The sequence below is a fragment of the Triticum aestivum genome, chromosome 5B (genome assembly GCF_018294505.1).
Source record: "Triticum aestivum cultivar Chinese Spring chromosome 5B, IWGSC CS RefSeq v2.1, whole genome shotgun sequence".
NCBI lineage: Eukaryota > Viridiplantae > Streptophyta > Magnoliopsida > Poales > Poaceae > Triticum > Triticum aestivum.
The window spans coordinates 293,963,129-294,035,217 of record NC_057807.1 but is presented as its reverse complement, the minus strand read 5'-3'; the positions used below and the strand labels follow the sequence as shown (position 1 = coordinate 294,035,217).

General features: G+C 42.8%; 2 protein-coding genes across 2 annotated transcripts; both read right to left on the bottom strand.

The window, feature by feature from the left end:
* Positions 1 to 53,361: 53,361 nt before the first annotated feature.
* On the bottom strand, positions 53,362 to 58,892 carry LOC123111474 (aspartate--tRNA ligase 2, cytoplasmic). The gene is made up of 10 exons (XM_044532274.1): positions 58,168 to 58,892; positions 57,845 to 57,955; positions 57,636 to 57,749; positions 56,978 to 57,268; positions 56,784 to 56,894; positions 56,645 to 56,698; positions 55,861 to 55,940; positions 55,674 to 55,789; positions 53,932 to 54,046; positions 53,362 to 53,724 (listed from the first exon to the last, which is right to left on the bottom strand). Exons 1-10 carry the CDS (start codon positions 58,693 to 58,695, stop codon positions 53,598 to 53,600), a joined length of 1,647 nt encoding a protein of 548 aa, XP_044388209.1. The 5' UTR covers positions 58,696 to 58,892; the 3' UTR covers positions 53,362 to 53,597.
* Positions 58,893 to 60,634: 1,742 nt separating this feature from the next.
* On the bottom strand, positions 60,635 to 62,160 carry LOC123116009 (HSP-interacting protein-like). The gene has a single exon (XM_044537031.1). The coding sequence runs from the start codon at positions 62,077 to 62,079 to the stop codon at positions 60,805 to 60,807; it is 1,275 nt and encodes a 424-aa protein (XP_044392966.1). The 5' UTR covers positions 62,080 to 62,160; the 3' UTR covers positions 60,635 to 60,804.
* Between the last annotated feature and the right edge of the window lie 9,929 nt (positions 62,161 to 72,089).

Here is a 72,089-nt window from a genome sequence, read left to right as displayed (position 1 = left end):
TCCCCGAACGTGAATATATAGAGTTAGAGTTGAGGTCGGTGGAGCTTCAGGGGACCCACGAGGCAGGGGGCGCGCCCCCCACCCTCATGGACAGGGTGTGGGCCCCCTGGTGCTGATTCTTTCACCAGTATTTTTTTATTAATTCCAAAAGGTTGCTCCGTGGATTTTCAGGTCATTTCGAGAACTTTTATTTCTGCACAAAAATAACACCATGGCTGTTCTGCTGAAAACATCATCAGTCCGGGTTAGTTCCATTCAAATCATGCAAGTTAGAGTCCAAACCAAGGGCAAAAGTGTTTATAAAAGTAGATATGACGGAGATGTATCAACTCCCCCAAGCTTAAACCTTTGCTTGTCCTCAAGCAATTCAGTTGACAAACTAAAAGTGATAATGAAAACTTTTACAAACTCTGTTTGCTCTTGTTGTTGCAAATATGTAAAGCTAGCATTCAAGTTTTCAGCAAAGATTATGAACTAACCATATTCACAATAGCACTTAGGTCTCATTTTTACTCATATCAATGGCATAATCAACTAGCGAGCAATAATAATCAATCTCGGATGACAACACTTTCTCAAAACAATCATAATATGATATAACAAGATGGTATCTCGCTAGACCTTTCTGAGACCGCAAAACATAAATGCAGAGCACCTTTGAAGATCAAGGACTTACTAAACATTGTAATTCATGGTAAAAGAGATCCAGTCATAGTCATACTCAATATAAATTAACAGTAATGTATGCAAATGACAGCGGTGCTCTCTAGCGGGTGCTTTTTAATAAGAGTATGATGACTCAACATAAAAGTAAATAGATAGGCCCTTCGCAGAGGGAGCAGGGTTTGTAGAGGTGCCAGAGCTCGATTTTGAAATAGAGATAAATCATATTTTGAGCGGTATACTTTCATTGTCAACATAACAACCAAGAGATCTCGATATCTTCCATGCTACACACATTATAGGTGGTTCCCAAACAGAATGGTAAAGTTTATACTCCCCCACCACCAACAAGCATCAATCCATGGCTTGCCCGAAACAACGGGTGCCTCCAACTAACAACAATCCTAGGGGAGTTTTGTTTGCAATTATTTTGATTTGATTTGAGCATGGGACTGGGCATCCCAGTTACCAGCCATTTTCTCGTGAGTGAGGAGCGGAGTCCACTCCTCTTGAGAATAACCCACTTAGCATGGAAGATACAGACAACCCTAGTTGATACATGAGTTGTTCGAGCATACAAAACATAATTTCATTTGAAGGTTTGGAGGTTGGCACATACAAATTTACTTGGAACGGGAGGTAGATACCGCATATAGGAAGGTATGGTGGACTCATATGGAATATCTTTGGGGTTTATGGATTTTGGATGCACAAGCAGTATTCCCGCTTAGTACAAGTGAAGGCTAGCAAGGGACTGGGATGCGACCAACTAGAGAGCGACAACAGTCATGAACATGCATTAAAATTAACCAACACCGAGTGCAGGCATGAGTAGGATATAATCCACCATGAACATAAATATCGTGAAGGCTATGTTGATTTTGTTTCAACTACATGCGTGAACATGTGCCAAGTCAAGTCACTGGAATCATTCAAAGGAGGATACCACCCTATCATACCACATCACAACCATTTTAATAGCATGTCGGCACGCAAGGTAAACCATTATAATCTCCTAGCTAATTAAGCATGGCATAAGCAACTATAATCACTAATTGCCATTGCAAACATGTTTATTCATAATAAGCTCAATCAGGAACGATGAAAACTGATCATATTTACAAAAACAAGAGAGGTCGAGTTCATATCAGCTTCTCTCATCTCAATCAGTCCATCATATGTCGTCGTTATTGCCTTCCACTTGCACGACCGAACAGCGTGGATAATAATAATAGTGCACGTGCATTGGACTAAGCTGGAATCTGCAAGCATTCAATCCAAGGGAGAAAAGGTAATATGGGCTCTTGGTTAAATCAAAAATAATGCAAATAAGAGCCACTCAACATTTTCATCATGGTCTTCTCCTCTCGACCCCCAAAGAAAAGAAAAGAAATAAAAATATTTACACGAGAAAGCTCCCAACAAGCAAAAGAAGAACGAGAAATCTTTTTGGGTTTTCTTTTGGTTACTACTACTAAAGGCATGGAAAGTAAACTAGCTAAAAGCTACAACTAATATTTTTTTTGGTTTTTCTTAGGGTTATTCAAACACACAAGAAGAAAGCAAGAAAAAGAAAATAAACTAGCATGGATAGTACAATGAAAAAGTATGAACACCGACAACTGGAATGAGTGTGTGAACATGAATGTAATGTCGGTGAGAAATACGTACTCCCCCAAGGTTAGGCTTTTGGCCTAAGTTGGACTATGCCCAAGGATCATAACTACTCTCTCCGGTGTACTGAGGAGTGTCATCTGAGTGCCACTGGCTGGTGCTACCTCTTGAGCACTGCGTTAGTTTTCCCTTGAAGAGGAAAGGGTGATGCAACAAAGTAGCGTAAGTATTTGCCTCAGTTTTTGAGAACCAATGTATCAATCCAGTAGGAGGCTCCTCAAAAGTCCCTCGTACCTACACAAACAAACAAGAACCTCACAACCAACGCGATAAAGGGGTTGTCAATCCCTTCACGATAACTTGCAAAAGTGAGATCTGATAGAGATAATAAGATAGGATAAATATTTTTGGTATTTTTATGATATAGATTGGAAAGTAAAGATTGCAAATAAAGATAGATGGAAAACTTATATGATAAAAGATAGACCCGGGGGCCATAGGTTTCACTAGTGGCTTCTCTCAAGATAGCATAAGTATTATGGTGGGTGAACAAATTACTGTCGAGCAATTGATAGAAAAGTGCATAGTTATGAGATTATCTAGGCATGATCATGTATATAGGCATCACATCCGCAACAAGTAGACCGAAACAATTCTGCATCTACTATTATTGCTCCACACATCGACCGACTCCTGCCTGCATCTAGAGTATTAAGTTCATAAGAACAGAGCAATGCATTAAGAAAGATGACATGATGTAGAGGGATAAACTCAAGCAATATGATATAAACCCCATCTTTTTATCCTCGATGGCAACAATACAATATGTGCCTTGCTGCCCCTGCTGTCACTAGGAAAGGACACCGCAAGATTGAACCCAAAGCTAAGCACTTCTCCCATTGCAATAAAGATCAATCTAGTAGGCCAAACCAAACTGATAATTCGAAGAGACTTGCAAAGATAACCAATCACACATAAAAGAATTCAGAGAAGATTCAATTATTTCTCATAGATAAACTTGATCATAAACCCACAATTCATCAGATCTCGACAAACACACCGCAAAAAGAGTTACATCGAATAGATCTCCAAGAAGATCGAGACGAACATTGTATTGAGATTCAAAGAAAGAGAAGAAGCCATCTAGCTAATAACTATGGACCCGAAGGTCTGTGGTAAACTACTCACAACTTATCGGAGAGGCCTTGGAGATGATGTAGAGGCCCTCCGTGGTTGATTCCCCCTCCGGTGGAGCACCGATGAAGGCCCCAAGATGGGATCTCGCGGATACAGAATGTTACGGTGGTGGAAATAGTTTTTTGTGGTGCTCCTGGATGTTTTCAGGGTGCGTGGATATATATATAGGCGAAGGAGGTAGGTGAGGGGAGCCACGAGGGGCCCATGAGGGTGGAGGACGCGCCCACCCCCCTAGGGCACGCCGGGCACCCTCGTGGCCGCCTCGTCTGCTGCTTGACGTCCACTCCAAGTCTCCTGGATTGCATTTGTTCCAAAAAAAATTGCTCCCGAAGGTTTCATTCCGTTTGGACTCCGTTTGATATTCCTTTTCTTCAAAACACTGAAATAGGCAAAAACAAACAGCAATTTGGGCTGGGCCTCTGGTTAGTAGGTTAGTCCCAAAAATGATATAAAAGTGTAAAGTAAAGCCCATAAACATCCAAAACGGGTAATATAATAACATGGAACAATAAAAAATTATAGATACGTTGGAGACGTATCAAGCATCCCCAAGCTTAATTCCTGCTCGTCGTCGAGTAGGTAAATGATAAAAACAGAATTTTTAATGTGGAATGCTACCTAGCATAATTCTCAATGTAATTTTCTTTATTGTGGCATGATTGTTCAGATCCATATGATTCAAGATAAAAGCTCATAAAACATAAAAATAGTAATACTTCAAGCATACTAACAAGTAATCATGTCTTATCAAAATAGCATAGCCAAAGAAAGCTCATCCCTACAAAATCATATAGTTAGGCCATGCTTCATTTTCATCACACAAAATACTCCCATCATGCACAACCCCGGTTTCAGGCAAGCAATTGTGTAGCGACCAGACATCAAACAGTCAAACCTCTGTGCAGCAGTGTCATCCCTGGATTGGTAATGCTGACATGCACAGTACTCGAGGATTTATAACAGAGTAGCAATCACGCACTTATAACATCGAATGTCTCAAAAGAGAACTTATTACAATAATATGGCTTAAGGCCATCTAAAATGATAACAACGGAAGGCTTGGAAGATAAAGTGAGTCCATCAACTCCAACGGCATCACTGAGTGAAAGACAACGACCTATGGCACCTTACTTGTCGTCTGAAAAGTCTGCAACATGAACGTTGCAGCCCGAAACGGGTCAGCACATGGAATATGCTGGCAATGTAACACAAGAGAGTAATGAACAGAATAAATGCTATTACTACATGCGTATATGGCTGGTGGAAACCTCTATGGTTAACAGTTTTGCATAAAGCCAATTTTTCCCTACAACAAAGGAATAAATTTTATTTAACTATCATGGTGGTTGTTAAACATTGAGAAGGTTCCTCCAACTCAATCCCAATTAAACATCATCATTAAACCCAATCAAATTAATTTAAAAGTGATGGGATCAACATGATAATCCAAGAACTAGATACTCAAGACGTCCATAACCGGGGACACGGCTAACCATGATTAGTTTGTACACTCTCCAGAGGTTTGTGCACTTTTTTCCACAAGACTCGAATACATCCATGGTCGGAGATTCGAGACATAGTCTTTCTGAAGCATTAACTCTCTACTCTGGATAGACAGTACCACCTACAACCCACTACATCTGCCAGTCTACCTCTTCAAGAGCTTCACGCAGCGTACTCAACTATGCCAGAGCCCATATCGGCTTGTGGCTGCACACGGAAGTTTCTAGCATGAATAATCTTATGATCCCTTTGAGCCTGGGTGGCGGACTGTAGGATGATCACATGGGTACTCCGGGATATCCTAGGGCAACACTAGATTCTCCAGGTGCCCTGACAACCACTGGGTACTCCAGCGTGCCTCAAGCAATCCATCCAGATGTGTATTTAAGTGGCCACCTTAATTCAACCATTAATTAACAATACTCACATCTGTCATGAATCACTCGAACCAAACCACGTATACGAGCATAGCATAGCAATATAAGCAACGTAGAAGTAACTCCCAAGGGTTTGATAATAAGCAGGACAATAGGTACTACCTCATCTACTTCCCAAAACCCACATGTTAATCTGATCCTAACCATGCAATTGTTTGAGGATTGATCTAATGCAATAAAACTGGGTAGTAAAGAGGTATGATCAAAGTGTTACTTGCCTTGCTGATGATCCGTGAAACCTAGAGACTTGTAGTAGCACGCTTCGCACTCGGGTACTCTATCGCAAACAAACAAGCATACAATAAGCACTCAACTAAAAGCACGGGTAAAACTCAAATAAGATATCTAACCATAAAGTTCAACTTAAGAACTCCGATTTGCAAAAAGAATCAAATCAAACGGAGCAACGAAACTCAAGCTGCGAAAGAAACAAGCTCCATTTACTAATCTAGACTTAAATCAAATTTTACAGTAGCAAAATCCTGTTCAAGTTGGTTAAACGGAAAGAGGGCTTCGAGATGAAACTCTAGGCGCTTGAATCGCCTGATTCCGATAAACGAGCGAAAAGATAAACTAAAACGAAAATCAGGGCATAAATCGTGATCGAAAATAATCGCAGAAAAACCCTGGAAAAAGAAAAACTGACGAACAGACTAATGAACGAACGTTCACTGTCTGCGGTTAACGGGTGAAAATCATTCGTTAAAATGAACGTAAGAACGGGCGTTCGCTAAATAACTAAACTGGAAAAAAAATAAACCGATCTAGAAAAACAATAACCGCGGGTTCTAAAAAAACCCGAACAGTTTTCTATTGAAAACCGGCGGCGGTGGACTACCTCGGCAAGGTACGGCGGTGGGGCGGCGGCTGGATAGGGTTTCGGCCGGGTCGGAGTCCCGGCGGACACGGCCCGGTAAGGCGGTTGACTTTTTTAAAATAATACCGCGCAGAAAAATGAAGAAAAGAAATACTAAATGGACTCCAAAAATCCTGAAATAAATTTTCCCCGTCCTCTAAAAATATAGCGAACAAAGTGAACATTTATTTGGGCCTATAATGCAATTTTGAAAAACGCATATTTTTCCTAATTCAAATAAAATAGCGATAAAACTCCGAATACAAATCTTATTTGATTTTAATATTAAATCTCCAATATTTCTTTATTTTGGGGAAGTAATTTTATCCGCTCTCTTATATTTTCATAGAAGAAATATTCGAAGAGAAAATATTTAAAATCAAATGATCTTCTTTTCAAAATTTGAGAAAACTCAAATATGAAAATAACGAAATCCCCAACTCTCTCTGTGGGTCCTTGAGTTGCGTAGAATTTCTAGGATCAACTCAAAATGCAATAAAATATGATATCCAATGATGATCTAATGTATAACATTCCAAATTGAGAATTTGGGATGTTACAAACCTACCCCCCTTAAGATGAATCTCGCCCTCGAGATTCGGGTTGGCTACAAAATAGGTGAGGGTGATCCTTTCGTAAATCTTCCTCTCGTTCCCAGGTGGCTTCATCCTCGGTATGGTGGCTCCACTGAACTTTGCAAAACTTGATAACGTTGCTGCGTGTGACTCGGCTGGCAAACTCGAGAATCTTGACCAGTTTCTCTTCGTAGGTCAAATCGCTATCCAACTGAATCGCTTCTAGTGGCACTGTATCTCTCAGAGGAATATCAGCCATCTCTACGTGGCACTTCTTCAACTGGGAAACATGGAACACATCGTGAACTCCTGACAATCCTTTGAGCAGCTCCAACTTGTAAGCAACTTCTCCCATACGTTCCAAAACTTTGTAGGGTCCCACAAAACGTGGTGCTAACTTTCCCTTAACCCCAAAATGCTTAACTCCTCGAAGTGGGGACACACGAAGATACACTTTGTCTCCGACTTCGTAAATTGTCTCCTTGCATTTAGAATCCGCAGAGCTCTTTTGCTTGGACTGGGCTACCATGAGTCTATCACGAATCAACTTAACCTTCTCTTCAGACTCTTTAATCAAATCTGGTCCAAACAAGTAACGGTCTCCAACTTCATCCCATAACAACGGTGTCCTGCACCTCCTTTCGTCAAAGCATCGAAAGGGGACATCTTCAAACTGGCTTGATAGCTGTTGTTGTAAGAGAACTCTGCATATGGAAAATTGTCGTCCCAACTAGATCCATAATATAGTGCACAAGCTCTCAACATGTCCTCCAAAATCTGATTGACTGTCTCGTCTATCCATTTGTCTGTGGATGAAAGGCTGTACTGAACTCTAGCCTAGAACCCAAAGTCTCATGCAAATGATTCCAGAACTTTGAGGTAAACTGTGTTCCTCTATCTGATACAATGGTCCTGGGAACTACATTCAGACATACGATCCTGGTCATGTATATCTTTGCCAACTTAGCACTGGTGTAAGTGGTCTTCACTTGGATGAAATGAGCTACCTTCGTCAAACGATCGACTACAACCCAGATCGAGTCATAGCTTGAACGAGTCCTGGGCAATCCCGTGATAAAATCCATGCCTAGCTTATCCCACTTCCATTCGGGCATCAGCAATGGTTCTAGCAATCCTGCTGGCTTCTGATGCTCCGCCTTCACTCTCTGACATACATCACAAACTGCTACATACTCCGCAATATCCTTCTTCATTCTGGTCCACTAGAAACTGTCCTTCAAATCCAGATACATCTTGGTATTTCCTGGGTGAATCGAATACAACGAATCATGGGCCTATTGCAGAATCAACTTCCTGATCTCCGGGTCATTGGGCACATATACGCGATCTTCAAACCATAAGGTATCGTGCTCATCCTCACGAAATCCCTTAGCTTTTCCTTTGCTCATCCTCTCCTTTATCTCGGCAATCTCTTTGTCTGTCTTCTGAGCTTCTCTGATCTTCTCCATCAAAGTAGACTGAATCTCCAATGCTGCTACATAGCCTCTCGGAACTATTTCCAAACATAGCTCACGAAGATCCTCTGCTAACTCCTTGGGTAACTCTCCGGTCATGAGCGTGTTGACATGACTCTTGCGGCTCAATGCATCAGCTACTATGTTAGCTTTTCCGGGATGATAGTGCAATCTCATATCATAATCCTTGAAGAGCTCCAACCATCTCCTCTGCCTGAGATTCAACTCCTTCTGCGTGAAGATATACTTCAAACTCTTTTGATCCATGTACACCTCACAATGGTTTCCGATGAGAAAGTGTCTCCAAGTCTTCAACGCTTGCACTACGGCTGCTAACTCCAAATCGTGTGTCGCATAATTCAGCTCATGGGGTCTCAACTGTCGTGAGGCATATGAAACAACTCTTCCCTCCTGCATAAGCACTGCTCCAAATCCTCGACGAGAAGCGTCTCAATACACTTGGTAATCCTTGCGTTGATCTGGAAGAATCAACACTAGGGCTATAACCAAGTGTTTCTTAAACTCCTGTAAACTGGCCTCACATTCCTCAGTCCATTTGAACTTGGTGTCCTTCTTCAACAACTCTGTCATGGGCTTTGAAATCTTCGAGAAATTCTTGATGAACCTCTGCTAGTATCCTGCGAGTCCTAGAAAACTCCGGATCTCTCCAACTGACGTGGGTGCTTCCCAATTTGTCACAATGACAACCTTGGTGGGGTCTACTGCTATTCCTTCTCCGGATACAACATGTCCGAGGAATCAAACTTCCTTCAACAAAAACTCACACTTGTTGTACTTGGCATATAATTGATGTTCTCTTAGCTTCCCAAGTAGACCGATATGTCATCAATGAACACCACGACGAACTTATCCAAAAACTCCATAAACACCTTGTTCATCATGTTCATGAAACAGGCATGTGCGTTAGTCAGACCAAATGACATAACAGTATACTCATATAGCTTGTACCTTGTGGTAAAAGTTGTCTTAGGTATATCTTGCTCTCGAATCTTCAGCTGGTAGCATCCCCATCGCAGATCGATCTTGGAAAATACTTTAGCTCCTTGCAACTGGTCAAACAAATCATTGATCATTGGCAGTGGGTACTTGTTCTTGATTGTCACTTCGTTCAATCCACGATAATCAACAACCATTCTCAATGATCCATCCTTCTTCTCCACTAGAAGCACTGGTGATCCCCAAGGTGACGAACTTGGGCGAATATAGCCTTTATCTAGTAACTCCTTAATCTGCTTCTTAATTTCTTCCAAATCCTGCGCGTGCATCCTGTACGGTCTCTTAGATATTGGCCCTGTGTCTGGCAAAAGCTCAATCAAAAACTCAATGTCTCTATCCGGTGGCATGCCTGGCAACTCTTCTGGAAATACATCAGGGAAATCCTTCATCACTGGTACTTCCTCCTGTACAACTCCTAATAAGGAATTCACTTGAGTCCTCTTCGGGACATGCCGGGATACATACTTAATCCTTCTTCCTTCTGGGGTGGTAAGCAAAATCGACTTACTAGCGCAGTCAATGTTCCCTCCATATTTCAATAACCAATCCATGCCTAATATCACATCCAGTCCTTGTGACTCCAATACTATTAGGTCTAAGGGAAACACGTAGTTACCAATCCTTAATGGTAACCGATCACACCATAGACTAGCCATATACTCTGCTCCTGGCGAGGTTAGTAACATGGGTGACCTAAGGGCTTGGGATGGCAATTTAAACTTATCCACAAATCCCCTTGATATGTATGAATGTGATGCACCAGTATCAAAAAGAACGATTGCAGTAATTGACTTAACCAAAAACTTACCTATTACTGCATCTGGCTGCGCTTCAACCTCCTCCATGCTAACGTGGTTCACTTGTCCCCTGTTGAAAGAGTTGGGATTCTTCCCAGAGCTTCCATTGCCATTTCCATTCTTTGCTTCAGAACACTCTGTGGCATAATGTCCATTCTTCCCTCACTTGAAACAAGTAATGTGACTTAGATCCTTCTTGGTGGGTGTTGCTGGGTTGGAACGATTCTGGCCGTTGCTTCCTCCATTACCATTCCCATTCTTGGGGCCACTATGGTTGTGTGAACTTCCTCCATTGTGATTGTGACCTCCATGGTTATGTTGAAGGGGTCCTCCCGAGTTCGGGGTAAAACGAGGCCTCTGCTGAGCTCCAGAATTGTACTTCCCTTGTCCATACTTCCTCTTGCAGTTGTCAATCTGTTGTTGCTTCCCTTCAATCATGAGAGCTCTATCTACCAACTCCTGGTAGTTGTTGAAGGTTGCCACCATCAACTACATGCTTAGCTCATCATTCAGTCCTTCCAGAAACTTCTCCCGCTTAGCTGCATCCGTAGCAACGTCATCTGGGGCATAACGTGCTAACTTGCTAAAATAATTCACATACTGGCCCACTGTGCGTCCTCCCTGGCGCAAGTTGCGAAACTTGCGCTTCTTCATGGCCATAGCTCCTGCTGAAACATGGGCAGTGCAAAAAGCCTGCTGGAACTGGTCCCATGTCACAGTGTCGATGGGGTAAGTGGTTGTGAAATTCTCCCACCATGATGCTGCGGGTCCATCAAGCTGATGTGCGGCAAAATGCACTCTCTCTGCATATGTGCATCCTGCAGTGGTCAACTCCCTTCCAATCTTGCGGAGCCAATCATCTGCAACAATCGGCTCGGTGCTACTAGAGAACACCGGCGGATTCAGCCCTAACAAACGGGCTAAGTGATCAACAGGTGGTGGTGGTGGCGGGTTGTTGTTGTTGTTCCCTTGGTTCTGATTCTGGACTAGTATCTGCATCAATGCATTCTGCTGCTGGATCAACTGAGTGAGATCCGGTGGGAAAGCAAATACATTGTCGCGTCTTGGAGGCATATGAGGGTTTAGAAAAGATGAGAAATAGAATAGAATGAGGTCTAGAGGGAAAACACTACCCATATGCACATGAGACAAACACAATCATATCACTTCAATCAATTCAAACAAGGGCATACATCGGTCTAACTATCGTTACAAAAGTGCTCGGACTATACTATTTACATGGGGGAATACTACTACCGATATGGTGGCCGACTAGAAAAATTGATCGGTGGAAGACTCCATGATATCTGCTCTAGCTTCATCAACAAAGTCATCATCACTATCGTCGGGGTCCGAGTCAGTGTCGTCGATGATGATGTAGTTCTCCGGGCAAGTGGAATCGTCGTCTTCTCCTCCTGGCGCGGGGTCTCCCATGAATATTCCTAGCTTCTTTGTCAGATCGTCATTCTTCTCCACGAGTATCATCATTTCCTCCTCATATCCATCACGTGTAGTGAGTTCTTCCTCCAGCTCTGTGATCCTGGTCATTACCTTCTTCAGATCTATCATGCCTGTGCACATCTGGTTCTCCTAGTGACGAATGTGCTGGTTTAACTCCTGGATGAAAGCTCCAATGGATCTATCCTTCCTGGTGCTGATCATCTCCCATTGCTCATCTCGGCACCCACAAATCTGGTAGATAGCATCCTTGAGATCCTTGTGGTAAACTTCTCCAATGCGTCCCATGGTGATGTGGGCTGGCATACTCTTTCCTAGACTCTAGGTTGGTGCATCAAAGGAAAACTCTATGGGCTCAGTGACTGGCATGAACATCCTTCCTAGAACTTGAACTCGAATCATCCAATGCTCCTCTTCTGGTAAAGTGGCAATGTAGGTCCCGGTGAAGCTTGGTATTCTGATGTTCAGGTATCTAGTGACTTCCTTCAACTGGCGTCCAAAAGGTGTATCTTCATCCGGTTGCGTGAACTTGTTCCTTGCATCCGCCATCCTAAAGAGTAGAAAAGGAGAGGACTTAGAAATGAGAAGAGAGTAGTGATCTAGGGCTTTAGCTTAGTGGTCGTGTCCTACATTCAGCGTGTGCTCTGATACCATCTTGTAGCGACCAGACCTCAAACAGTCTGATCTTCGTGCATCAGTGTCATCCCTGGATCGGTAATGCTGACATGCACAGTACTGGAGGATTTATAATAGAGTAGCAATCACACACTTATTACATCAAATGTCTCAAAAGAGAACTTATTACAATAATATGGCTTAAGGCCATCTAAAACGATAACAGCGGAAGGCTTGGAAGATAAAGTGAGTCCATCAACTCCAACGGCATCACTGGGTGAAAGACAACGACCTATGGCACCTTACTCGTTGTCTGAGAAGTCTGCAACATGAACGTTGCAACCCGAAACGGGTCAACACATGGAATATGCTGGCAATGTAACACAAGAGAGTAATGAACAAAATAAATGCTATTACTACATGCATATATGGCTGGTGGAAAGCTCTATGGTTAACAGTTTTGCATAAAGCCAATTTTTCCCTACAACAAAGGAATAAATTTTATTTAACTATCATGGTGGTTGTTAAACATTGAGAAGGTTCCACCAACTCAATCCGAATTAAACATTATCATTAAACCCAATAAAATTAATTTAAGAGTGATGAGATCAACATGATAATCCAGGAACTAGATATTCAAGACATCCATAACCGGGGACACGGCTGACCATGATTAGTTTGTACACTCTGTAGAGGTTTGCGCACTTTTCCCCACAAGACTCGAATACATCCATGGTTGGAGATTCGAGACACAATCTTTCTGAAGCATTAACTCTCTACTCTGGATAGACAGTACCACCTACAACCCATTACATCTGCTAGTCTACCTCTTCAAGAGCTTCACGCAGCGTACTCAACTATGCCAGAGCCCATATTGGCTTGTGGCTACACACGGAAGTTTCTAGCATGAATAATTTTATGATCCCTTTTAGCCTGGGTGGCGGACCGTAGGATGATCACACGAGTACTCTGGGATATCCTAGGACAACACTGGATTCTCCAGGTGCCCTGACAACCACTGGGTACTCCAGGGTGCCTCAAGCAATCCACCCAGATGTGTATTTAAGTGGCCACCTTAATTCAACCATTAGTTAACAATACCCACATCTCTCATGAATCACTCGAACCAAACCACGTCTAAGAGCATAGCATAGCAATATAAGCAATGTAGAAGTAACTCCCAAGGGTTTGATAATAAACAGGACAATAGGTACTACCTCATCTACTTCCCAAAACCCACATGTTAATCAATTCCTAACCATGCAATTTTTTGAGGATTGATCTAATGCAATAAAACTGGGTAGTAAAGAGGTATGATCAAAGTGTTACTTGCCTTGTTGATGATCCGTGAAACCTAAAGACTCGTAGTAGCACGCTTTGCACTCCGGGTACTCTATTGCAAACAAACAAGCATACAATAAGCACTCAACTAAAAGCACGGGTAAAACTCAAATCAGAGATCACCAGAAATTTCAACTTAAGAACTCCGGTTTGCAAAAAGAATCAAATCAAACTAAGCAACAAAACTCAAACTGCGAAAGAAACAAGCTCCGTTTACTAATCTGGACTTAAGTCAAATTTTACAGTAGCAAAATCCTGTTCAAGTTGGTTAAACGGAAAGAGGGCTTCGAGACGAAACTCTAGACGCTTGAATCGCCTGATTCCGATAAACGAGCGAAAAGATAAACTAAAACGAAAATGAGGGCATAAATCGCGATCGAAAATAATCGCGGAAAAACCATGGAAAAAGAAAAACTGACGAACAGACTAACGAATGAATGTTCCTGTCTACGGTTAACGGGTGAAAACCGTTCGTTGAAACGAACGTACGAACGGGCGTTCGCTAAATAACTAAACCGGAAAAAAATAAATTGATCTAGAAAAAACCACGAGTTCTAAAAAACCCGAACGGTTTTCTGTTGAAAACCGGTGGCGGTGGCGGACTACCTCGGGGAGATCAGGTGAGGGCGGCGGCGGCGGACTACCTCGGTGAGGTCCGGCGAGGGCGGCGGTGGTTCCGGTGGGATGGGCGGCGGCGGCGGCGAGGGGATCCGGCGGCGGGCGGCGGAACAGGCGGCAGCGGCGGTGCTACGGGCGATGGCGGTGCTGCGGTGTGGCGGCGCGACGAGGCGGCGGCATGGCGAGGCGACTAGCGACAACAGTGGCGCGACGATCGAGGCGGCGGGGCGGCGGCTGGCTATAGTTTTGGCCGGGTCGGGCCTTTGGCTTATAAAGGCCGGCCGGGTCGGAGTCCCGGGCGGACAAGGCCCGGTAAGGCGGTTAATTGTTTTTAAATAATACCGCGCAGGAAAACAAAGAAAAGAAATACTAAACGGAATCCAACAATCCTGAAATAAATTTTCCTCGTCCTCTAAAAATATAGCGGACAAAGTAAACATTTATTTGGACCAATAATGCAATTTTAAAAAACACATATTTTTCCTAATTCAAATAAAATAGCGATAAAACTCTGAATAAAAATCTTATTTGATTTTAATATTAAATCTCCAATATTTCTTTATTTTGGGGATGTCATTTTATCCCCTCTCTTATATTTTCATAAAAGAAATATTCGAAGAGAAAATATTTAAAATCAAATGATCTTCTTTTCAAAATTTGAGAAAACTCAAATATGAAATAACGAAATCCCCAACTCTCTCCATGGGTCCTTGAGTTGCGTAGAATTTCTAGGATCAACTCAAAATGCAATAAATCATGATATACAATGATGATCTAATGTATAACATTTCAAATTGAGAATTTGGGATGTTACAAATTGGTCCATACTTTTTAACGTGCTTCAACTTTTTCAACTTTCACGCAATACATGAGCGCAAGCCATGGACATAGCACTATATGTGGAATAGAGTGGTGGTTGTGTAGACAAAAAGGGAGAAGATAGTCTCACATCAACTAGGCGTATCAACGGGCTATGGAGATGTCCATTATTAGATATCAATGTGAGTGAGTAGGGATTGCCATGCAACGGATGCACTAGAGCTATAAATATATGAAAGGTCAACAAAAGAAACTAAGTGGATGTGCATCCAACTTGCTTGCTCATGAAGACCTAGGGCAATTTGAGGAAGCCCATCATTGGAATATACAAGCCAAGTTCTATAATGAAAAATTTCCACTAGTATATGAAAGTGACAACATAGGAGACTTTCTATCATGAAGATCATGGTGCTATTTTGAGGCATAAGTGTGGAAAAAAGATAGTAACATTGTCCCTTCTCTCTTTTCTCTCATTTTTTTATTTGGTGGGCTTCTTTGGCCTCTTTTTTTATTGGGCTTCTTTGGCCTCTTTTTTTTATAAAGTCCAAAGTCTCATCCCGACTTGTGGGGGAATCATAGTCTTCATCATCCTTTCCTCACTTGGGACAATGCTCTAATAATGAAGATCATCACACTTTTATTGATTTACAACTCAAGAATTACAACTCAATACTTAGAAGAAAATATGACTCTACGTGAATGCCTCCGGCGGTGTACCGGGATATGCAATGAACCAAGAGTGACATGTATGAAATATTATGAAGGTGGCCTTGCCACAAATACAATGTCAACTACATGATCATGCAAAGAGCAATATGACAATGATGCGGCGTGTCATAATAAACGGAACGATGGAAAGTTGCATGGCAATATATCTCGGATAGGCTATGGAAATGCGATAATAGGTGGGTATGGTGGCTATTTTGAGGAAGGTAAATGGTGGGTGCATGATACCGGCGAAAGTTGCGCGGCATAATAGAGGCTAGCAATGGTGGAAGGGTGAGAGTGCGTATAATCCATGGACTCACATTAGTCATAAAGAACTCATATACTTATTGCAAAAGTATACTTGCCCTCGAAGCAAAGTACTACTACACATGCTCCTAGGGGAAGGGTTGGTAGGAGTTAACCATCGCGCAATCCCGACCTCCACTCATAAGGTAGACAATTAAAAGAGCACCCCATGCAACAAATTTGTCACGCAAGTTTTACCATACGTGCATGCTACGGGACTTGCCAACCTTAACACAAGTATTTCTCAATTTCATAATTACCCAACTATCATGACTCTAACATTACCACCTTTATATCTCAAAACAATTATCAAGCATCGAATTGATCATAGTGTTTAATGCACTTTCTATGATAGTTTTTATTATACCCAACTTGGATGCTCATCATATTAGGACCAATTTTATAACCATAGCAAATACCATGCTGTTCTCAAAGACTCTAAAAATGATATAAGTGAAGCATGAGATATCAACAATTTCTACAAAATTAAGCCACCGCCGTGCTCGAAAAAGATATAAGTGAAGCACTAGAGCAAAACTTGTCTAGCTCAAAAGATATAAGTGAAGCACATAGAGTATTCTAATAAATTCCAAATCATGTGTGTGTCTCCCAAAAAGTGTGTACAGCAAGTATGATTGTGGTAAACTAAAAATCAAAGACTCATATCATACAAGACGCTCCAAGAAAAACACATATCATGTGGCGAATAAAAATATAGCTCCAAGTAAAGTTACCGATAGACGAAGACGAAAGAGGGGATGCCTTCCGGGGCATCCCCAAGCTTAGGCTTTTGGTTGTCCTTGAATATATTGGGGTTCCATGGGCATAACTAAGCTTAGGCTCTTGCCACTCCTTATTCCATAGTCCATCAAATCTTTACCCAAAACTTGAAAACTTCACAACACAAAACTCAACAGGAAATCTCATGAGCTCTGTTAGTGCAAGAAACAAAAACCACCACTTAAGGTACTGTAATGAACTCATTATTTATTTATATTGGTGTTAAACCTACTGTATTCCAACTTCTCTATGGTTCATACCCCCCCCCCCCGATACTAGCTATAGATTCATCAAAATAAGCAAACAACACACGAAAAACAAATCTGTCAAAAACAGAACAGTCTGTAGCAATCTGTAACTTTCGAATACTTATGTAACTATAGAACTCCTACAAAAATAGGAAGTCCTGGGCGATTGGTCGCTTGATCTACTTCAAAAAGAATCAATGCAAAAATACCGTTTCTATGATTTATTAAAATTATTCTCATGCGCGCAAAAGTTTCTATTTTTCAGCAGAATCAAATTAACTATCGCCGTAGGTTATCCTATAGGTTCTACTTGGCACAAACAATAATTAAAACATAAAACCACATCAAAACAGAGGCTAGATGATTTATTTATTACTAAATAGAAGCAAAAATAAAGAAACAAAAATAAAATTTGGTTGCCTCCCAACAAGCGCTATCGTTTAACGCCCCTAGCTAGGCATAAAAGCGAGAATAGATCTAAGTATTGCCATCTTTGGCATTCAATTCATAAGTGGGACGCATAATAGATTTGTAAAGTAATTTAACTTTCTTTCTAGGAAAGTGTTCCATGCTATTCCTTAATGGAAATTGGAATCTAATATTCCCTTCCTTCATATCAATAATTGCACCAATCGTTCTAAGGAAAGGTCTACCAAGAATAATAGGACATGAAAGATTGCAATCTATATCAAGAACAATGAAATCAATGGGCACATAATTACTATTTGCAACAATAAGAACAACATTAATCCTTCCCATAGGTTTCTTCATAGTGGAATCCGCAAGGTGCAAGTTTAAAGATCAATCATCAAAATCATGGAAACCTAGCACATCACATAAAGTTTTTGGAATCGTGGAAACACTAGCACCCAAATCACACAAAGCATAGCATTCATGATCTTTAATTTTATTTTTTTATAGTAGCTTCCCACTCATTATAAAGATTTCTAGGTATAGAAACTTCCAATTCAAGTTTTTCTTCATAAGATTGCATCAAAGCATCAACAATATGTTTGGTAAAAGCTTTATTTTGACTATAAGCATGAGGAGAATTCAACACAGATTGCAACAAGGAAATACAATCGATTAAAGAACAATTATCATAATTAGATTCCTTGAAATCCATAATAGTGGGTTCAATGCTATGTAAAGTTTTGATCTCACCAATCCCACTTTTACCAATTTTAGCATCAAGATCTAAAAACTCCGAATCATTGGGACACCTTTTAACTAAAGTTGACTCATCTCCAGTCCCATCATTATCAAGATTCATATTACAAAACAAAGATTTAATAGGGTACACATCAATAACTTTTAGATCTTCATTGTTATTTTCCACTAACCCTTCTGGTTTGGCAGCCATCTTATTAACTAAGGTGGCTTGCTTATCAGAAGTTTGGGCTATAGATTTTTCAAGACGAGCAATCTGAGAATTCAAACCATAAAAATCCTTAGACATATCATCAAGCTCTTTATTCATGTACCCCATAAAGCTTTTTTGTTCTTTAAGCATGTTTCTAAAGAAATTATTATGCTCAAATTGTAAAGTCATAAAGCTTCTAATGTTTAATTCAATCTCCTCTTACCTTTTAAGGTGAAGATCAACGTTCTTAGGCAAAGCCATAAGGGCAAACGGGCACACGAGAGGCAAGCGAAAAAGAGAGGCGTACGGAAGAGAGAGGGCGTATAAAACGACAAGGGTGAAGTGGGGGAGAGTAAAACAGGAGGCAAATGGAAAATAATGTAATGCGAGGGAGATGAGTTTGTGATGGGTACTTGGTATGTCTTGCTACCTCTTGAGCACTGCGTTGGTTTTCCCTTGAAGAGGAAAGGGTGATGCAACAAAGTAGCGTAAGTATTTGCCTTAGTTTTTGAGAACCAAGGTATCAATCCAGTAGGAGGCTCCTCAAAAGTCCCTCGTACCTACACAAACAAACAAGAACCTCGCAACCAACGCGATAAAGGGGTTGTCAATCCCTTCACGGTAACTTGCAAAAGTGAGATCTGATAGAGATAATAAGATAGGATAAATATTTTTGGTATTTTTATGATATAGATTGGAAAGTAAAGATTGCAAATAAAGATAGATGGAAAACTTATATGATAAAAGATAGACCCGGGGCCCATAGGTTTCACTAGTGGCTTCTCTCAAGATAGCATAAGTATTACGGTGGGTGAAAAAATTATTGTCGAGCAATTGATAGAAAAGTGCATAGTTATGAGATTATCTAGGCATGATCATGTATATAGGCATCACGTCCGCAACTACTAGACCGGAACGATTATGCATCTACTACTATTACTCCATGCATCGACTGACTCCTGTCTGCATCTAGAGTACTAAGTTCATAAGAACAGAGTAATGCATTAAGAAAGATGACATGATGTAGAGGGATAAACTCAAGTAATATGATATAAACCCCATCTTTTTATCCTCGATGGCAACAATACAATATGTGCCTTGATGCCCTTCTGTCACTGGGAAAGGACATCGCAAGATTGAACCCAAAGCTAAGCACTTCTCCCATTGCAAGAAATATCAATCTAGTATGCCAAACCAAACTGATATTTCGAAGAGACTGCAAAGATAACCAATCACACATAAAATAATTCAGAGAAAATTCAATTATTTCTTATAGATAAACTTGATCATAAAACCACAATTCATCGAATCTCAACAAACACACCGCAAAAAGAGTTACATCGAATAGATCTCCAAGAAGATCAAGGAGAACATTGTATTGAGATTCAAAGAGAGAGAAGAAGCCATCTAGATAATAACTATGGACCCGAAGGTCTGTGGTAAACTACTCACAACTCATCGGTGAGGCCTTGGAGATCATGTAGAGGCCCTCCATGGTCAATTCCCCCTCCGGCGGAGCGCTGGCAAAGGCCCCAAGATGGGATCTCGCGGATACAGAAGGTTGCGACGGTGGAAATAGTTTTTCGTGGTGCTCCTGGATGTTTTCAGGGTATGTGGATATATATAGGCGAAGGAGGTAGGTCAGGGGGGCCACGAGGGCCCCATGAGGGTGGGGGGCGCGCCCACACCCTAGGGCGCGCTGGGCACCCTTGTGGCTGCCTCGTCTGCTGCTTGACATCCACTCCAAGTCTCCTGGATTGCGTTTGTTCCAAAAAGATCGCTCCCGAAGGTTTCATTCCGTTTGGACTCCGTTTAATATTCCTTTTCTTCGAAACACTAAAATAGACAAAAAAACAACAATTCGGGCTGGGCCTCCGGTTAGTAGGTTAGTCCCAAAAATGATATAAAAGTGTAAAGTAAAGCCCATAAACATCCAAAACAGGTAATATAATAGCATGGAACAATCAAAAATTATAGATACGTTGGAGACGTATCAGCTGGCGATCTCCTCTGGATCCCACTGATAAAAGGACTATCGATAAGGGTCAAGTGGTGGTTTCGCCTCAGGCTCTGGAGCTGGTGTAAGGCTCTGGTATGCGTGAATGGCCTCCGGCAAGACGAGGTACGTGCTTGAAGATAAGTCAAACAAAGAGGGTGCAGGCAATATAATAGTCTTACTGTGAGTTTTATCAAATCTCAAATTATACTTAAGCATCTTATCATCATTTTTAACAATAAACTCATGTGCTACCATACTCTTATAATCTAGAAAAGTAGGGGGCAGCAGCATTTCCTCTTTCTCATAATGCTTAATAGGTATCCTGAAGTGTTTAGCAAGGCGTGAAGCATAGATACCTCCAAAGATGGGGCCCTTTGTACGGTTCAGACTTAACCGTTTAGCAATGATAGCGCCCAGACTAACAGTGTTATCACGAAATAAAGCATGGCACAAAATAACAATATCAGGGACACTAAGGTTTCCACAGTTTCCATGACCAATTAAGCATCTACTAGCAAATATTGCAAAGTAACATAGAACAGGAAAGTGTATGCTAGTAATTCTTGCATCGAAAACCTTCCTCGTTTACCCTACAGTAATCATATCAATAAATCCATCCACATCTCTATGATGTGGTTCCTCTATGCTGCCCCCGAAGGGTATCTTGCAAACCGCACAAAAATCACATAGTGGCATCTCCCTAACCTCATCGTATAAATGAAACTCCACTAAAGGTGGTGATTTCTTAGCATGAAAGTAAAAAATTTGCAAGAAAGTATTAGTGAGTAGGAGATACTGATCGAGCTGGTCGTAGAGGAAGTCGGTGAGGCCCGCATTATCAGTGAAAGAATAAAAATCATCATGAATCCCGGCTGCTCTCAAGAACTCATCACAAGGCCATTCACACGGCTGAACCTCCTCGACGCGAGGGAGATCATACTTGGGCTTTTTATTCTCCTTGGCTTGTTTATCCTTCGAGCTTTGGATCGAAGAGCCCCTCAAAAATCTCTTCATCATTTTCTGAAATTTTCTGAAATTTTTAGTAACTCAAAATAAAAGTGAACCAAACTTAACAAAATTGATAACAACTACTCCCACAGGTGCCTAGAGACTATATCATGCATTAGAACTACTTGGGACCATATAAATTTAACATGCAAGCTCAAGAACAGGGTCACCTTAGCAGAAAAAAATTGCAATAAATAAAGCACTAGAACAAAAACTAATTGGACCATTGGAGGAGTCACATACCAAAGAACAATCCCCCAAAGCAGTTTTGTGAATGGAGCTTTGAGCAAGGAGATCAAAAATGGCAGCAAAATGAGCAAGAACTCGTGCTTGAGCTGGATGGTGATTTTTTTTGGAGGAAGAAGAAGAGCATGGGTGCAAGAATAAGTGGGGGGCACCATGGGCCCACGAGGCAGGGGGCGCGCCCCATGAGGGTGGGCGCGCCCTGGACCTTTGTGTCCAGGTGCTTGCTCCCCCTGCTGTGTTCTCAATGCCAGATATTCTCAGATATTTCAGAAAAATCATATTTCATTTTCTGGGCATTTGGAGAACTTTTACTTTCGGGGTATATTTTATTGCACAGATAATTAAGAAAACAGACAGAAAATACTATTTGTGCTTTATTTAATCTAAATAACAGAAAGTAAAAGGAGGGTACAGAGAGTTGTGCTTTCTAACTTCATCCCTCTCATGCTCATCAAAAGGAATCCACTAACAAGGTTGATCAAGTCTTGTTAACAAACTCATTCTGAATCGCATGGAACCAGAGAAATTTCGAATAACACTAGGTTACCTCAACGGGGTATGCACGTCCCCAATAATAAGAATATCATATTTCTTCTTGACAGTAGGGAGAGGAAATTCAAAACCTCCAATAATGATTGTTGGAAAATTTCCAATAGAATTGATACTGTGAACTTGAGTTTGTTTCCTCGGAAAGTGTATCATATGCTCATTACCATTAACATGAAAAGTGACATTGCCTTTGTTGCAATCAATAACAGCCCCTGCTGTATTCAAAAAGGGTCTACCAAGGATAATCGACATACTATCATCCTCGGGAATATCAAGAATAACAAAGTCCGTTAAAATAGTAATGTTTGCAACCACAACAGGCACATCCTCACAAATACCGACAAGTATAGCGGTTGATTTATCGGCCATTTGCAAGGATATTTCGGTAGGTGCCAACTTATTCAATTCAAGTCTACGATATAAAGAGAGAGGCATAACACTAACCCCGGCTCCAAGATCACATAAAGCAGTTTTAACATAGTTTCTTTTAATGGAGCATGGTATAGTTGGTACTCCTGGATCTCCAAGTTTCTTAGGTATTCCACCCTTAAAAGTATAATTAGCAAGCATGGTGGAAATTTCAGCTTCCGGTATCTTTCTTTTATTTGTAATAATATCTTTCATATACTTAGCATAAGGATTTATTTTAAGCATATGAGTCAAACGCATACGCAAAAAGATAGGTCTAATCATTTTAGCAAAGCGCTCAAAATCCTCATCATCCTTTTGTTGGATGGTTTGGGAGGAAAAGGCATGGGTTTCTGAACCCATGGTTCTCTTTCCTTACCATGCTTCCTAGCAACGAAGTCTCTCTTATCATAACATTGATTCTTTGATTGTTGGTTATCAAGATCAACAGCAGGTTCAATCTCTACATCATTATTATTGCTAGGTTGAGCATCAACATGAACATCATCATTAACATAATCACTAGGTTCGTGTTCATCACCAGATTGTGTTTCAGCATCAGAAATAGAAATATCATTGGGATTCTCAGGTGTGTCTACAACAGGTTCACTAGAAGCATGCAGAGTCCTATCATTTTTCTTCTTCTTTTTAGAAGAACTAGGTGCATCCACATTATTTCTCTGAGAATCTTGCTCAATTCTCTTAGGGTGGCCCTCAGGATACAAAGGTTGCTGAGTCATCTTACCGCCTCTAGTTGCTGCTCTAACATCAAAGTCAGGTTTATTATTATTCAATTCATTGAGCAAATCATTTTGAGCTTTAAGCACTTGTTCTACTTGAGTGGTAACCATAGAAGCATGTTTACTAATAATTTTAAGTTCATTCTTAACTCTAGACATATAATCACTCAAGTGTCCAATCATATAAGCATTACTTTTGAACTGTCTACCAACATAAGCATTGAAGTTTTCTTGTCTAGCCATAAAGTCATCAAACTCATCCAAGCATTGGTAGCAAACTTAGTAGACGGGATTTCAACTTTGTCATATCTATAGAGAGAATTTACCTTTACTACTTGTGTCGGGTTATCAAGACCATGTATTTCTTCAATGGGTGGTATATTAAGACCATGTATTTCTTTAACAGGAGGTAAATTCTTAACATCTTCAGCTTTAATACCTTTTTCTTTCATAGATTTTTTTACCTCTTGCATATCTTCTGGACTGAGAAATAGAACACCCCTTTTCTTCGGAGTTGGCTTAGGAGTCGGCTCAGGAATTGGCTCAGGAAGTGTCCAATTGTTTTCATTAGTCAACATATTATTCAATAACAATTCAGCTTGATAAACAGTTCTTTCCCTGAAAACACAACTAGCACAACTATCCAGGTGGTCTCTGGAAGCATCGGTTAGTCCATTATAAAAGATATCAAGTATTTCATTTTTCTTGAGAGGATGATCAGGCAAAGCATTAAGTAATCGGAGAATCCTCCCCCAAGCTTGTGGGAGACTCTCTTCTTCAATTTGCACAAAATTATATATTTCCCTTAAAGCAGCTTGTTTCTTATGAGCAGGAAAATATTTAGCAGAGAAGTAATAAATCATATCCTAGGTACTACGCACACAACCAGGATCAAGAGAATTAAACCATGTTTTAGCATCACCCTTTAATGAGAACGGAAATATCTTAAGTATATAGTAGCAGCGAGTTTTCTCATCATTAGTGAACAGGGTGGCTATATCATTCAATTTAGTAAGATGTGCCACAACAGTCTCAGATTCATAGCCATAAAAAGGATCGGATTCAACCAAAGTAATTATCTCAGGATCAACAGAGAAATCATAATCCTTATCAGTAACACAGATAGGTGAAGTAGCAAAAGCAGAGTCATATTCATTCTAGCATTTAGAGACTTTTCTTTAAGCTTAGCTAATAATTTCTTAAGATCAGATCTATCATTGCAAGCAAGAAAATCTCTAGCAGTTTCTTCATCCATAACATAACCCTCAGGCACAACATGCAATTCATATCTAGCGGGAGAATCTTCATCATCACTTTCATCAATATTATCAGTTTCAAGAATTTCATTCTCTCTAGCCCTAGCAAGTTGTTCATCAAGAAATTCACCTAATGGCACAGTAGTATCAAGCATAGAAGTAGTTTCATCATAAGTATCATGCATAGCAGAAGTGGCATCATCAATAACATGAGAATCAAGTGTAGAGCTAGATGGCAGTTCTTTACCTCCCCTCGTAGTTGAGGGATAAATCTTAATTCTTTCGTCTTTCAAGTTCCTCATGTGATCAGAAGATATAAATCCCAAGTGACTCAAAGAATAGAGCTATGCTCCCCGGCAACGGCGCCAGAAAATAGTCTTGATAACCCAAAAGTATAGGGGATCCCAACAATTTTCGAGTGTAGAGTATTCAACCCAAATTTATTGATTCGACACAAGGGGAGCCAAAGAATATTCTCAAGTATTAGTAGTTGAGTTGTCAATTCAACCACACCTGGATAACTTAGTATCTGCAGCAAAGTATTTAGTAGCAAAGTAGTATGGAAGTAGCGGTAACAGTGGCAAAAGTAACAGTAGCAGTTTTGTAGTAATTGTAACAGTAGCAACGGTAAAGTAACTAAGCAAAGAGCAATATGTGGAAAGCTCGTAGGCATTGGATCAGTGATGGATAATTATATCGGATGCAATTTACTCATGTAATAGTTATAACATAGGGTGACACAGAACTAGCTCCAGTTCATCAATGCAATGTAGGCATGTATTCCGAATATAGTCATACGTGCTTATGGAAAACAACTTGCATGACATCTTTTGTCCTACCCTCCCGTGGCAGTGGGGTCCTATTGGAAACTAAGGGATATTAAGGCCTCCTTTTAATAGAGTACCAGACCAAAGCATTAATACTTAGTGAATACATGAACTCCTCAAACTACGGTCATCACCGAGAGTGGTCCCAATTATTGTCACTTCGGGGTTGTCGGATCATAACACATAATAGGTGACTATAGACTTGCAAGATAGGATCAAGAAATCACATATATTCATGAAAACATAATAGGTTCAGATCTGAAATCATGGCACTCGGGCCCTAGTGATAAGCATTAAGCATAGCAAAGTTATAGAAACATCAATCTCGGAACATAGTGGATACTAGGGATCAAACCCTAACAAAACTAACTCGATTACATGGTAAATCTCATCCAACCCATCACCGTCCATCAAGCCTACGATGGAATTACTCACGCACGGCGGTGAGCATCATGAAATTGGTGATGGAGGAAGGTTGATGATGACGACGGCGATGGATCCCCCTCTCCGAAGCCCCGGACGGACTCCAGATCAGCCCTCCCGAGAGAGTTTAGGGCTTGGCGGTGGCTGTGTATCGTAAAACACGATGAATCTTTCTCTCTGATTTTTTTCTCCCTGAACGTGAATATATAGAGTTGGAGTTGAGGTTGGTGGAGCTTCAGGGGGCCCACGAGGCAGGGGGGCGCGTGATAACCCACAAGTGTAGGGGATCACAACAGCTTTCGAGGGTAAAGTATTCAACCCAAATTTATTGATTCGACACAAGGGGAGCCAAAGAATATTCTTGAGTATTAGCAGTTGAGTTGTCAATTCAACCACACCTGGATAACTTAGTATCTGTAGCAGAGTATTTAGTAGCAAAGTTGTATGATAATAAAGGTAATAGTATCAAAAGTAATATTTTTGGGTTTTGTAGTAATTGTAATAGTAGCAACAGAAAAGTAAATAAGCGAAACACAAGATGTGAAAAGCTCGTAGGCAATGGATCAGTGATGGACAATTATGTCGGATGCGATTCCTCATGTAATAGCTATAATATAGGGTGGCACAGAACTAGCTCCAGTTCATCAATGTAATGTAGGCATGTATTCCGTAAATAGTCATACGTGCTTATGGAAAAGAACTTGCATGACATCTTTTGTCCTACCCTCCCGTGGCAGCGGAGTCCTAGCGGAAACTAAGGGATATTAAGGCCTCCTTTTAATAGAGAACCGGAACAAAGCATTAGCACATAGTGAATAAATGAACTCCTCAAACTATGGTCATCACCGAGAAGTATCCCGATTATTGTTACTTCGGGGTTGTCGGATCATAACACATAATAGGTGACTATAGACTTGCAAGATAGGATCACGAACACACATATATTCATGAAAATATAATAGGTTCATATCTGAAATCATGGCACTCGGGCCCTAGCGACAAGAATTAAGCATAGCAAAGTTATAGCAACATCAATCTCAGAACATAGTGGATACTATGGATCAAACCCTAAAAAAACTAACTCGATTACATGGTAAATCTCATCCAACCCATCACCGTCCATCAAGCCTACGATGGAATTACTCACGCACGGCAGTGAGCATCATGAAATTGGTGATGGAGGAAGGTTGATGATGACGACGGTGATGGATCCCCCTCTCCGGAGCCCCGGACAGACTCCAGATCAGCCCTCCCGAGAGAGTTTAGGGCTTGGCGGTGGCTTTGTATCGTAAAACGCGATGAATCTTTCTCTCTGATTTTTTTCTCCCTGAACGTGAATATATAGAGTTGGAGTTAAGGTCGGTGGAGCTTCAGGGGGCCCACGAGGCAGGGGGGGGGCGCGTGATAACCCACAAGTGTAGGGGATCGCAACAGCTTTCGAGGGTAAAGTATTCAACCCAAATTTATTGATTCGACACAAGGGGAGCCAAAGAATATTCTTGAGTATTAGCAGTTGAGTTTTCAATTCAACCACACCTGGATAACTTAGTATCTGCAGCAGAGTATTTAGTAGCAAAGTTGTATGATAATAAAGGTAACAGTATCATAAGTAATATTTTTGGGTTTTGTAGTAATTGTAACAGTAGCAACAGAAAAGTAAATAAGCGAAACACAAGATGTGAAAAGCTCATAGGCAATGGATCAGTGATGGACAATTATGTCGGATGCGATTCCTCAAGTAATAGCTATAATATAGGGTGGCACAGAACTAGCTCCAGTTCATCAATGTAATGTAGGCATGTATTCCGTAAATAGCCATACGTGCTTATGGAAAAGAACTTGCATGACATCTTTTGTCCTACCCTCCCGTGGCAGCGGGGTCCTAGCGGAAACTAAGGGATATTAAGGCCTCCTTTTAATAGAGAACTGGAACAAAGCATTAGCACATAGTGAATAAATGAACTCCTCAAACTATGGTCATCACCGAGAAGTATCCCAATTATTGTTACTTCGGGGTTGTCGGATCATAACACATAATAGGTGACTATAGACTTGCAAGATAGGATCAAGAACACACATATATTCATGAAAATATAATAGGTTCATATCTGAAATCATGGCACTCGGGCCCTAGAGACAAGCATTAATCATAGCAAAGTCATAGCAACATCAATCTCAGAACATAGTGGATACTATGGATCAAACCCTAAAAAAACTAACTTGATTACATGGTAAATCTCATCCAACCCATCACCGTCCAGCCAGCCTACGATGGAATTACTCACGCACGGCGGTGAGCATCATGAAATTGGTGATGGAGGATGGTTGATGATGACGACGGCGACGAATCCCCCTCTCTGGAGTCCCGAACGGACTCCAGATCAGCCCTCCCGAGAGAGATTAGGGCTTGGCGGCGGCTCCGTATCGTAAAATGCGATGAAACTTTCTCTCTAATTTTTTTTCTCCGAACATGAATATATGGAGTTGGAGTTGAGGTCGGTGGAGGTCCAGGGGGCCCACGAGACAGGGGGCGCGCCCAGGGGGAGGGGGCACGCCCCCACCCTCGTGGACAGGGTGTGGGCCCCTTGGTCTTGATTCTTTTGCCAGTATTTTTTATATTTTCCAAAAAGTGCCTCCGTGGATTTTCAGCACATTCCGAGAACTTTTCTTTTCTACACATAAAACAACATCATGGCAGTTTTGCTGAAAACAGTGTGAGTCTGGGTTAGTTTCATTCAAATCATGCAAGTTAGAGTCCAAAACAAGGGCAAAAGTGTTTGGAAAATTAGATACATTGGAGACGTATCAACTCCCCAAGCTTAATCCTTTGGTTGTCCTCAAGCAATTCAGTTGATAAACTGAAAGTGATAAAGAAAAACTTTTACAAACTCTGTTTGCTCTTGTTGTTGTAAACATGCAAAGCCATCAGCCAGGTTTCAGCAAATATTATGAACTAACCATACTCACAATAACACTTAGGTCTCACAATTACTCATATCAATAGCATAATCAGCTAGCGAGCCCTAATAATAAAACTCGGATGACAACACTTTCTCAAAACAATCATAACATGATATAACAAAATGGTATCTCGCTAGCCCTTTCTGAGACCGCAAAACATAAATGCAGAGCACCTTTAAAGATCAAGGACTGACTAAACATTGTAATTCATGGTAAAAGAGATCCAGTCAAGTCATACCCAATATAAACCAATAGTAATGAATGCAAATGACAGTGTGCTCTCCAGCGGGTGCTTTTTAATAAGAAGGGTGATGACTCAACATAGAAGTAAATAGATAGGCCCTTCATAGAGGGAAGCGGGGATTTGTAGAGGTGCCAAAGCTCGATTTTAAAATAGAGATTGAATAACATTTTGAGCGGCATACTTTTGCTGTCAACGCAACAACTATGAGATGGTTGTATCTTCCATACTACATGCATTATAGGCAGTTCCCAAACAGAATGGTAAAGGTTTATACTCCCCCAACCACCAACAAGCATCAATCCATGGCTTGCTCGAAACAACGAGTGCCTCCAACTAACAACAGTCCTGGGGGAGTCTTGTTTAATTATTTTGATTTGCTTTGATCTTTTTGGATCGTGGGACGGGGCATCCCGGTTACCGGACCTTTCTCGTGAATGAGGAGCGGAGTCCACTACTCTTGAGAATAACCCACCTAGCATGGAAGATACAGGCAGCCCTAGTTGAAACATGCGCTACTTGAGCATACAAAACAGAATTTCATTTGAAGGTTTGGAGTTTGGCACATACAAATTTACTTAGAACGGCAGGTAAATACCGCATATAGGAAGGTATGGTGGACTCATATGGAATAACTTTGGGGTTTAAGGAGTTTGGATGCACAAGCAGTATTCTCGCTTAGTACAGGTGAAGGCTAGCAAAAGAGTGGGAAGCGACCAACTGAGAGAGCGACAACAGTCATAAACATGCATTAAAATTAATTTACACCGAGTACAAGCATGAGTAGGATATAATCTACCATGAACATAAATATCATGAAGGCTATGTTGATTTGTTTCAACTACATGTGTGAACATGTGCCAAGTCAAGTCATTCAATTCATTCAAAGGAGGATACCATCCCATCATACCACATCATAATCATTCTAATAGCATGTTGTCACGCAAGGTAAACCATTATAACTCATAGCTAATCAAGCATGGCACAAGCAACTATAATCTCTAAATGTCATTGCAAATATGTTTACTTCATAATAAGTTGAATCAGGAACGATGAACTCATCATATTTACAAAAACAAGAGAGGTCGAGTTCATACCAGTTTCTCCCATCTCATTTAGTCCATCATATATCGTCATTATTGCCTTTCACTTGCACGACCGAACGATGTGTATAATAATAATAGTGCATGTGCATTGGACTAAGCTAGAATCTGCAAGCACTCAAATCAAGAGAAGACGGGGTAATATGGGCTCTAAATTAAGTAAACAATCATGCATAAGAGAGCCACTAAGCATTTTCAATATAGTCTTCTCGACCCCCAAAGGAAAGAAAAGAAAATAAAACTATTTACACGGGAAAGCTCCCAACAAGTTAGAAGAAGAACGAGAAATGTTTTTGGGTTTTCATTTTAATTACTACTACAAGCATGGAAATTAAACTAACTAATTTTTTGGTTTTTCTTAAGGTTTATCAAAACACAAGAAAAAAACTAGAAAAAGAAATTTAAACTAACATGGATAATACAATGAAAGAGTATGAGCACCGACGACTAGTGTGTGAACATGAATGTAAAGTCGGTGAGAAATACGTACTCCCCCAAGCTCAGGCTTTTGGCGTAAGTTGGTCTAATACAAAGGACCGCCGCTACTCTCCCCAGTGTACTGGGAGGTGTAATCAGGATACCGCTGGCTGGTCATCTCCGGACCCCACTGGAAAGATGATGCACGATAAGAGTCCAGTGCAGGTTCTGGCTCAGGTTCAGGTTCAGGTGTGGACCCTTGGGCTCGATGAGCATACACCGCCTCTGGCGTGACAAGAAAATTTTCTGCAAACAAATCAAACAACAGAGGCGCGGGCAAAATAATAGTCTCATTGTGTTTCTTATTAAATCTAAGGTTATACAAGAGCATCTTCTCTTTGTTGTCAACAATAAACGTGTGGGCTACCATACTTTTGTAATCTAAAATGTGAGGAGGCAACTTTATCTCCTCTTTCTCATAGTGCCTAATACGTATCTGAAAATGTCTAGCAAGACGTGAAGCATAGATACCTCCAAATATGGGGCCTTTTGTACAATTCAGGCCTAGCCGTTTAGCAATGACGGCACCCATACTAAAACTATTATCTCCAAGCAAGGCATGTTGAAGAAGGATAATATCAGGAACACTAAAATTTCCACTATTTCCACGACCAATCAAGCATCTACTAGCAAATATGGCAAAGTAGCGTAAAATAGGAAAATGTATGCTAGAGATTTTCGCCTCGGAACCCTTCTTTGGCTCCTCTATAACTATAGTGTTAACAAAGCCATCCACATCTTTACGATGGGGTTCCTCTAATTCTCCCTCATAGGGTATCCTACATACCGCGCAAAAATTACGTAAAGTCATTTCTCTGAATTCATCATGTAAATGAAATGATACTGAAGGCGGTGACTTCTTAGGATAATAATAAATTTTTTGCATGAAAGTATTGGAGAAAGAGATACTGATCGATCCGGTCGTGGAGGAAACCAGTGAGGCCTGCATTCTCGATCAAAGAATAAAAATCTTCATGAATTCCAGCTTCTTTCAAGAAATCATCGCATGGCCATTCACACGACCGTACTTCCGCTAAGCGAGGGAGATTATACTTGGCTTTTCCCTTCTCTTCAGCTTGTTTTTCCTGAGAGCCCTGGCTAGAAGAGCCCCTCAAAAGTTTCCTTAACATTTTCTAAAAATTTCTGAAATTTTAGTAACTTCAAAATAAAAGTGAATAAAACTAAACAAGATTGATAGCAACTACTCCTACAAGTGCCTAGAGCCTATATCATGCATTAGAATTGCTTGGGACCTCATAAATTTAACATGCAAGCTCAAGAACATGGTCACCTATGCAGCAAAAATTTGCAATGAATGAAGCACTAGAACAAAAACTAATTGGACCAATGGAGGAGTCACATACCAAGCAACAATGTCCCAAAGCAGTTTTGTGAATGGAGCTTTGAGCAAGGAGATAGAAAATCACAGCAAAATGAGCTAGAACTCGTGCTTGAGCTGGATGGGGATTTTTTTTTGGGTAGAAGATGGAGTGTGTGGGTGCTGGCATAAGTGGAGAGGGGCCACGAGGGGCCCACGAGATAGGGGGCGCGCCCAGGTGGGGTGGGCGCGCACTCCACTCTCGTAGCCTGGTGCTTGCCCCTTCTACAGTGATTTCAGTGCCTAAAATCCTCAAATATTCCATAAAAATCATACTAAATTTGCAGGGCACTTGGAGCACTTTTATTTTCGAGATATTTTTTAATGCATGAATAATTCAGAAAACAGACAGATAATACTATTTTTGCTTTATTTATTCTAAATAACAGAAAGTAAAAAAAAGGTACAGAAGGTTGTGCCTTCTAGTTTCATCCATCTCATGATCATCAAAATGAATCCACTAACAAGGTTGATCAAGTCTTGTAAACAAACTCATTCCGAATAACACGGAACCGGAGAAATTTCGAATGACACTAAGTTACCTCAACAGGGATATGAAAATCCCCAACAATAAGAATATCATACTTTTTCTTGACAGTAGGGAGAGGAAATTCAAAACATCCAATAATGATAGTTGGAACTTTTCCAATAGAATTGTTGCTATGAACTTGAGATTGTTTCCTCAGAAAGTGTACCGTATGCTCATTACCATTAACATGAAAAGTGACATTGCCCTTGTTGCAATCAATAACAGCCCCTGCAGTGTTCAAAAAGGGTCTACCAAGGATAATAGACATACTATCGTCCTCGGGAATATCAAGAATAACAAAGTCCGTTAAGATAGTGACATTTGCAACCACAACAGGCACATCCTCACAAATACCGACAGGTATAGCGGTTGATTTATCAGCCATTTGCAAAGATATTTCAGTAGGTGTCAACTTATTCAATTCAAGTCTACGATATAAAGAGAGAGGCATAACACTAACACCGGCTCCAAGATCACATAAAGCAGTTCTAACATAATTCCTTTTAATGGAGCATGGTATAGTTGGTACCCCCGGATCTCCAAGTTTCTTTGGTATTCCACCCTTAAAAGTGTAATTAGCAAGCAAGGTGGAAATTTCATCTTTCGGTATCTTTATTTTATTTGTAATGATATCCTTCATATACTTAGCATAAGGATTTACTTTAAGCATATCAGTTAAGCGCATACGTAAGAAAATAGGTCTAATCATTTTAGCAAAGCGCTCAAAATCCTCCTCATCCTTTGTCTTGGATGGTTTAGGAGGAAAGGGCATGGGTTTATGAACCCATGGTTCTCTTTCTCTACCGTGCTTCCTAGAAACAAAATATCTCTTATCATAATTTTGATTCTTTGATTGTGGCTTATCAAGATCAACAGCAGGTTCAATCTCTACTTCATTGTTTTTGCTAGGTTGAGCATCAACATGAACATTATCATTAACATTATCACTAGGTTCATGTTCATCACATGATTGTGTTTCAGCATCAGAAACAGAAATATCATTGGGATTGTCAGGTGTGTCTATAGTAGGTTCACTAGAAGCATGCAAAGTCCTATCGTTTTTCTTTTCTTCTTTTTAGAAGAACTAGGTGCCTCTAAATTATTTCTCTGAGAATCTTGCTCGGTTCTCTTAGGGTGGCCTTCAGGATACAAAGGTTCCTGAGTCATTCTACCAGTTCTAGTAGCCACTTTAACAGCAAAGTCATTTTTATTATTTAATTCATCAAGCAAATCATTTTGAGCTTTAAGTACTTGCTCAGCTTGAGTAGCAACCATAGAAGTATATTTGCTAATGAGTTTGAGTTCACCCTTAACTCTAGCCATATTATCGCTCACGCGTCCTATCTCGAAAGCATTATTCTTTAACTCTCTACCAACATAAGCATTAAAACTTTCTTGCCTAGCCATAAAATCATCAAATTCATCTAAGCATGCGCTATGAAATTTAGTAGAGGGGATTTCAACTTTATCATATCTATAGAGAGAATTTACCTTTACTACCTGTGTCGGGTTATCAAGACAATGTGGTTCTTCAACAGGCGGTATATTAAGACCATGTATTTCTTCAATAGGAGGTAAATTCTTAACATCTTCAGCTTTAATACCTTTTTCTTTCATTGATTTCTTTGCCTCTTGCATATCTTCAGGACTGAGAAATAAAACACCTCTCTTCTTTGGAGAGGGTTTAGGAATAGGTTCAGGACTTGGCTCAATTGGTTCAGGAATTGCCTCAGGAATTGGCTCAGGAAGAGTCCAATTACTTTCATTAGTCAACATATTATTCAATAGTAATTCAGCTTCGTCGACTGTTCTTTCCCTGAAAACACAACCAACACAGCTATCCAAATAGTCCTTGGAAGCATCGGTTAGTCCATTATAAAAGATATCAAGTATTTCATTTTTCTTAAGAGGATGATCAGGCAAAGCATTAAGTAATCGGAGAAGCCTCCCCCAAGCTTGTGGGAGACTCTCTTCTTTGATTTGCGCAAAATTATATATTTCCCGCAAGGCAGCTTGTTTCTTATGAGCAGGGAAATATTTAGCAGAGAAGTAATAAATCATATCCTGGGGACTGCGCACACAACCAGGAGCAAGAGAATTATACCAAGTCTTAGCATCACCCTTTAATGAGAACGGAAATATCTTAAGGATATAATAATAGCGAGATTTATCATCATGAGTAAACAGGGTAGCTATATCATTCAACTTGGTAAGATGTGCCACGACAGTTTCAGATTCAAGGCCATAAAAAGGATCAGATTCAACCAAAGTAATAATTTCAGGATCAACAAAGAATTCATAATCCTTATCAGTAACACAGATAGGTGAAGTAGCAAAAGCAGGGTCAGGTTTCATTTTAGCATTAAGAAACTGCTGCTTCCATTTAGCTAATAATTTCTTAAGATCATATCTATCATTGCAAGCAAAGATAGCTCTAGCAGCTTCTTCATTCATAACATAACCCTCAGGGACAACAGGAAATTCATAATCATTGGGAGAATTTTCATCATCACTATCATCAATAATAGCATCTTCAATAATTTCATTCCCCCTAACTCTAGCAAGTTGTTCATCAAGAAATTCACCTAATGGCAAAGTAGTATCACACACGGAAGTAGTTTCATCATAAGTATCATGCAAAGTAGAAGTGGCATCATCAATAAACATGCGACATATTAGAGTTCATAGCAGTAGCAGGTTTAGGCGTCGCAAGCTTACCCAAAACAGAAGGAGAATCTAGTGCAGAGCTAGATGGTAGTTCCTTACCTCCCCTCGTAGTTGAGGGATAGATCGTAGTTTTCGCGTCTTTCAAGTTCTTCATAGTGATCAACAGATATAAATCCCAAATGACTCAGAGAATAGAGCTATGCTCCCCGGCAACGGCGCCAGAAATTAGTCTTGATAACCCACAAGTGTAGGGGATCGCAACAGCTTTCGAGGGTAAAGTATTCAACCCAAATTTATTGATTCGACACAAGGGGAGCCAAAGAATATTCTTGAGTATTTGCAGTTGAATTGTCAATTCAACCACACCTGGATAACTTAGTATCTGCAGCAGAGTATTTAGTAGCAAAGTAGTATGATAATAAAGGTAATAGTATCAAAAGTAATATTTTTGGGTTTTGTAGTAATTGTAACAGTAGCAACAAAAAAGTAAATAAGCGAAACACAAGATGTGAAAAGCTCGTGGGCAATGGATCAGTGATGGATAATTATGCCGGATGCGATTCCTCATGTAATAGCTATAACATAGGATGACACAGAACTAGCTCCAGTTCATCAATGTAATGTAGGCATGTATTCCGTATATAGTCATACGTGCTTATGGAAAAGAACTTGCATGACATATTTTGTCCTACCCTCCCGTGGCAGCGGGGTCCTAGCAGAAACTAAGGGATATTAAGGCCTCCTTTTAATAGAGAACCGGAACAAAGCATTAGCACATAGTGAATACATGAACTCTTCAAACTATGGTCATCACCGAGAAGTATCCCGATTATTGTCACTTCAGGGTTGTCGGATCATAACACATAATAGGTGACTATGGACTTGCAAGATAGGATCAAGAACACACATATATTCAGGAAAACATAATAGGTTCAGATCTGAAATCATGGCACTCGGGCCCTAGTGACAAGCATGAAGCATAGCAAAGTCATAGCAACATCAATCTCAGAACATAGTGGATACTAGGGATCAAACCCTAACAAAACTAACTTGATTACATGGTAAATCTCATCCAACCCATCGTCGTCCAGCAAGCCTACGATGGAATTACTCATGCACGGCGGTGAGCATCATGAAATGTGTGATGGAGGATGGTTGATGATGACGACGGCGACGAATCCCCCTCTCCGGAGCCCCGAACAGACTCCTGATCAACCCTTCCGAGAGAGATTAGGGCATGGCGGCGGCTCCGTATCGTAAAACGCGATGAAAATTTCTCTCTCGTTTTTTCTCTCCGAACGTGAATATATGGAGTTGGAGTTGAGGTCGGTGGAGGTCCAGGGGGGCCACGAGACAGGGGGGCGCGCCCCCCACCCTCATGGACAGGGTGTGGGCCCCCTGGTCTTGATTCTTTCGCCAGTATTTTTTATATTTTCCAAAAGGTGCCTCCGTGGATTTTCAGGACATTCCGAGAACTTTTCTTTTCTACACATAAAACAACATCATGGTAGTTCTGCTGAAAACAGCGTCAGTCCGGGTTAGTTTCATTCAAATCATGCAAGTTAGAGTCCAAAACAAGGGCAAAAGTGTTTGGAAAAGTAGATACGTTGGAGACGTATCAGCGCACCCTAGGGGGGCGCCCCCACCCTCGTGGACAGGGTGTGGCCCCCCTGGTACTGATTCTTTTGCCAATATTTTTTATTAATTCCAAAAAGTTGCTCCATGTATTTTCCAGGTCATTCCGAGAACTTTTATTTCTGCACAAAAATAACACCATGGCAGTTCTGCTAAAAACAACATCAGTCCAGGTTAGTTCCATTCAAATCATGCAAGTTAGAGTCCAAAACAAGGGCAAAAGTGTTTGGCAAAGTAGATACGACGGAGACGTATCAGTCCTCCGCGGGCTCTTTATCGATCCACAGTCGCCGGTCCCCCTATCCGCCCTCCACCGCGCCCCTACGCCGGTTTGAGGACTTCTCCGTCCTCCCTCGGACCCAGCAGCCGACGAGGTCCTACCTCGGGGTCCGGCAGCGGTGGTGGGGGACGTGGGTCGCCGAGATTACAGATCGGGAGACACACACCCGCCGTGGCTTGGTAGCTTCCACACGGCCAAGCTCGCGGCCATGGAGTATGACCGCTGGCAGGTCGTCTACCACGGCACGGCGGCTAGGCTCAATTTCCCCTTGGCACACGTCTGGTCCACCTAATTCCGCCGGAGCCAGGGGTGGTGAGCTCGGCTATGGCGCCGGAGGTCCGTGAGGCGTGGGAGCACCTTCAGGACGAGGCTGCTGACGAGGCCTACATGCAAGAGCTCCGCCGGCAGCACCCGGGCTCGTGGAGGCGGAGCGGGCGATCTTGCTAGCATGGAGGGCGGCGAGGTTATCGCGCTCTCCACTGATGACGAGGTCGAAGGCAGCAAGGACGGCAGCACGGAGGGCGTCCAAGTGGGTGATGACCCACAAGTATAGGGGATGTATTGTAGTCCTTTCGATAAGTAAGAGTGTCGAACCCAACGAGGAGCAGAAGGAAATGACAAGTGGTTTTCAGCAAGGTATTCTTTGCAAGCACTGAAATTATCGGTAACAGATAGTTTTGTGATAAGGTAATTTGTAACAGGTAACAAGTAACAAAAGTAAACAAGGTGCAGCAAGGTGGCCCAATCCTTTTTGTAGCAAAGGATAAGCCTGGACAAACTCTTATATAAAGGAAAGCGCTCCCGAGGATACATGGGAATTATCGTCAAGCTAGTTTTCATCATGCTCATATGATTCGCGTTCGTTACTTTGATAATTTGATATGTGGATGGACCGGCGCTTGGGTACTGCCCTTCCTTGGACAAGCATCCCACTTATGATTAACCCCTCTCGCAAGCATCCGCAACTACGAAAGAAGAATTAAGGTAAACCTAACATAGCATGAAACATATGGATCCAAATCAGCCCCTTACGAAGCAACGCATAAACTAGGGTTTAAGCTTCTGTCACTCTAGCAACCCATCATCTACTTATTACTTCCCAATGCCTTCCTCTAGGCCCAAACAATGGTGAAGCATCATGTAGTCGACGTTCACATAACACCACTAGAGGAGAGACAACATACATCTCATCAAAATATCGAACGAATACCAAATTCACAAGACTACTTATAACAAGACTTCTCCCATGTCCTCAGGAACAAATGTAACTACTCTCAAATCATATTCATTTTCATGATTAGAGGGGTATTAATATTCATAAAGGATATGAACATATGATCTTCCACTGAATAAACCAACTAGCATCAACTACAAGGAGTAATACACACTACTAGCAACCCATAGGTACCAATCTAAGGTTTTGAGACAAAGATCGGATACAAGAGATGAACTATGGTTTGAGAGGAGATGGTGCTGGTGAAGATGTTGATGGAGATTGACCCCCTCTCGATGAGAGGATCGATGGTGATGCCGATGGTGACAATTTCCCCCTCCCGGAGGGATGTTTCCCCGGTAGAACAGCTCCTCCGGACCCCTAGATTGGTTCCGCCAAGGTTCCGCCTCGAGACGGCGGCGCTTAGTCCTGAAAGCCTCCTTATGATTTTTTCCAAGGCAAAAGACAGCTTATACCAGAATATGGGCATCGGGGGGCTTCCAGGTGGCCCACGAGGCAGGGGGCGTCCCAGAGGGGTAGGGCGCGCCCCCCACCCTCGTGGACAGTGGGTGGCCCCCCTCTGGTGCTTTCTTCGCCCAATATTTTTAATATATTCCAAAACTGACTTTCGTGGAGTTTCAGGACTTCTGGAGTTGCGCAGAATAAGTCTCCAATATTTGCTCCTTTTCCAGCCCAGAATCCAGCTGTTGGCATTCCCCCTCTTCATGTAAAACCTTGTAAACTAAGAGAGAAAAGGCATAAGTATTGTGACATAATGTGTAGTAACAGCCCATATTGCAAAAAATATCGATATAAAAGCATGATGCAAAATGGACGTATCAACTCCCCCAAGCTTAGACCTCGTTTGTCCTCAAGCGGAAGCCAAAATCGAGAAATATGTCCACATGTTTAGAGATAGAGGTGTCGATAAAATAAAATATGGACATGAGGGCATCATGATCATTCTTAGAACAACAATATATATTGTCATATGATTTCTTATGCTAAAGTAACAATCTATTCACAATGTCAAGTATGAATTAGAAACTTCATTGAAAACTAGCAAACTATAATCTCAGTCATTGAAGCAATTGCAATTTATCATAACACCAGAAAGAGTCAATATAAGAGCTTTTCAGCAAGTCCACATACTCAACTATCATTTAATCTTTCACAATTGCTAACACTCACGCGATACTTATGGGTATGAAGTTTCAATCGGACATAGAGAAAGATAGGGGCTTATAGTTTCGCCTCCCAACCTTTTACCTCAAGGGTAATGTCAACAATAATGTTTTATGAAAACCTACATCCAATTGGATATATATCAGGATCTTTCCAACACATGGTGCTTGCCAAAGGATAAAATGTAAAAAAGGAAAGGTGAAGATCACCATGACTCCTGTATAAGGTAGAAGACAAAAAGGAAGCAGAGGTTGTCATGCGCTTTTATGGTTGGATGCACAAAATCTTAATGCAAAAGAACGTCACTTTATATTGCCACTTGTGATAGGGAACTTTATTATGCAGTTCGTCGCTTTTATTTCTTCCATATCACAAGCTCGTATAAAGCTTATTTTCTCCACACTAATAGATCATACATATTTAGAGAGCAATTTTTATTGCTTGAGACAATGACAACTTACTTGAAGGATCTTACTCAATCCATAGGTAGGTATGGTGGACTCTCATGGCAAAACTGGGTTTAGGATGTTTGGAAGCACAAGTAGTATCTCTACTTGGTGCAAAGAATTTGGCTAGCATGAGGGGGAAAGGCAAGCTCAACATGTTGGATGATCCATGACAATATAATTTATTTCGGATATAAGAAAACATAACCCCTTACGTTGTCTTCCTTGTCCAACATCAACTTTTTAGCATGTCATATTTTAATGAGTGCTCACAATCATAAAAGATGTCCAAGATAGTATATTTATATGTGAAACCTCTCTTTCTTTATTACTTCCTATTAATTGCAACGATGCTATGTTTGTCAACACTCAACAACTTTTATTCATCATACTCTTTATATGTGAAGTCATCACTCTCCATAAGATCAATATGATCTCTTTGTTTTTTTTATTCTTTCTTTTTCTTTTATTCCCTCAAGATCATAGCAAGATAGCAAAGCCCTCGAATCATAACTAATCTTTATTATATATAGCTCACGGACTCGATTACATAGATAGGGATCAACACAAAACTCAAAGCTAGATCATACTAAACTTTATTCTACTAGATCAAGATACAACCAAAAGGATCAAACTAAGAAAAACGATAAAGATAGAAGTGTGATGGTGATACGATATCGGGGCACCTCCCCCAAGCTTGGCAGTTGCCAAGGGGAGTGCCCATACCCATGTGTTTATGTATCTTCGGAGGTGGTGGTGATGGAGTTATTGATGATGTAGACTTCTTCCTTAATTTGCGCTTGAGGATAGAATTTTGCTCCCTTAGGTCATCGATCTCTTGCTCAAGGCTTAATATCTTTTTGCATAATTCCTGTTTGTTCTCCTGCAAGAGACGAAAAGGGATAAACTCGATCTTGGGTTTCTTTGCTCTATCTGGGAGGCTTGACTTTTTAAACTCCACGTGCATGTCCCCAGGTTGAGGTAGTGGGACTTCATCTTCATCTGAGCTCGTCTCCTCCTTTCCCTTAGGGTCATAGTCTTGTTCTTCCTCCGTGGTCCAACCACAATGCTCCAAGTCCCCGTAGACCTTGGGGTCTGCAAGGTAATCAGCCACATAGATTTCTCCATCCGAATCCTGGGATGACATATTGCTCTAATCTGCGGCAGAAACAACTCAAAACAAAAACAAAAGATTTCATTGTGGTACGGTGGTCAAAACCTTTGGGAGATTATATAATGAATTTTACCGTCCAAAAGAAGTATCGTGCAAGAAAACGGAGTCCGAAGGGCACACGAGGTGACCACGAGGCAGGGGGCGCGCCCAGGGGGGTAGGGCACGCCCTCCACCCTCGTGGACGCCTCGTGTCCTTTCCGGACTATTTCTTAATTTCCTATTTTCTTAAATATTCCAAAACAGAGAAAAATTGCTATTAGAACTGTTTTGGAGTCGGTTTACTTACCGTACCACATACCTATTCCTTTTTGGAGTCTGAAACATTCTGGAAAGTGTCCCTTATGTAGTCCTCTGGGGTTACGGTATCAATAACATTGGTTTCAACATTTATGGGATTAGCTGAGATATAATGTTTGATTCTTTGACCGTTCACCACCGTCGGATTTGTGCCTTCGAAGTTGTTGATTTTTATGGCACCGAAACGATAGACCTCCTCGATAATGTAAGGACCTTCCCATTTAGAGAGAAGTTTTCCTGCAAAAAATCTAAAACCAGAGTTGTATAGCAAAGCATAATCACCTACATTAAACTCACGCTTTTGTATCCTTTTGTCATGCCATCTTTTAACTTTTTCTTTAAACAGTTTGGCATTCTCATAGGCATGGGTTCTCCATTCATCAAGTGAGCTAATGTCAATTAGCCTCTTCTCACTGGCAAGTTTGAAATCATAATTGAGCTCTTTAATGGCCGAATATGCCTTATGTTCTAGTTCGAGAGGTAAGTGACATGCTTTTCCATAAACCATTTTATACGGAGACATACCCATAGGATTTTTATATGAAGTTATATAGGCCCATAATGCATCATCAAGTTTCTTGGATTCTAGATATATTAACAGTCTTTTGCAAAATTAGTTTAAGCTCTCTATTACTTATTCTACTTGACCGCTAGACTGTGGATGGTATGGAGAGGCAATTCTATGATTAACATCATACTTAGCAAGCATCTTACGAAAAGCACCATGAATAAAATGTGAACCACCATTAGTCATTAAATATCTAGGGACTCCAAACCTCGGAAAAATAACTTCTTTAAGCATCTTAATAGAGGTGTTATGATCAGCCCTACTAGTTGGAATAGCTTCTACCCACTTAGTAACGTAATCAACAGCGACTAAAATATGTGTATACCCATTAGAGGAAGGAAAAGGTCCTATATAATCGAAGCCCCAAACATCAAATGGTTCGATAACAAGTGAATAGTTCATAGGCATTTCTTGATGTCTACTAATATTACCAATTCTTTGACATTCATCGCAAGACAAGAAAAACTTACGGGCATCTTTGAAGAGAGTAGGCCAATAAAAACCGGAATGTGATACCTTATGTGCAGTTCTATCTCCAGCGTGGTGCCCTGCATAAGCCTCGGAGTGACACTTGCGTAGGATCTGTTCATGTTCATGCTCAGGTACACAACGTCTAATAACACCATCTACTCCTTTATAAAGGTGTGGGTCATCCCAGAAGTAATGTCTTAAATCATAGAAAACTTTTTATTTTGCTGGTATGTGAAACTAGGTGGTATAAATTTAGCAACAATGTAATTAGCATAATCAGCATACCATGGAGCAGTACGAGAAGCATTTATGACAGCTAATTGTTCATCAGGAAAGCTATCATCAATAGGTAGTGGGTCATCAAGAACATTCTATAACCTAGACAAGTTGTCTGCCACGGGGTTCTCAGCTCCCTTTCTATCAATAATATGCAAATCAAATTCTTGTAGCAAGAGAACCCATCTAATAAGTCTAGGTTTAGCATCTTTCTTTTCCATAAGGTATTTAATAGTAGCATGATCAGTGTGAACAGTTACTTTGGAATCAACAATATAAGGTCTAAACTTATCACAAGCAAATATAACTTCTAAAAATTCTTTTTCAGTAGTAGCATAATTTCTCTGGGCACTGTATAGAGTTTTACTAGCATATTGGATAACAATTAATTTCTTATCAACTCTTTGTCCTAGAAAAGCACCTACAACATAATCACTAGCATCACACATGATTTCGAACGGTAAATTCCAATCAGGAGGCTGAACAATAGGTGCAGAAATCAAGGCTTTCTTAAGTATTTCAAATGCTTCTACACAATCATCATCAAAGACAAAAGGAACATCTTTTTGTAAGAGATTAGTCAGAGGCCTAGAAATTTTAGAGAAGTCTTTAATGAACCTCCTATAAAAACCGGCATGACCAAGGAAACTTCTTATACCTTTGATGTCCTTAGGACACGGCATCTTTTCAATAGCATCAACTTTAGCTTTATCAACTTCAATACCTCTTTCATAAATTTTATGCCCCAAGACAATACCTTCATTAACCATAAAGTGGCACTTCTCCCAATTCAAGACAAGATTAGTTTCTTCGCATCTCTGCAAGACTCGATCAAGGTTGCTTAAGAAATCATCAAAAGAGGTTCCATACACAGAGAAATCATCCATGAAAACCTCAACAATCTTTTCACAAAAGTCAGAGAATATAGCAGTCATACATCTTTGAAAGGTAGCAGGTGCATTACATAAACCAAAATGCATATGTCTATAAGCAAAGGTACCGAAAGGGCAAGTAAAAGTGGTATTTTCCTGATCCTCTTTTGACACAGATATTTGAGAGAAACTAGACTAACCATCTAGAAAGCAAAAACGTGTATGTTTGGGTAATCTTTCTAGCATTTGATCAATAAAAGGTAAAGGGTAATGATCTTTTCTAGTAGCTTTATTTAATTTGCGGAAATCAATTACCATTCTATAACATGTAACTATTCTTTGTGGGATCAATTCATCTTTATCATTAGGAACAACAGTAATACCTCCCTTCTTAGGGACACAATGGACATGACTTACCCACTGACTATCAGCAACGGGATAAATTATACCTGCCTCCAGAAGCTTTAGTATTTCATTTCATACCACTTCTTTCATCGTAGGATTTAACCGTCGTTGATGATCAACAACCGGTTTAGCGTCTTTATCCACTTTTATTTTGTGTTGGCATAGAGTGGGACTATTTCCCTTAAGATCATCAAGAGTATATCTAATAGCAGCACGGTGCTTTTTCAGAGTTTTCAATAATTTCTCTTCTTCCTGCTCTGAAATGTTAGCACTAATAATAACAAGATATATCTTCTTTTCATCAAGATAAGCATATTTAAGAGTATCAGGTAATGGTTTAAGCTCAAACACGGGGTCGCCCTTGGGTGGAGGAGGATCCCCTAGGATTTCAACATGCAAGTTGTGTTTCAAAATAGGTCCCTATTTAAAGAATACTTCATCTATTTCCCTTCTTTCATTCATAAACATATCATTTCCATGGTCTAGCAAATATTGTTCTAAAGGATAATTAGGAGGCACGGCAATAGAAGCAAGATCAATAATTTCATCTTTACTAGGCAATTCTTTATCATGGGGTTGACTACAGAATTTAGCAAAATTAAAATCATGAGACATATCCCCTAAACCAACAGTAACGATATCCTTTTCACAATCTATCTTAGCATTAACAGTGTTCAAGAAGGGTCTACCAAATATAATGGGACAAAAGTCATCTTGTGGGGAACCAAGAACAAGAAAATCAGTAGGATGTTTAATTTTGCCACACAAGACTTCAACATCTCTAACAATCCCGACTGGTGAAATAGTATCTCTATTGTCAAGATTAATAGTAACATCAATATCTTCTATTTCAGCAGGTGCAATATCATGCATAATTTATTTGTATAAGGAATGAGGTATTGCGCTCGCACTAGCACCCATATCACATAATTCATGATAACAATGATCTCCTATTTTAACAGAAACAACAGGCATGCCAACAATAGGTCTATGTTTACCTTTAGTATCAGGTCTAGCAATTCTAGCAGCTTCATCACATAAGTAAATAACATGCCCATCAATATTATTGACCAAGAGATCTTTAACCATAGCAATAATAGGTTCAACTTTAATTTGCTCAGGGGGTGTAGGTGTTCTAGCATTACTCTTACGAACCACAGTTGAAGCTTTAGCATGATCCTTTATTCTAACAGGGAAAGGTTGTTTCTCAATATAAGCGGTAGGAACAATAGGGTCAACATTATAAGTGATAGTCTTTTCTTCAACTTTAATAGGTTCTACTACTTTTACTTCAATGGGAGGATGATATTTAAACCACTTCTCCTTAGGGAGATCAACATGAGTAGCAAATGATTCGTAGAAAGAAGCTACTATCTCAGAGTCAAGTCCATATTTAGTGCTAAATTCATGAAAAGCTTCGGTATCCATAAAATATTTAACACAATCAAACTTAGGTGTTATACCTGACTCATTACCTTCCCCGAGTTCCAAATCTTAGAGTTGCGTTTAATTCTTTTCAATAAATCCCATCTAAATTCAATAGTCTTCATCACAAAAGAACCAGTGCAAGAAGTATCGAGCATGGAGCGATTATTAAGAGAAAGCCGAGCATAATTTTTTTGAATAATAATTTCTCTTGAGAGCTCATGATTGAGGCATGAATATAACATTGACTTAAGCCTCCCCCAAGCTTGAGCGATACTTTCTCCTTCGCGAGGCCAAAAATTATATATATAATTGCGATCATGATGAACTAGATGCATAGGATAAAACTTCTAATGAAATTCCAGTTTCAATCGGTTGTAGTTCCATGATCCAATATCATAATATAGCCTAAACCATGTCAATGCCTTTCCCTTCAAACATAAAGGGAATACCTTCTTCTTGATAACATCCTCGGCATACCTGCAAGCTTAAATAATCCACAAACTTCATCCACATAGATTAGGTGCATATCGGGATGTAATGTTCCATCTCCTGTAAAGGGATTAGCTAGCAGTTTCTCTATCATACCCGAAGGCATTTCAAAGTAAACATTTTCTGTAGGTTCAGTAGGTTGAGGAGAAACTCTTTACTCTACTGGTCGGGGTGAAAATACCCCGAACAAGCCCCTCAAAGGATTATTTTCCATAGTAACAAGTGACAGTAAATTTCAGCACACTATATAAATTTTTCCATACCAAATTCCACCTACCAAAGGCGCTTCACTCCTCGGAAACGGCGCCAAAAAAGAGTCTTGATGACCCACAAGTATATGGTATCTATCGTAGTCCTTTTGATAAGTAAGAGTGTCGAACCCAACAAGGAGCAGAGGGAAATGACAAGCGGTTTTCAGTAAGGTATTCTCTGCAAGCACTGAAATTATCGGTAACAAATAGTTTTGTGATAAGGTAATTTGTAACGGGTAACAAGTAACAAAAGTAAACAAGGTGCAGCAAGGTGGACCAATCCTTTTTGTAGCAAAGGAAAAGCCTAGACAAACTCTTATATAAAGGAAAGCGCTCCCGAGGACACATGGGAATTATCATCAAGCTAGTTTTCATCATGCTCATATGATTTGCGTTCGTTACTTTGATAATTTGATATGTGGATGGACCGGTGCTTGGGTACTGCCCTTCCTTGGACAAGCATCCCACTTATGATTAACCCCTCTCGCAAGCATCAGCAACTACGAAAGAAGAATTAAGGTAAACCTAACATAGCATGAATCATATGGATCCAAATCAGCCCCTTACGAAGCGACGCATAAACTAGGGTTTAAGCTTTTGTCACTCTAGCAACCCATCATCTACTTATTACTTACCAATGCCTTCCTCTAGGCCCAAACAACGGTGAAGTGTCATGTAGTCGACGTTCACATAACACCACTAGAGGAGAGACAACATACACCTCATCAAAATATCGAACGAATACCAAATTCACATGACTACTTATAACAAGACTTCTACCATGTCCTTAGGAACAAACGTAACTACTCACAAATCATATTCATGTTCATGATCATAGGGGTATTAATATGTATAAAGGATCTGAACATATGATCTTCCACCGAATAAACCAACTAGCATCAACTACAAGGAGTAATCAACACTACTAGCAACCCACAGGTACCAATCTGAGGTTTTGAGACAAATATCGGATACAAGAGATGAACTAGGGTTTGAGAGGGGATGGTGCTGGTGAAGATGTTGATGGAGATTGACCCCCTCTCGATGAGAGGATCGATGATGATGACGATGGTGACGATTTCCCCCTCCCTGAGGGATGTTTCCCCGGCAGAACAACTCCTCCGGAGCCCTCGATTGGTTCCGCCAAGGTTCTGCCTCGAGATGGCGGCGCTTCGTCCCGAAAGCTTCCTTATGATTTTTTCCAAGGCAAAAGACACCTTATACCAGAAGATGGGCATCGGGGGCTTCCAGGTGGCCCATGAGGTAGGGGCGCGCGCCCAGGGGGATAGGGCGTGCCCCCGCCCTCATTAACAGTGGGAGGCCCCCCTCTGGTGCATTCTTCGCGCAATATTTTTAATATATTCCAAAACTGACTTTCGTGGAGATTCAGGACTTTTGGAGTTGTGCAGAATAGGTCTCTAATATTTGCTCCTTTTCCAGCCTAGAATCCAGCTGCCGGCATTCCCCCTCTTCATGTAATACCTTGTAAAATAAGAGGGAAAAGGCATAAGTATTGTGACATAATGTGTAGTAATATCCCATATTGCAATAAATATCGATATAAAAGCATTATGCAGAATGGACGTATCAGTGGGCGGCGAGGACGAGGAGATCGATGTCGACGAGTGGAGGAGTGCCTTCCCCAACGACCCCAATGATGGCACCGGCCCGGACCCGGCTCGTGTCACACCGTACCTGATGAGAAAGGATTGGCTCGACCTCTACTTCGACTGATAGTAGTTTAGCTTAGTTTAAATTTATGTTTTATGTTTGGTTATGCAAAACTATCTATGTTTATGTTTGAATGCATGCTACTTTCGGTTGAACCGGCTTTGAACTTGATCAAATTGAAGTTTACAATATTAAGTTTAGGGGATCGACTAGAAACGGCCAAAAATTGCACGGCAAGTAGTTGCACATATAGAGCATCACATTGTGAAGAACTGAAATAAACAAGGCATAAGGCCATCTCTAGCCGATCCTTTAAAAGTTAAAGGACTAAAACAATTAGTGTATATGTGCAACTATTTGCCGTGCAATTCAATTTCATCAATAACAGTTTCAACAATACCACTATGAATTACGATATTTGGTTGCTATTAAGGATATTGCAGTTAACATGCCTTTTCATTTTTTAAACAATAACTAGTGTACTTTAGACCTACACAATACCGGTTTGAATGACTATTTGCTTGTTTATAAATGTTATGTGTGATGCAGTTAACACACCTTTTCACTTCTTGTTTTGCTTAACTAGCGTGCTTAAGCCTGCACACTGAAGCTATCATTTGTAGATTATGTTTTCTACCATGGATATATTTGGTTGATGTTTAGCTTGTTGTGCTTAACATGCCTTTATATGTACTCATACAGGACAATATTGAGAACAGTGTTGTTTTTTCCATCAAGGTTAGTTTCATCACATTGCTTATATGTACTCACTGTTCAGGATCTCGTTAGCTGGTACCATATAGCCTGGGGGTTGATAAGGGATTAATCGTCGAATCGGACATTTCACTGAATATATCAGTAACCCATTTATCAATAGGTTAACTAGTGTCATATTTAATATATCTGAGGCTACATAGCAACATGCATTGTACTTAATCACTAAATATGCAATCCCAGGCTACATGGTAACAAGGAAGGGTGTTACCTTAATGTTCGTGTTACCTTAATGTTCTGATGATGTCTAGATATAAATACGTGTATAAAATCTTATATAATGGGATGGAGGGAGTGTTGTACTACATCATTTTGCAATTGTTGTTTAGCTTCTTAACTTGGTGCTTTTAGGTACACATGTCATTGCCAAAGATCCACACTTCGACCCTTTCTGCGTATGGGGCAATGAGATATTCATGAACCAGCATCAAGTGGGGAAACTGATAAAGATTGTTATTAAAATGGGTCAAAAGATGTCAATCAAACTATATGTTTACACTTTATGCAAGACAACAGTGAACTGCAGGATGGTAAGTAAGAACCCTGTAGCCTTCTTTTTACTGCCCGTAATGAGTTGTGTTAGATGACAATGTCTGAAACTTTTTTCCTTTGCAGTGGATCCTGAAGCAATTTACTCAAGATTACCTCTCAAACTACATGATTGGCTGGCGGCCATCACAAGGGGTTGGACTAGAGTCGTGCGTGCCTTCTGCATCCAAGAAAGCATAATAGGGCCATTCCGCTTCACCTTGTTCAGCAACCAGAATGTATGTCGCCTCTTTCTTTACCATTTGTAATAGTACAAGTATAGAACCCTGGTTCATCATTCTTTATTTGGTGCTTATGTAATTCTTAAACATATGTACATGTGAATTGAATAATGCATTGGTTGTTTGAACCTGATGGATATGAATAAAGCTAGCCTACTTTCAAGTTTAAATTGGGTACAATTTTAAATAGCAGCAATTAAATTAGGGCGAAATTACGGTGTGCAGGTTATTACGGCACACACGGTTAATAAAGTACAGCGTGTGCGATATACATCATAATCCGACATGGTTCACGGAGTGGAAACGTGTGTAACAATGCACATAGTTGCTGTTTGCAAAGCGTGTGTGATGTCGACACTATCACATATGGTGTGGGAAAACTAAATGTGTGTGAATGTCTACCTATCATACGCGGTTTATAATCATGAACTGTTTGTGATGTGCCAGGCATCATAAACGTAGAGCCAGTTTGGTACATGCCTAGAAAACTCCTGGGCCTGGAATCTGCCTGGTTTTAGGTAAAACCACAAAACTCCGACTATGATGGCAATGCGAGCACAAATGAGTAGCAAGGATGAAGCGTTTCGGATATGCGAGACATCGGAAACGGTTATATAGGGGCAACTCTTTGCATCAAGGCTCCGTGTCCCCGACGGTTTCTGGGTCGTGTGGGAAGGACCCCCTATCGCCCACACTCACTTGGCGACGGTTCCAAGTGCCGTCGCGGAAAGGGGTTAAAAACTATTTGTATAGCACCTCGTTGTACCAGTGTATAGTCGAAGGAATATGTATTTGACATGAAGAAAGCAATAGCAATAAAATTGAATGATCATTATGCTAAGCTAACGGATGGGTCTTATCCATCACATCATTCTCCTAATGATGTGATCCCATTATCAAATGACAACACATGTCCATGGTTAGGAAACCTTAACCATCTTTGATCAACGAGTTAGTCTAGTAGAGATTTACTAGGGACACGGTGTTTGTTGATGTATTCACACATGTAAGTTTCTGATCAATACAATTCTAGCATGAATAATAAACCTTTATCATGAATAAGGAAATGTAAAAACAACTTTATTATTGCCTCTAGGGTATATTTCCTCCACATATCACAAGATTGACAATGTTCATCATTAAATCATCCCAACATTAGTGAATAAACCTTACTTGTATCAAATTTACATGCTACAACATGCTTAAATAAGCAAACATGCAATAAGTCATTTGACACAGAATCGTCACCAAAATTAGAGGTCATATCAAAATGATTAAACATTGGCACAATTATTTTCAAATGTATTTGATCCAAATCTGATTTATCCACTGATTCACATGGTTCTTTTGGATCAATAGTTAACTCAATGGGTGCACTCAAAATTGTTGGTATTTCGGTTGTTTGATCACATGATGCATTCACGACAGTAACACGATTCTCTAAAATAGGTGGTGTGCTCAAATCAACAGATAACTCAACACATGATGTATTCAAGTTAGTTAGGCATGCATCATTCTCATGTGAAGTTATATCATCAATACATTTACTGTTACCTTGTCGCAAAGACGTAGCTGATGTAGGTACAGACGATGACAATATACCATACACTTGAGATGATGTCGCCCTCACAATTTGTGGTGTGGTTGCTCTAGTAGGTGCAACGGTGAAGGAACCAACCAGTGGTGGTGAGCATCAACTGAAATAGTAGTTGTTGTAGTCACCCAATGCATCCTCATGTATTTGTCTCTCAAAAGTACAAGCGCGAACATACATACCAGTAATGCAATGAGGAATATACTGAAATCTTGCGCGAATATCATGGTTCAAACCACCAAAAAATCTATTCATTGTATCATCCTCAGATTCTTCCATGTCACAATGATGCATATAAGATTTGAACTCTTGATAGTAAGCATGAACAGTGTCACTGCCTTGTTTTAATTGTTCCAATTTGCGAAGCAATTCATGACGATCGTAAGGAGGAAAAAGTGTTGTCTCATTACAACTTTCAAATATTTCCAAGTTGTGGGTTGGTTATCATTGTTTTTCTTACAATGCACACTCCACCAAACAGAAGCAAAACTAGTAAATGCTCTAGTGGCAGCTCCTACTCTCTCAAGTTCAGAAAAACACATGGTGAGTAAAAACTTGTTCTACTTCTGCTCCCAAGCTAGATAAATAGCAGGATTAAATCTACCCTCAAATGACGGTAAAGAGATAACCTGATCGTGTGCTTGTGTGTGTTATTGCACCTCTCGTGGTGGTGAAGGTGTGTCCTCTGATACCACTTGATAGAGGCTAAGGTGTCTCGTCTTTCGATGAGAAGGTGATTATTGTTTCGGAGGAGTAGACTTTGACGACCCGACTACGAATGTGCGAGGACATCGCGCCTTAGCAATCACTAAACTAACTCCGAGAGGTTATTGAGCACGCCGGAGCACGATCAACCTGACCACACGGGTCTATCTCCTGCAAGCAAACGAAGAACAAGCAAGAAACTGAGATTGCAATCTGGATATTATGAATATAAGATGAAAGTTTTATTGATCAAGGTGAGGTTTTGTGACATCTTGGTCTGGTCGTTGAATACAAACGAAGTACGCGAAGTTGCAGCTATGGCGAACTTTTAATCTAATAAACCCAAGGAAAAAAGCTACTAGATTGACCTACTTATATAGGAGCAAGGGTTGGCGGCCAAGGAGGTGGGAGAACGTCCCAAGGCAGCCTAAACTAACCCTAGCTCATACAAGGCTCATGGGCCCAAGTGGAGGTGATGCAACACATTTGGACTTGTAGTTTGACTCGGATTCTACTGTAGCGTCAAATTATCTCGCCAATATCTCCACGCTCCAGACGAATTTGAAAGTGAATCCAATTGGGTTGGAAAGTGCACGGAATCTACTTTTCAACACAAAAAATCACCCAATTCGGAGTCCGGATGATAGAGATATTGGCGTTTTGAGTCAGGTATGTCTGTGCAGTCCGAATCTGAGTCCAGAACATGAGAGACTTGGACCTTATCGTCTTGTGCTAAAATTGACGTGAGAGAACTTCTTGAACATCACCTAAACATCTCATTTTCCCTTATCTTCATATGTGGATTGTACAAGTGTCCAGTAGTTCTGCAATTATGCATAAAACAAGAGGTGAAGTATTTTTGTTCCGTGTAGCATAAACAAATTATTGCATAACTTTTATAAGAAATCACCTCAAATAAATATGCGTATGTAATATTTGTGATCATATCGAAGGTAACCATATCCATTGTCTCGGTTCTCGGTTCGTCTTTCGTATGTCTTCAGGTTTGTTTTGGTGCGCTATTCTGTGAGGACTTAATACAAAGACTTTCTAATTGTTTGCTATAACAGGGAGGGGCGATGACGGCGATGTGCCTTCGGTTCACGTCAATGCTTATAGTCCTCATTAGGTGATCTATAGATCTGAATGTAAATTTTATTATTTTAGGAGTTCGTTGTGTACTTCTCTTACACCACTTCGAATGTGTCTACTTGGTTTGGCGCATAGAACTCCATGTTAACCGGAGATGGATACGATGGTACCTCCAACTGGGAGAAATGTCACTCAAAATGCCCCCTTCTATCAAAGATTTGTCTTAATATTCTCTTGACGCCACACTTCAAAATATACCCCCTGCTATCAAAGAGTTGTCACAATACTCTTTGACGCCACACTTATTTTTGCTGTCGTAAATAAACTGGATCCACGTGAAAGGCCACATTGCGGTTTGACTAGGCATGCACCGCATGATACCTAGCACGATAATTTAAGTAATACTCCCTCTGTAAACAAATGTAAAACGTTTTGGCAGTCTAAAAGAGTAATGATTACTGCATTTTCGGCTTCAGATGGATGCCGACACGTCCGCCTGCATCTCTAGGTTTGACAGAGACAAATAACGAAAATGACGGCAAAAACACGGCTAGCAGACCCACTTGGAAAAGCAGACTAATTTTCATTTTGTTCGAGATTGGTTATCAACATAAGTAGCTTTGTGAGTATTAACAGAAGCTCCAACACACTGACGGTGCTACACATTGGCCACGCCATAAACTCAAAACGTAATGAACAGCGCTGCACCCATCATCGTTAGGTTGTTCCAGTACTTGACTGGCAGATTGGTGAAGATGATGACAACCATGGGTGCAAGCTGTCGACCCAGCAAAGAAACTTATGGCGCGAGCCTCTGTGGGTCACGAGGGAAAAGAGATGTCTTCCTGATGTTGTTGAGGGCGCAGAACAGCATAACCACCCTCTCCAAGCCGACCCCGAAACCGCCATGAGGAGGTGCACCATAGCTGTGATTGTCAGCATGGGAGGAATTGAGTACCGAAGTGAAGAAAATATATGTATTACTGAAGCATTCAGATGTACTCCCTCCGCCCCATAAAGATGTTTTTTGACACTACACTAGTGTCAAAAAACGTCTTACATTATGGGACGGAGGGAGTAGTAAATACTGCAATATTACAACATCACCGCCATACAATGAGACAAGAACAAACCTGAATGATTCAATGTACGATGCGATAGTACTCGCGTCAATTCCACACTCGATTGCACGTTTCCTCAGAAGTTCAGGCGTATGTATTCTTTGCGCTCCAGAAATAATTTCCTCACCTGTCATACAAATAAAATTGGTCAGAATCAGAATTAAAACTAACAAGCATTCGTGCTAATATACTGAACATAGCAGACAGTTTCATACGCAAAATCCTTAAAGAGAATCTGTTTGTTTAAGGTCTTTATTCATATAGATGGGAGATTTTTGCTTCAACATACCAATATGTCTTTTTTTCTTGAATTATTTGATGAACCTAGGAAACAAGCCAACACAAAACCTAGGCTGGGACGATGTTAGCTATCAGGGGAAGTAGTGGACAACTTTGCTTCAATATACCAGTTTGTTTAAGTTTGTATGTCCTAGACTACAAACTTGTCAGGAATCAGTGGAGAGTCCAACTCATGTCATAAATATAGGAGGTGAGCGCGTATTGCTTAAGCAAGAATGAGTCTTTCTCACCCAAAGGTTCTCTCATCCAGGCTATGTCTATATAGTTATTCTTTCAAAACCCTAACCTCTTACAAAGCATGCCATCTGAACATCATCAATGCTGAAAGCAAGGTTCATGAAAAGGTTGACATCATCATATTGTATAAACTATTTACCTGAGGCAAAAGAACTGACCTAATATAGATACTTTATGTGCCATTATACTGTCATACAACATCTCCCTATAACCACAACCTGTTGGAATAATCACTACATTCTACTGTTTTTATTTTGTCAACCCAGAGAAACTTTTTTTCCACAATAGAACATCACTCCTATCATTCTATGGGTCTAGATATCAAAGAATATGTATAAGAAACAGTGTCAGGCAGAATAGTGGCTCTGCTCTACCCATCTAGTTCAATAGTTCTGCCATATATCTGCATGGTACCCCCTCCTGTTTCCGAAGTATGCCATTATAGCTTTCAACTTCCATTCCAAATGCATCTGATTCCACGATTTTGATATAACTTTGAAACATTTTTCTCTTAAACTTGTATCCTGTTTGGTTAATTCTCATTTATCAGAATGTAGTTACGGACTAAAGTGGCACACATCATCCCAACAAGAACCACCAAATGAATGTGGGTAATATGCTCATTCCTAGATGTGTATTGGGCTTTGTGCAAAATTCCAGAAAGCACATGTTCAGGAACTAGGGTACCAGTATACTAGTAATTTTTATGACCCAATTAGGAAAAATGATGCCACAAGAAACTCAACAGTTGAAAAAGGTAAACTTAATTAATGCTCCCTTTTTGTATATTTATCAGTACTTTTTGTTTGAAATGAGTATTTATGGATTTGTTTTTGCTATGCTGACAGTAATATTTAACATACCCAGATGATTTAATTTTACAAAAAGGAGAGGTGGTATAAGCAACTTCCTGTAATTGTTTCCTCAAGTATAAGTGGCTAGTTGCAAACAAAGGAAACGGTAACATATGGACATGGGAAGCAACTTTAATTCCTCACTGATTAGGAACATAAAAACACTTCATAGGCAGTATCTAGAAAAAATGAAGATACGTAAATAGAAATAACAAACATTTTGCAATTCTGCACCAACTAGAAATCAAAGAAAAAATAGGTCTTCAAATGTATGAAAATAACATGAAAGCCATAACCATGCAACTGGAATCACAAGCCAAACAACTTCTTTGGTAGTGTTGTAATGATTAATTTAATACTCACCTCGAATGAAAACATCAAAAGAGTTGCTGTAAGCTGGATCATCATAGCAAGGCATGGTGTAGAAAGGGCGCACAGCCAAAGGATACTGATAGAGGATGAAAAATTCTGTGCCATACCTACAAATAACAGAAAGTTAGCTCATTGAAATTAAGTGTTACGGTTACATACAAGCAGTAGATCTACGTACTTCTCCTTAACAAGCCGACCAAGTTTCTTCTCAGCTTCAGTGTTGAGGTCACCCATAGGCTCGATTTCAGTTCCGGCTTCCTGCCAAACAGACAAGTCATCCATAAATCTTGTCCAACTAAACTCATAAGTGAGTTCATGGTAACCGCCAGCTTTTCACCGGGCCTGATTTCCGAAGAAAATTAATCCCTCATTTCAAAATGTCAAGCACATCCACTGACGATGTACTCTAATTATTATTTTCAGCTACAGAGGAAAATTCTGCTGGTGATGTCAGAAAAGACTGCCAGTTTCTACCAGTTTTTCAGCTAACAAGAAAACATGATAATGGTCAAGCTGGAAGTACCAGTTGGTAGATACCATTTGTTCATATTGGTAGAAAACATGCAAAATATAACAACACCAATTCATATGCGCTGCGCCACTGCAGTATTTAGTACTCCCTCCGTCAGGAAATACTTGTCATCAAAATGGATAAAAAGGGGTGTATCTAGAACTAAAATACATCTAGATACATCCCCTTTTATTCATCTTGATGACAAGTATTTCCGGACGGAGGGAGTATTACTCGTAATTTGAAGATCATATAACCACTCTAAACAACTATTAACAGTATGTTTCTTGTTTCACAGGAATCTCAATTAGGGCAGCTCAATCAAAACACCAGTAATATATGGGGCTATTAAATTTCTAACATCAATCACACTGTGAGAACACAAAAGAGCATACTGTATGCAAATGAACGTCACCATAATGATGAAATAGACAAGAGTACAAGCTAGTACCTTCAGCATTTTAATCCCTTCCTCGTACGTCAGCTTCAAGGTTTTCTCTAGGTACTGTATAAAGTAGAAGAAGTTGAGACAGTAACTTAAGCAAAAGCATACATATAACAACACAAGACAATAAGGAGTAATGTTTTACCTTCAGAGGTTCAAATGGATACTGCCTATTTATTGTCTCAAGTTCCTTCTGACAATTTTCATTCAAGTGTTTGAATATTGCTACAAATAAGCCATCTATGATATCACAAACCTGTGTACAAAAACCAGTACCTGGTCACCATCACTTCAATAAATGAACTAAATAAAGACTTATTTCCTCCAAATCTTCCTTACCTCAAAGTAGTGCTCCTTGATCTCCATCTCAGCATCCAACCCAATAAACTCACACAGATGCCTGTGAGTGTTTGACTTTTCTGCTCTAAAGACGGGACCAACCTCAAAGACGCGGCCAAAGCCACCACAGATGCTCATCTGCTTGTATAATTGGGGAGATTGTGCTAAACAAGCAGGCTGGCCATTGTACTCCAGCTTGAATACAGATGCACCACCTTCACTTGATCCACCAATCAACTTTGGACTGTGGATCCCGATAAAATTCTCCGAGAACAAAAATTCTCTGAATTTCTGCATGTGTATCCAGCAATAGTTACATATATGAACCAAAAGAAGAAAATAAACATTACATGCTACAGAAATACATAATAAATTCTATCTGCATGAGATGCCACATGAATGTCACGAACATAAGCATAGTTTTGATGAACAATATCTAATGCTGCATGTCAAATATAGTTTCATGCAAGGTGCCTTTAGCTGGTAGATGGAGATACCAAGATGAAAGAATGAACGCCGACAGGGCCTGCTTTTATTTAATAATAACAACACACATGGTGCTAGACATAACACAACATGCTATATTTGTTACAGCAGCATGCCTTACTGCATGAAATGTAACAGTCGGTCAGTACAAACAAGGACAGATAGTACTCACGTTCTCAACATGGCATTGGATGCGGAAGATTGCTTGATTCGCAGGTGTCCGCAGATCGATAGCTCGATAGTTCAAGCGTGTGTCCTGGAGAACACGTACCAGCTTCTCCCCATTCTGTAACCATGGCAACGATAAGAGTCATAGAGCAAAAGCTGGGCGCCTCCTGCAAAGAGGAAGAAGGCAAATGAAAGAATTTGCAATGGACGTACTTGTTCAGCCTTCTCGAATTCTGCCTCACTCCGGGCTGCGTCCTCAAGGTTGATTGGAAGTGTGGGGATCGCCCTATTGATGCAGTAGACCTTCCTAACCTGGATCTCGACCTGCCAGTCAAAGCGAACACACAAACAATTGATCATCTAAGCACACTATAACAGAAATTGTAACGAGCGTGCGCTTGATATTCTGAATTAGGCGACAACAATTCGAATCATCAAATAAGGAAGGTTACAAAGCCACCATCTAACCATGCGCGTGATGGTTGGCTGGTTGTTACCGATGACGAGAAACGACCAAACTGGCCCAGATGACTGACCTGCTGCGTGGTGGCCTTGAGGGGCTCCTTGGGGAGGGTGACGACGCCCTCGACGTCGACGATGCTCTCCTTACTGAGGGAGGTGGCGAAGCGCACCATCTGCGTGCTGACCCCGGCGTCGGCGCTGGCGACGAGCACGCACTGCACGGTGCTCATGCTCTGGCGCAGCACGACGAAGGCCATCTTCTTGCTGACGGGGCGCAGCGTCTGCGCGGAGCCGCGGATGAGCACGGAGCGGCCCGCGGCGGCCTCGTCGAGGTCGCCGATGTCGGTCCAGGTCCGGCCGGAGATGACCTTGGACTGGATCTCCTCGACGGGGACATCTCCGTAGTTGGCCGCGAAGGGGTCGGCCTCCTCCGCCTGCGGCTGCTGCTGCTGCTGGCGCTGCGACGCCTTCCCGGCCTTCTCGGCCTTCCGCGCGTCCTTCTTCAGCTGCTTCTTGCTGATGGTCGCGGTGGAGAGGTCGGCCTCGATCTCCTCCGTGGAGGCAGAGGCGGGTGCGGGCGCAGGTGCGGGCTCCGACGACATCGCGGCGGTGGCGGGCTGGCGGCGAGCGGAAGCAGGAATAGGGTTTAGCGTGGTCTGGTGGGATGGATGGTGGTGGAAGCGAAGGGGTGAACTTGACGACGGGACGCCCTCCTCGATGGACTGGGCTTAACTTAAGGTTGGTGTGTAAGCCTACCGGCCCAGCCCGTCTGATGTGTTGGCTTTGGCGGCCCCGGAAAGAACGCAGAGAATTCAGGTCAATTCTGAGAAACACGTGAACACAGACACAGAGGCACTTCTTCTTGCCCAGAAATGGTAGAAGGTGTCGTATTTATAGATTCAGTTTGTTTTTTTTGGCTTTGTGGTGGTCGGTAATATGCTGTGGGCGGGATGTGCTGGAGTTTGACGAGGAAGCAACGCACTTGTCTTGCTCACGGAATCGTGCTGGGTGCATGCTAACCGTGCCGTTCATTGGTCTCCAGGGAAGCACCACGGTTCTGACCGCGACGACGGCGACTCGCGCCGTGGTGTGGAATGAAGTCCCCCACATGGATTTGCTGCGGCAGCTGGATTTTTTCCTGTGCGGCAGCGGGATTGGAATCATATACTTGAGCAAGTACGATACGATGATCTATAATGACTTAAATATTAATATTTATATCTTTGTTTAGTTGTTTAGTTGGAGGAGAGAGAATAAAAGCAGACAGGGGAATAAGAGTCAGCTATAGCACGAAACTCAAAACACTTTGTGAGATTGTAAGATGAACACGTCATTAATAAAGTAGTACATATTTAAAACTAACTATTAGGTTGGTTCTAAATGACATAGCAACTAAGGACATCTTCAATGAAAGACGCTAAGAGGGGGCGCTAGGAAATACTTCCCGGTCGATTGACGGTTCGCTCGTCAATTCCTGGCATCGGGCGCCGCGTAGACGCCAAACAATGCTTCACGCCCTTACCTTTTCCTTTCACGAACGATAGCCCTGGGCCTTGTATTAGATCCGAATTTAGCGCTTCTTGTTAGCGCCTATCATTGGAAGACTGAGCGCTTACATTTTTTGTTTTTTATTTTTCCTCCCTAAGTGTCTATATAAGCGCTTAGCATTGTACATGCTCTAACTATTATTAACCATTCCCCGCAAAAACTATTGTTAACCATGCTCTAAAAGGGCTGAGGCCTCGCGATCTTCAATTGTTTAATAGGGTTTTTGTTAGAGCTGGCGTCTTTGGAAGCAGGTTTTCTCTGGACAACTGCATAGTGTATGGTGTTCGATTATATGTAATGCATGTGGTCGGTAGCCTTTTATTGAAGTGGTGAGGTTACCAACATACTCATTGGCACAACGTAGATAAACAGACATAGCATAAACAACCGAAGTCTTAACACACAATTAGGTTGTTAAATGTCAAGCATTGGCGGCAAAGTCTTAAACATCCTGCACAAAAGTCTCAAAGGTGCATCCAAGGCAAAGGCCTCCTTATGCTTCTTGCACTTGGTCACCACCTTGACGCCCTCGTTGTTGAAGATAGTCACCTATAGGGTGGTGGGAGTCGCCAACTTCAAGGTGACGAGGTACCCTATTCTAATCGGGCGAACAATGGCGTTAAGGATGAGTCTGTCGTTGATCATCCGGACTGACACCCTCCAGGCAGTCGGTGTTTGTCCTCAACACATATTCTTCTGGGATAATGGACAAGTGCCTGGTGAACTCAAGTGGCATCGGCAGACACTCCAGTTTCGGTACAAGGATGATCTTGCAGAAAGTTGTTTGGGTCGGCGTCGACGGTGTCCTCGATAGTCCTCATTACGTCGACCAATCATTCATGGGTGAGAAACACGGACAACCGAAGAATGGACACACAAACGGCGCACTCAACATAGAATCCTCCGAAAATTTGACGTATACTTCAAGGAAAAATGCTTAAAAATAGATATGTCAACCAAACGCGTCCTAAACCAATTGAGCCGAGGGGTCCGTGATCCAAATCGAACCGAATAGCTTTATCTGTAGTACTTGGATTACAAATGGATCTCCTTACTCATTTCAGAGAGTCAAACATACATTTTGGGAGTTAGACCACCGACCACCGTAAATACATTTCATCACTCAATATGACCAGACGTACGACATATACAGTACGTGCCTGCTACTTATCGTGCGACAAGCACGGATCAACAGAGTCGTGTTCCCGAATCGGCTGATCGGGGCACGACACCCGTTCGCGATTACCTTCGGTTACGTACAACCGAAGTGGCCCTTGGGACCGGGAATTCGCTTCATCGAACCATGCGCTCTGGTCCGTAGTCGAGTCGACCGTTACCAAGTCACCCCGGTCGTCCTTGAAATTAACAGACAGTTCCTTGAGGTCGGGGAACTTGCTCCGAGCTATGTCCATCAACTGAGCCAGACCGCCATCCTGTGGAAGCAGCGCGATCCTCCTAACATCCCCTTCTTCTCCGAGAACGAACTCCACGCATCTCGTCGCTCCAGAGCCAGCACTGTTCTCAGCGCCGGCATGATGCTCCGCGTTGCCTCCGTCTTCCTGCTTGTGCTGACCACTCTGATCACCTACATCTACATGCGCCTCCTCCGTCTGGCCACTCGGTGCTTCTTCCCCGTCATTGTCGTCGTAGCTCGCCTGCTCGTCGTCCTGCTCACCGTCACCGGGGATCAATATCCCCTCCATGTCATGGCCATCCGCCTCCGTCGAAACAGCCTTCTTAGTAGGATCTGCTGCTGCAGTAGCGATGGTACAGCTGAACTGCTTGGCCACCTTCTCGCTGGCGGAGATGACCTTGATGAGGTCGTCCAGCGACCTGGCCTCCTGCTCCAGCAAGAACTTCTTCTCCTCCATCTCCTCCCGGAGGCTCTCGAGGAGCTCCAGCGCGACCGCGTTGTTGGGCTCCAAGGTCAGCACCTCCTGCACGTCGACGCAGGCCAGGTCCAGCCGGTCCAGCGCCTCGAAGCAGCGCGCCCTCTTCAGGAGCGCCTTGGTGTACCTCGGCGACGCGTCGAGGGCCATGTTGCACCGGTCGATGGCCTGGTGGTAGTGGTAGTCGTCCTCGGGGCGGTGCGCGTTCATGTGCATGTAGCACGCCGCCACATTGCTGTGGAGGGAGGCGATGTCGTTCTCGTTGTACGCGCGCGGGGCTCGAGGGGACAGCCGGATCGCCTCGTCGAACTTGAACGCGGCACCATCGTAGTCCCGCAGCCGGAACAACGTGGTGCCTTCCTGCTTCAGCTCCGTCACCAGCTCCACGATGGCGGCATCCTCGTCCTTCTCCACCTCCTCCTCCAATTCTGACGTCTCCGGGTGTTCCTGCTTCAGCTCCGTCACCAGCTCCACGATGGCGGCATCCTCGTCCTTCTCCACCTCCTCCTCCAATTCTGACGTCTCCGGGTGTTCCTGTTCGCTGCTCATCGTGTGAGTTGCACCGGCCGGTTGATTAGCTTAGTCTCGGTCAATCTCTCTTCTCCTCCTCCTCCTCAAACAATCAGTGTCTTTGCTCTGCTTCAAATTATGCGAGTCTCCGGCCCTTGTGCCCAATATTGCTCCATGCATGCCAAATCAAAGGAGTGGAGCAGAGGAAGAAGCGGAAGGCGTAGCAAGTCATGCCAACCTTTCTCTTTCTTCTCTTGGAGAGCGAGAGCAATGGGTTGCCAACCGTCCATGTTGCCCACGCTTTTCCTTTCTTGGCTTGCAACTATATTTTTTCCGGGGACCTTTAGAGCATTTTTTTTGAAAAGATGATTACCCGATTACCGTCATCTTTATTGCATTATTCAATAAGAAGTAACTATACAAAATAGATAAATAGATCAACCCAAAGCCATCTTTCTGAAGAAAATTGTCATCCTACCTACAAGATTGATAATGTGCTCTCACCGCACGTCACGCACACCAAGAAATCCGATGGCCTCACCAAGCCGCCCATCGGCTAACCGGGAGCACCAACTGGTCTAGTAGACCCTCAGCGTGCAGCGCATGCGCACGCTGTAGAATCCATCGCCGACTTCTTCCGCAATCTCATTTTCAGGAACAATCAATGCACTGATCTTGCCAGACCCTTCTGTCGTCAACGCCACCACAACGCCAGACAATCCATGCCTCCTGCGCGCGTCCATCATACGGTATCCAACGCCGAGACCCCCCTGGACCTTGCCGCCAAGACTCGCCATCGTCAATATTGTAGTATGTAGATGTCATGTTGCCCCACCTTGTTCACCGCACGATAAGCATACGGAGACCTGCGCCCAGCCATCGAGCCAAACACTTACCCCCCCCCCCCAGCCAGTTTACAATCCAAGACGATGCCCCCATGGGGGTGACGACGCAGGAACCTCGCCATCACCGGATCCGAAAAGCCCGAATCTGGGGCTTCCCCCGCGGCACACAGGGAACGTGAATTGCCCTGCAACGCCTCCAACGAGGTAACAACGCCCGTGGACGCCGTCGTTGACGGTTATGGCCGAGGCGGAACCAAGCTTTCGCTGGCAAATTCACGTCCATCCCCGGCTGGAACACCAGATCGACCTCCTCCATCATCATGCACGCCCATGGGTGATGTCTGCCTAAACCCCATGACCGAAGCCACATCACCGCCCGGAACCGCCGGCCCGCTTGGGTGAGCCATCAACAGCGGAGGGGCCCCCATCGCTGCGCCGCCGACACCGGACGATGCACACGTCCAGGACACCCGTGCGGATCTCCACCTCAACCGCATCCATGGAGTCGCGGCGGAGGAATGCCCCACCGCCACCACCATCCCTTGCTTGGGCTTTGCCCCGCGGAGCACCGGCGACGGTGATGACAGAGGTGGCGACGGCTCAAAGCCCTAGATCAGATCGGGAGGGAAGGGATCAGGAGGGAGGGGGCGAGAAGAGGGGTGGCGGCGGCTTGAGAAGGGAGGAGATCGGGAGCGCCCACCGTCCAAGTTGATGGCCTAGCGAGTTTGAAAAATCTTCGGATCGAGTCCTTGGATCTGAACCCCCTGTTCACCTCTAGAGCATCTAGCATTTTAGTTGAAAGAGACGCGACCACTCGGGTCGCCCCCCGCTCGGGCGACTCGGGCTCCTCAACCGCCGCCGCCGCCGCCGGGGCCTAGCACATCCTCCTCCCCTCCTCCCGCCGCCGCCGGAGGATGCCGCCAGCTTGCGCCCGGAGGCCGACGGCGGTGGCGGGGGCTCTTCCTCCCTCCCGCATCTCAGGGGTGGCTGGACCCCAACATTTGTGGAGGTGCGACCGATCTAGAAGCGACGATGTTGACTTCGACGGCGGCGGCGGTCGGCCCTGCCTCGAGCCACGAGCGGCTGCTACGGCGGCTGGCCTGGATCGGGCGGAGGCGCGATGCGGTCTTCGGCGGAATGTCATCTGGCTTTAGATCGGCGGCGGCGTCGAGGGCCTGGTGGACTGCTTGGCGGCACCCATGGCAGATCTGTTCTGGCCGATGTAGCCAGTCACTACAAAAAAAGACACATCCATGACATTTTGGGCCGAACAATTTTTTTTTCTGTCATACATATGACACTTCTATGATGATAATTGTGACAAAACTCGGTATCATCATAGATGTGGTGGGCTCCTACTTCTATGACAAAAAATCATGACAGAAAATGGGCTTTTCATCCTGGGCGGGCCGGAGACGCAGCTGCATGACATTCTTTGGGCCGTCCATGACGGAAAAAACCGTGGTAGAAGCGAGGGGGAGGAAAATTTCGGGGAGTTGCCGGTTACGGTGGGAGATCGGGGGCGGAGCGATGCGTGTTTTTCTCGTACGTACGCGTGTGTGTGCGAGGCGTTGGCTCTAACTGAAGCCGAGCGAGGCGTTGGGATCTAACTGAACCCGAGCGATTGCACTGCAGGCTACGCGTTACTGAACCCGAGGGATCGATCGATGGCTGTTAACTGAACTCGATGGAGCGATTCCTTCGCTACTGCTGCTAACTGAAGCCGATCGATTGGATGAACAGTGAGCGTTGCGGGGGGGGGGGGGTTGGGTGAACAGTGAGCGGTGGCGTTGCCTTTGAATGAACAGGAACCCATGGTGTGGAGGGGTGGATGAATAGTAGACGGTGGAGGGGTGGCCGTGGAGGGGTGGTTGAACAGGACCCCGTGGTGTGGAGGGTAGGATGAACAGTAGACGGTGAAGGGGTGCCCATGGAGGGGTGGTTGAATAGTAGCCGGTGGAGTAGCGCGCGGTGGAGGTTGGATGAACAGGAGCCCGTGGAGGCTGGTGGAGGTCGACGGTAGCCCGTGGAGGCTGGAGGAGGTCGACGGTGGAGCTGAACAGTATACCGTGGAGTCCCGTTTTGCGGTACTCCACACCCCCCCCCCCCCCCGTTTCGACCGTAGCGCTCCAACACAAGTCAGTTTCGTCCGTTTTGCGGTACGCCACACCCCTCCCGATGAACAGGACCCCCGTTTCGACCGTAGCACTCCAACACAAGTCCGTTTTACGGTACGCCACACCCCTCCCGATCAACAGGACCCCGTTTCAACCGTAGGTGGTCCGTTTCCTCCGTTTTGCGGTACGCTAGGCCCCTCCCGATCAACAGGACCCCGTTTCAAACATGGACGGTCGAACACAAGGCTGTTTCTTCCGTTGTGCGGTACGCCAGGCCTCGTTTCCATCGCATGTTCCGTCCAAGCCCTCCCGATGAACACGACCACGCATTTCGTTCCGACCCAGCCGGTTGGCTCCCAATGAACACGACGACGACACTATTTCTCCGTTCCGACCCAGCCATGTATGTATGCACGATAGGCGTTAGAGACCCTGCCCGTATGTACGTACGTGGTCGTATTTTCTTTCTTGCACCCTCGCCGCTGTACGACGTGTACATGCTACGTGCACGCCTCTACTACGACACGTGCGCGCCTCTACATCAACGACACGTGCGCGCCTCTACATCGACCAGTATGTACATACACGTTCACGACCAGAATGACAACGCTACGTACGCTTCGACCAAGTGGGTCCCGACTGTCAGGCACTTCCTTGCGTGCGAAGATGTAGCTGGTGGGTCCCAGCAGTCAGGGGGGTGAATCATTTTTTTTGCCCGAACGCACTTCCTTGCGTGCGAAGATGTTGCTGGTGGGTCCCAGCAGTCAGGGGGGTGAATCGTTTTTTTCGCGAAATACGGTGGCCTGTCCGGTGGATCCCCACTGTCAGGTGGAGGAATCATTATTTTGCGCGTAATAAGGAGGCACTTCCTTGCGCCGGCCGTGGACCCAGCTGTCAGCCTCTCCACGTACAGTCCACGTCCGATGGAAGTCATTCCTTGACCACGTTGACCACGCCGCGCCGAGAGCACCACGGCGGTGGACGACGGCGAGGCCTAGGAAGGGGAGGACTCGGAGCCGGGGAAGACGCAGCAGTGGATGCCCACGCGAAGAGGAGTACGAGGATTCACTGGTTCGGCTGCGGTGTGAGGCTGCTGTCGCCGCAGAATAACAGGGGGTGTGGGTGAGTAGAGGGATGGCCTGGACAGCGGTGGGAGTAGTAGGGGGCGGTGAGGCCTCCGCGGCATCACAGCCGGCCACGGGAGGCAGGAGCACGCGGCACGACCGGCGCTGGTTTGGGCGGCTGGAGCAAGAAGACCAGAGATTGAAGAAGCACTACGACCGTTGGATGAACATCGTACGGTAACAGGAGCTAGAATCGTTCATATTGACTAAGTTGACAAAGCCCTCCGTCCCCGTCAACTTGGTAGGCCCACAAGTCAGCCTCCCACTATGCTGGGTTCCAGCTGGCAGGGGGGGTATTCATTTTTTTGTGCGTAATAAGGAGGCACTTCCTTGCGTGCGAAGATAGCTGGTGGGTCCGACATGTTAGCTAGGGGCATATTTTTTTCGCGAAATACAAAGGCCCTTCCGGTGGGTCCCAGATGTCAGGTGGAGGAATAATTATTTTGCACGTAATAACGAGGCACTTCCTTGATGCGGCCGTGGACCCAGCTGTCAGCCTCTCCACGTACAGCCCACGTCTGATGGAAGCCGTTCCTTGACCATGTTGACCACGCTACGTCGAGAGCACTAGGGCGGTGGACGACGGTGAGGCCTAGGAAGGGAACGATACGGAGGCAGGGAAGACTCGGCAGTTGTTTCCCACGCGGAGGGAAGTACGACTGTACGAGGGTTTACTGGTTCGTCTGCCCTCGCTGGAGAATAAAAGCAGGTGTGGCCGTATGGGTGAGTAGAGGGATGGCTAGGCCATCGATGGGAGTACGGTGGGGCGGTGAGGCCTGCGCGGCAGCACAGCCGGCCGCGGGAAGGAGGGAGCAGGCAGTCCTGCCGGCGCTTGTTTGAGCGGCTGGAGCAGGAAGAGCAGAGATTGAAGAAGCAAGACGGTCGTTGGATGGACATCGTACGGTCAATGGAGCTAGAATCGTTCATATTGACTAAGTTGACAAAGCCCTCTGTCCCCGTCAACTTAGTTGGCCCACAAGTCAGCCTCCCACCATGGTGGGTCCCAGCTAGCAGGGGGTGTATTCATTTTTCTGTGCGTAATAAGGAGGCACTTCCGATGGGTCCAAGCTGACAGCGGGGGGAATGTTTTTTTCGTGAAATACGGTGGTCCGTCCGGTGGGTCCCAGCAGTCAGGGGCAAACGTTTTTTTCGCGAAATACGGTGGCCCGTCCGGTGGGTCACAGCAGTCAGGGGGGAAACGTTTTTTCCGCGAAATACTGGTGGCCCGTCCGGTGGGTCCCTGCTGTCAGGTGGAGGAATAATTATTTTGCGCGTAATAAGGAGGCACTTCCTTGCGGCTGCCGTGGACCCAGCTGTCAGCCTCTCCATGTACAATACTCTTTCGATGAAAGTCGGTCGTTGACCACATTGACCACGCCGCGCCGAGAGCACCAGGGCGGTGGATGACGGGGAGGCCTAGGAAGGGGACGACGCGGAGCCGGGGAAGATGCGGTAGTGGATGCCCACGTGGAGAGGAGTACGAGGGTTCACTGGTTCGGCTGCAGTGTGAGGCTGCCGTCGCCGCAGAATAACAGGGGGAGTGGGTGAGTGGAGGGATGGCCTGGCTAGCGGTGGGAGTAGTATGGGGACGGTGAGGCCTCCGCGGCAGCACAGCCGGCCACGGGAGGCAGGAGCATGCGACACGATCGGCGCTGCTTTGGGCGGCTGGGGCAAGAAGACCAGAGGTTGAAGAAGCACTACGGCCGTTGGATGGACATCGTTGACCACGCCGCACCAAGAGCACCAGGGCAATGGACGACGGCGAGGCTTACGAAGGGAACGACAGGGAACCGGCGAAGACACTGCAGTGGCTGCCCACGCGGTGGAGAGTACGAGGGTTGACTGGTTTGGCTGCCGTCTCTGGAAAATAACAGGAGGTGTGGGTGAGTAGAGGGATAGACAGGCCAGGGATGCGAGTATGATGGGTCGTGAGGCCTGCTCGGCAGCACTGCCGGCCACGGGAGGCGGGAGCAGGCGGTTCCGACGGCGCTGGTTTGGGCGGCTGGGTAGGAAGATCAGAGACTGAAGAAGCACGATTGCTGTTAGATTGACATCTAACGGTCTGACGCTGGTAGAGTCGATTGTTGACTAAGTTTCTTTTTTAAGAAACCTTGTGTATGCATGAACTTAGTAGGCCCACAAGTCAGCCTCCAAATCTGTGGCAGACAACATAAAGCCCATTTGCTATTTTTTACAATTTGCAGCCCATTTGCTATTTTTTATAATTTGCAGCCCATTTGCTAATTCTCAAGTAATTTATTACAGCCCATTTTCTGCCCAGGACCACGGTCAAAAAGTTCAACCTTATTTTGCATATTTCGGTGGAGTCCAAAATGTTGTAATCCCGAAATGATAAACATTTTTTAAGAACTTATTGATTTGCCAAAAAAATCGTTTTGTTTTGTAAGCAAATAAGACGTGGGACAGTTGAGTTGGTTTAAGGGAAAACCAGTGGTAAAAAAATCAGCGCTCGGTGGGAAACAACAACAAAAATAAGGATGCAAATATGAAAAGGGAATTTTATGTGTTTTCAATATAATGATACGTGTATATGAACTAGTAAAACTATAGGTAGAGATTAGAAAACGGATGTAGGACATGTGTTTCAAGAGGAAAATAGAACTGGGCTGTGTGTTTGATTCAGTAACAAAACTGCCTGCGGATGTTGTAAGACAAAATATAACTAACGCTGGCGGGCCAGAGGCCAGTAGATACCTGCTGGATCTTTGTGCCCCGTTGTCGTCATGGGCTGGGCCTGTTAAAAACAAAACCAACCCTGGTCAGTCTACAGCCCAGTTGAAACTTGCTCGACCTGAAAAAACAATATACGTGCTCAATAAACGAGAGAATTCTGCAAGCACACACTGATAACTGGGACGCAACATGAATATTGTTTTTTATCGTGATAATAAGTGCATGCACTTGTTTCGAAAAAAACTACAGAACTGGGAATTCGGACGACAGGTGCTTATGCTACCCATCAAATAAAAATCAGGTGCCTGAGAATTCATTTCGAAACAAATGATTCAGCTTTATATCCACATCGACCCTCGGCATGATGGTTGGAAGCAAATGCAAGTTCGTACCAAAAGATCGTTAACAACAATACCAATTTGCGGACGACAAGGTAGTACAACTACCAATACCAAACTACTCCTGGCCCTAGTGTTCGTCTGGTAGAAAATCTTGCAGAGGACCAGCTCCCGCTCCTTCTCTTGCTCCAGGTCCCCGATGTGGTACTGGTCCATCACCCAGTTGGTCCTCTGCTGGTCGAAGTTCTTGTTGGTGTGCAGCACCAGAACCTTTTTTCCTGCCCGTCTGCCGGCCGTTGACCATCACAGGCAAGGTATTGCCAGTCTTGTGCCACACCGCGTGCGTGCCGCACTCCGACTGTATCTTGCGATGCGTCCACGTGCCCCTTTTGAACGCCCTAAAATTGCGCTGGAAGAAATGCTTCCTTAGGCCACTCAATGTGATACCTGCAGTATTGTGGAATACAGGTTTTAGTGTACCTAGTTGGCATTTTCATAACATCTTTGGCATGTTGCAGTCACTTGTTTCACTTTTTATTAACTGTCAAATTGTAATTGTTTCACCAGGTCTGCGTCTAAAAAGAAAAATAGAGCTATAAACAAAGGAATATGTTTGTGCAAGTAGACGGTCGATCGGTGTCTTACTTGGAAGTTTCTCAGGTTGGTTGTAGCATAGGCCGTGCTCGCTGTCGATGGTTGGTATGAACAAATCGATGAGAGACTAAAATCTCGCGTTGTCAACACTCACTTTGGCCTCAAGGTGCTCGATCAGCTCCTGATCCGTGGGATCGAACTTGACGCTAGCCGGCAGCATCGGCCAATCCTTCTTCGACTTGCATCGGTAATTCCAGTTATATGGTACTCAATGTATGACCAATCTACTGTTTTAAGTGAATGATGAAAGATTTCGACAGAGTAATGATACGTCTCCAACGTATCTATAATTTTTGATTGCTCCATGCTACTTCATCTACTGTTTTGGACTATATTGGGCTTTATTTTCCACTTTTATATTACTTTTGGGACTAACCTATTAACCGGAGACCCAACCCAGAATTGTTGTTTTTTGCCTTTTTCAGTATTTTGAAGAAACAGAATATCAAACTGAGTCCAAACGGAATGAAACCTTCGGGATCGTGATTTTCCAACCGAACGTGATCCAGGAGACTTGGACCCTACTCCAAGAAGCGCCAGAGGCGGTCACGAGGGTGGAGGGCACGCCCCCCTGGGCGTGCCCCCTACCTTGTGGGCCCCTCGGAGCTCCACCGACGTACTCCTTCCTCCTATATATACCTACGTATCCCCGAAAGATCAGAACAGGAGCAAAAAACCTAATTCCACCGTCGCAACCTTCTGTATCCACGAGATCCCATCTTGGGGCCTGTTCCGGAGCTCACCATGGAGGGCTTCTACATCATCACCATAGCCCCTCCGATGAAGTGTGAGTAGTTTACTTCAGACCTTCGGGTCCATAGCTAGTAGCTAGATGGCTTCTTCTCTCTTTTTGGATCTCAATACAATGTTCTCCCCCTCTCTCGTGGAGATCTATTCAATGTAATCTTATTTTTGCGGTGTGTTTGTTGAGACCGATGAATTGTGGGTTTATGATCCAGTATTATCTATGGAAAAAATTTGATTCTTCTCTGAATTCTTTTATGTATGATTGAGTTGTCTTTGCAAGTCTCTTCGAATTATCGTTTTGGTTTGGCCAACTAGATTGGTAGTTCTTGCAATGGGAGAAGTTCTTAGCTTTGGGTTCAATCTTGCGGTGTCCTTACTTAGTGACAGAAAGAGTTGCAAGGCACGTATTGTATTATTGCCATCGAGGATAACAAGATGGTTTTTTTTCATATTGCATGAATTTATCCCTCTACATCATGTCATCTTGCTTACGGCATTACTCTGTTTTACTTAATACTCCAGATGCATGCTGGATAGCGGTCGATGAGTGGAGTAATAGTAGTAGACGCAGAATCGTTTCGATCTACTTGTTTTGGACGTGATGCCTATATACATGATCATTGCCTAGATATACTCATAACTATGCTCAATTCTGTCAATTGCTCAACAGTAATTTGTTCACCCACCGTAGAATACTTATGCTCTTGAGAGAAGCCACTAGTGAAACCTATGGCCCCCGGGTCTATTCTCATCATATCAATCTATATCACTTTATTTACTTGCTTTGTTTTTACTTTGCCTTTACTTTTTATCTTGCATCTATCTATCAAAAATACCAAAAATATTATCTCTATCAGATCTCACTCTCGTAAGTGACCGTGAAGGGATTGACAACCCCTAAGCGTTGGTTGTGAGTTGCTATCGTTTTGTGTAGGTACGAGGGACTTGTGCGTGGTCTCCTACTGGATTGATACCTTGGTTCTCAAAAACTGAGGGAAATACTTATGCTACTTTACTGCATCATCCTCTCCTCTTCGGGGAAATCCAACGCAGTGCTCAAGAGGTAGCAAGAAGAATTTCTGGCGCCGTTGCCGGGGAGGCTCACGCAAGCAAGTCAACAATACCAAGTACCCATCGCAATCCCTATCTCTCGCATTATATTATTTGCCATTTGCCTCTCATTTTCCTCTCCCCCACTTCACCCTTGCCGTTTTATTCGCCCTCTCTTTCCCAATCTCCTCCTCTCTTTCCCGTTTGCCTTTTTCCCTTTGCCTTTCTGTTTGCTTGTTGGATTACTTGTTGCCATGGCACAAGATAACACCAAATTGTGTGATTTCTCAAATACCAATAATAATGATTTCCTTAGTACTGCGATTGCTCCTCTTAATAATGATGAGTCTTGTGAAATCAATACCGCTTTGTTGAATCTTGTTATGAAAGATCAATTCGCCGGCCTTCCTAGTGAAGATGCCGCTACTCATCTAAACAATTTTGTTGATTTGTGTGATATGCAAAAGAAAAAATATACGG

What these genes read in the sequence shown, in the direction of transcription:
- LOC123111474 (XM_044532274.1), bottom strand. Translation starts at nt 58,695, where the DNA reads ATGTCGTCGGAGCCCGCACCTGCGCCCGCACCCGCCTCTGCCTCCACG. An exon ending in TCAAGGAGCACTACTTTGAG is followed by an intron (nt 56,895 to 56,977) that starts GTAAGGAAGATT and finishes TTTTGTACACAG; the next exon opens with GTTTGTGATATCATAGATGG. An exon ending in ATCCATTTGAACCTCTGAAG is followed by an intron (nt 56,699 to 56,783) that starts GTAAAACATTAC and finishes TACTTTATACAG; the next exon opens with TACCTAGAGAAAACCTTGAA.
- LOC123116009 (XM_044537031.1), bottom strand. Translation starts at nt 62,079, where the DNA reads ATGAGCAGCGAACAGGAACACCCGGAGACGTCAGAATTGGAGGAGGAG.